We start from the raw sequence: 72,089 nt of genomic DNA, 5'->3' as shown, positions 1-72,089 counted from the left end.
GAGGTACTGTAGTTATTCATCATCGTAGTCGTTTAATAATAATAATGATGATGATGATGATGATGATAATTATAATGATCATAATAACCATTGATTCTTGGGTCTCATATTTACAAAATGACTCGAAATAGATCGTAAGTTTAATTTCTTTCTTTCTTTCTTTCTTTCTTTCTTTCTGTTGGATCTCTCTCTCTCTCTCTCTCTCTCTCTCTCTCTCTCTCTCTCTCTCTCTCTCTCTCTCTCTCTCTCTCTCTCTCTCTCTCTCTCTCTCTCTCTCTCTCTCTCCAGTTGTCTAGGTCAAGGTGATGCCAGTGGGAGGTGTTGAGTGGTTCAGATGGCGTTGTGGTGACATGAATGAGAAGGAGGGAGTGAAGAGGAAGGATGGATGACAGAAACTTGGTCCTTCTTCCTGTCATGTAAACACCTGGTTTGGTAACGCTCTGTCTGTCATTCAGTCATTCCGTGTTTAGTCTCTCTCTCTCTCTCTCTCTCTCTCTCTCAAGTTTCCATCTTCTTGTTGGCCTCACCGATAAGAGAAAACACACACACACACACACACACACACACGTATATCAAGGAACAATTAATTTCTCTTCTCAACTTGACATCATTAAGGTTCCATTATACATCGTTTATTGACCACTTAAGCTTAGAACCACTTAAGCTTAGAACCACTTAAGCTTAGAACCACTTAAGCTTTTAGAACCATTAAGCTTTTAGAACCATAACTACATCATGTTTTAGAGTGACTTATCAACTTAAGCTTAGTGTAAGACGTTGACTAAGCTTATGTGTTTTATAGTGGCGAGTATTATATTGAATCAGAGAATAATGAGCAATAATACAAAGCTTTTTATGTTATTTTATTTTATTTGTTAGTTATGTTTTATTGTATTTGTGTATTTTTATTATTTAATTTATTTTTATTTTGTTTTATTATTTATTATTATTATTATTATTATTATTATTATTATTATTATTATTATTATTAACGAATCACCTGGAACACACACACACACACACACACACACACACACACACACACACACACAGAGAGAGTCTTGAGTCTTGCTTACTGAGTCTCTGAAGGATATGCATTGTAAATAAACTTCACACACCTTACCTGTCGCTGCGTGTTTACTGCCGGCCTGAGACACACACCTCACCTGTAATCAATGTCTTGTTCATTAGTATACCTGCTATCTCACCTGGTTACTAAGTTGTTCGTATGTAGCTTAAATATTGTGGTTATTATTTAGTATTGTAGTTATCGCTGTTGTTTTATGTTATTATTATTATTATTGGTATTATTATTATTATTATTATTATTATTATTATTATTAGTATTATTATCATCAATTTAGTTCTTGTATATGTAATAATTTTCAATATATCGTCAGCACTTTCAAGAACCTGTAACAAATACCATTAACTAAATTACAATACTAATACAAGATCATAACACGTAAAAATTAATCGACTTTTTTACTTTTTGGATAATGATAAAGTAGGTATTGTAAGCAGTAGCGTGAGGGGCGGGGCGGGGCGGGGCGGGGCGGGGCGGGGCATGGTGTTGAGTTGTTTCTTGATCGCAGACAGAGTGACGTAATCATGGGAGTGTCAATAACGCGGTGAAGAGTCTTGTCTGCTGTGCCTCGACTGGCTTGGCTTGGCTTGGCTTGACTGGACTCCTTCCATATAGCGCTCACCATCCACACGTTAGTTCATACCGGGGTATATCAGTCCTCTGAAATGCTGACTGATTGACTGCTTGGTTGACTGGCTGACTGACTGATTGACTTATAACACTCGTCCTCCTCACGCCATTTCATACTTGGATTAATCAGTCATATGAACCACTACCTACCTCCCCCCGCCCGCCCGCCCCTTTACATGTTCACCTCGTGCTTCGCAAATGACATTCTTAATAAACTTATGAGGGTATTTATTCTCGCTTACGTTATCAGTTCCCCCAGGTGTCACGTCACGGCTTGTTCATTGTTTTTATTTTCAATTTGATCAGTGTGTGGTAAGGTGACAATAACAGTGTATAGGAGTGAAATTATTTAGTTGTGGTTTGGTTATGTCTGAGTGAATGAATGAAACGTTTGGTTATGTCCCAGTGAATGAATGAAACGTTTGGTTATGTCTGAGTAAATGAATGAATGAAACGTTTGGTTATGTCTGAGTGAATGAATGAAACGTTTGGTTATGTCTGAGTGAATGAATGAAACGTTTGGTTATGTCTGAGTAAATGAATGAAACGTTTAGTTATGAGTCTTTGTGTGTGTTGTCTTTGTTCTTGTGTTCTTTGTAAATTAGTTTGTTGGTGCATGAGCGGAGTGTGAGACTGTATACTGCGCCGCAAGTTTGGTGTGTGTGTGTGTGTGTGTGTGATCGAGGAGGACGACGAGTGTATCTTGGTGTATCGTTACAACACGGTCTTGTGGGTGAGGAGAGAGAGAGAGAGAGAGAGAGAGAGAGAGAGAGAGAGAGAGAGAGAGAGAGAGAGCCCATTGCTTCAGTGTTCTGTATTGTTAAAGTTTTAATAACTCTTGTCCTCATGGAAATTGGGTTTTTAAACTCGTTGGTGTAAATGCTCTCTCTTGCTCTACTTTCTTTCTTTCTTTCTTTCTTTCTTTCTTTCTTTCTTTGGTTCAGTAGTTGTGTTCAATGTTACTCACAGAAGAACCGATTTTACCTCACGAAAAACTAAGACTGAAGGTCACGGTTTAAAGGTCAACTACCACGACCTTTAGCTTATCTTATAAATACTTGGACTGACTTAGGTCAAACGTAGTCCCTTGTAGTCCCCTCTAAAAGAATATATTAACCCCCCCCCCCCCTCTGACCCACTGCTATCGAGTACCTTGGTCTAGCTGTAGAATGAGTGTCTGTCTGTCTGTCTGTCTGTCTGTCTGTCTGTCTGTCTGTCTGTCTGTTATACCTAATTCCTACATGCTATTTTGTCGTCAGCATGCTTCAATAAGGCTGTACCAAGGAACACTGGAACAAAACGCAGGGATGACTTAAGGCTTGTTCTCGCTTGTCTTCATCATGTGGTGTTAGGTCCTTATAGCTCTAACAAAGAACTGCAGTATTTCCACTCTTTTTTTTTTTCATTGTTTTCATCTTCAAATCTTTTCAGTAAGTTTCATTCAAGAAGTAACTTTTCGCTGGTCTTGTTGTTGGGGTCTGGCGTTGCATTAGACCCGAGAATATATCAGCTTTTTGTGTATATATTTCTTTGGAAGGTTTGTATGGTGAGGGACTTATTAAATGCCATTATCAGTATTGAGTCAGTCATACACCTCCTGCCCAACGCATACATACTCCCTATTCCATGACGTGTTTACTCCACCTCCTCCATAATTCCTCCCGTGTCCATTATCATGAGCAAGTGGCCGTAATGCCTTACACACCCTCTACTCACGCATACACCTACTTACACCCTCCCTCTTTCGCCATACACACCTACTTACACACCCTCCCTACTCCGCCATACACCTACTTACACACCCTCCCTACTCCGCCCATACACCCTTCAGAGCCATTACTTTTACCCACTTCCCATAATACACATATATACACCCACTTGCATACATACACACACAAACTACCGTACAAATATTCCAACTAACATAATTTTCCCCCATTACACTCTACCCCCCACCACCCCGCCCCTCCTCCTCTCGCTCTCCCTAATAACCATAGTTAAGGTGTAATTACTGACCACTTGTTTTAGCTTGTTTACAAATGGTGTATAAATGTCTTGTCCCCCCACCACCACGGATATAATGGTGGTGGTGGTCGTCAAATGTTTGTCGTTGTTGTTAGTTTTTGTCGTGTTTGTATATGTCGTCATTGTTATTGTTTGTTTTTGTCATTGTTTCATTGTCTTTTTTTTTTTTTTTTTTTTTGGAGGATGACCGCTGTAATTGTGCTGAACCTCTCTACAGCAGCCTTTAATAGATAGTTTATTATATACAGTAAGTCCAGATAGCAGTAGCTTGGTTGATCATCTTGCTATCCGGGAAAGTTTGGCTAGGGAGGGAAGGGAGGTGGGGTAGAGATAAACTGCGATTAGCGCCATCTAGTGTAAGCGTGTTTTACCAATTTATCTTCTTTAGCTTCTGTTTCTCTCTCTCTCTCTCTCTCTCTCTCTCTCTCTCTCTCTCTCCCCACAACATGAAAAATTATTACCTCCTTTTAATAATTTAATTACATAATAATTACCTTTTCTATACACACACACTCGTCTTGACTTTATTAATAACATACTTTTATCCTTTTTTGTCTCCAACAGGTTGGTGTTACTGAGAGAGGCAGATGTGACATGGTGTACGTATGGGTGAGTATTATGGTAGAGTGCTTGTCAGTGGGTGTCTAGAGTGCACGTGGTGGGTGTGTAGAGTGCGTGGTGGAATGGCAAGTGCGTGGTGGGTGTGTAGAGTGCGTGGTGGAGTGTGTAGAGTGCGTGGTGGAGTGAGTAGTGTGTGTGTGTCATGCAGCAACTGGTAGGAAACCACACAGTGATAGCCTTGCCAACCCCTAGACTTATGTACCTGTGTGTGTGTGTGTGTGTGTGTGTGTGTGTGTGTGTGTGTGTATGTGTGTGTGTGGTAGCCTGTCAGTCATCACTTTTTGAAACTTTACTGTGGGCGAGATTTTAATTCACTCACTCACCGAGGGAAAAAGATAATTACGTTACCTCAGTGTGTACCTGTTAATGATAGCTCTAGCACCTGTACAGTAACTTACCTCGACTTATTCTTGTAAACCTACGTCATGGTGAAAGAGTTAGATTTAACATTATTTTTTTTATTATTATTATTAGAAAAAGTAGTAGTAATTTTTATTATATTATTGTTATTATTGTTATTGTTGGTATTTGTTTATTCTAGGTGGGATTTTTTAAACTGCCTACCTCAGTATATATTATTACCTTACTAATTATGTACCTGCATGTACATATATTTGTGTAACAGGTATTAACCCCACTAGTACTACTTAACTGATATACCTGTAATGCGATGCCGTATGTTTAAAAATAAGGTCTATTTACAAACATTCTAAATTCGATTCTCTACATAGGCCTATTGGAGTAGGCCTAAGTAACCTAACTTCTTTATATAATTAATTTTTTTAGATTAGAAATATATTAAATAAACAGTAAAAATTTTAAGATAATTTATTGATATTTTTTTCTATAGTTTAATTCCATAGTATTATAATCTTCACCTCATATCAACGTGTTATTATGAGTACTATGTGAGTGGGGGTTGAGGGGGGTAGTGCATCTCTCACACACACACCAGCAGGGGCTCTTGTGGTCCCCTCCCTCCTTCCCCCCATCCGACCAACCTGCCGTGTGATAAAATATAGACAAAGGGTAATTAATTATTATCTCCACTAATAGCCACACGCGCCTAGTTGTATGGCACTAGACACAGGTAAGGCAGAGACACACCGACACGTTTTCATTCACAAATCTTATAGTTTTAAATAGTGTTGTAGTTGAATTATGTTTAGAGGCTTATTATTATTGGCTGTGGTGTGTACAATGATTATCTAAGGATATTCATTATATATTATGCTCTACTTATAGTATTATTACCATTATTATGCTCAATATATCGAGTCCTATTATTATGTTTTATTCATTATAGTATTATCATTATTATGTACAATTTATCGACTCCATCATTGTGCTTAGTATTGCATATAAAAATTATTTGCTTGTACGTTTTTAGTACAGAGCGTTAAGTGAACATACAGAGTGTTAAGTGAAATTGGTTATAGCGTTAAGTGAAGGTGGTTATAGCGTTAAGTGAATTGGTTATAGCGTTAAGTGAAATTGGTTATAGCGTTAGGTATTGAGGTGGTTATAGCGTTAAGTGAAATTGGATATAGCGTTAAGTGAGGTGGTTATAGCGTTAAGTGAAATTGGTTATAGCGTTAAGTGAAATTGGTTATAGCGTTAGTGAGGTGGTTATAGCGTTAAGTGAGGTGGTTATAGCGTTAAGTGAAGATTGGATATAGCGTTCTGGTAGAAATTAGTTCAGCGTTAAAGTGAGGTGGATATAGAGGTTAAGTGGTGGTTACTAGCGTTAAGTGAGGTGGTTATAGCGTTAAGTGAGGTGGTTATAGCGTTAAGTGAGGTGAGTTATAGCGTTAAGTGAAATTAGTTATAGCGTTAAGTGAGGTGGTTATGGCGTTAAGTGAGGTGGTTATAGCGTTAAGTGAGGTGGTTATAGCGTTAAGTGAGGTGTTTATAGCGTTAAGTGAAATTGGTTATAGCGTTAAGTGAGGTGTGGTTATAGCGTTAAGTGAAATTGGTTATAGCGTTAAGTGAGGTGGTTATAGCGTTAAGTGAGGTGGTTATAGCGTTAAGTGAGGTGGTTATAGCGTTAAGTGAGGTGGTTATAGCGTTAAGTGAGGTGGTTATAGCGTTAAGTGAGGTGGTTATAGCGTTAAGTGAGGTGGTTATAGCGTTAAGTGAGGTGGTTATAGCGTTAAGTGAGGTGGTTATAGCGTTAGGAGCGAGGATAACGGAAGCCAGACACAGCGTTGAGTTCACAGCGATTGAGCAAACTTGGAATGTCCTCAACTTTGTCCAACTAGATATTTTTTACACAGTTCCCTTGCCTTCCCACTCTTTATTATCTCCCTTTGTTCCTCCTCTCCCCTTACACAGGCAATAAGTCAACGGTACGATCCGCACACTGGGAACACGGCCCAAAGGAAGCATCGGCCAGGCGCCCAGCTAGTTTGAGCTCAGTTGGAGAGCAGGATGGCTTCAATGTATGTTTCTATGGCAGCATTAATACGTTAGTGAGATGTGTGGTCCTGTTAAAGAAGACCAAGACGAAAAAGAAACGATTGTAGCGTTCAAGTGATGTCTGTTTACAAAAGTGACGCAAGTACTGTACTCTAGTCAAATAAAATTCCCGTCGTGATGTATTATTATTATTATTTATTTACGATAAAATTTTTGGTCGTGTTTTGTTATTTAAATACACTTTTTATATATTTTGTACATTTTGACATTAATAAGAAAAATAAGAACAGTGTAAATTTTATCAATACAATAGACTCTATGGCAAATGTAAACCTAGCGCACCGTGGATTTTCAGACGCACCGTATCATCCCACTTTCGACAACAAATAAGTTGTCGCTGAAGAGACAACTTAAGTTCGTTGAAAAACCAACACTATGGCGGATTTATTCTGGGTAGAAACACAAGTGTGAGCGCAGCTGTAGAGGCGTTTAACTATCGGGTGAAATAAACTCAGGGGGAGGGGGCTAATCTTCGCGTGATCCGTGGGAGTTTATTCCTAACCACGAGGGGAGGATCGAGGAAATCTTAATTTAGCTAAGTGTCATGAGGCAGTGAGTGGCATGGTGCGTCAGGCTGTGGGACGGTGGCTACTCTGTCACCTTCAACATATTGTCTCCAACACAATGCCCTCAGAGACCGTACGTCACTTCATATTATATTATAGCCACAGACATATATATGCCCTATAGCGTTTAATTTAATCTTTATTAGTTATAGGAGTGTTAAGTTTATATATATACAGTATATATATCCCAGATGCATATAACTTTAACATAATTCTCCTGTCACTCGTCATGAGAAAATATGACACATTAATGCTTGGTAACGTCTCTGGAAGCTGACGACAGACAACAAGAGTACTGCGTTGTAGAATATAAAGGTCATGTTCTTCACTTGTTTATTTCATGTTTATTTACACTGAATTTTGCCTCCTGGTGATTATTTAGACATTGATTATTATAAGAGATGTATACTGTAGTGCGTTGTGTCAATCACCACGTTTGACCAGAGAGGTAAGTCTCTCTCTCTCTCTCTCTCTCTCTCTCTCTCTCTCTCTCTCTCGTGTTTCTACCCTAGCTGAAGTAATGACGAACTTGGCCACTCACTACTGTAATACACCCTTTTTATATGGACTCACACACGGTACAGGTTAATTATGACTTGGGGCCCCAGGTGTGTTTGTTTGTCTTGACCCCACGTGTGTTTGTGTGTCTTGGGTACGAGTTGTTGTTGTTGTGTCTTTGTTCTTGTGTCCTTTGTAAATTAGTTTGTTGGTGCATGAGCGGAGTGTGAGACTGTATACTGCGCCGCAAGTTTGGTGTGTGTGTGTGTGTGTGTGTCAATGATCTCTCCGCCACCCTGTCGCCACCACCACCGGCAACACTACCACACCACCACATCCGTCAACCACTATATAATCCCCACCACTACTACCACAATTACTAGGCCTACTAACATGAACACACCATTACTACCATCACCACCAACAACCACTACCACCACCACCAACAACCACAACCATCATCACCACCAGCCACAACAACAACCATCGGGGTAATTAGGTGCTGCCAGACGCCTCTCTACACCTCTTTAGCTCCTCCGTCAACACCTTCGTCAAAAAAAAAAAAAGATGTCTCTCCCCGTCAGTATGTACCCGTCAGTGTGTCTGTCAGTGTGTTAGCCGTCTACCGCATCACCATTAGTTGTCTTTGGTCAGGTCAGGTCAGGTGGTCTTCACACGGCATCTAGTAGAGGTTATATACACTAAGGTCAGAGGTCAGGCGTTGGGTAATTTGTAGGTTATTTTAGGGAGCTGGTCAAGGTGATTCGTCAGTTGCTGTAGGTGGAAACGTTGATCTCAAGCTGTAGGTCGTCTGGGAGGTTAAGACTGTATCCCTTTAAAGAAACAGATTAGGGAAATAAGATGAGGTTTTTCGTATAAGTTTTATTTGTGTGAGTGTTTGGAGTAAGTGGTCTTCTCTGATGTGGTTGTGTATGTCCACCTTATCTTCGACTGCTGGAGGCTGAGCTTTGGTCGGTAAAGTTCAAGGCTCGGTGCATCAGGTTCCAGGGGGTGGCGGGCGTCATTGATTGATTTCCAGACAGCTGACCCCCTAGAAATTTTGGTCGCATTTTTTTTAGACAGTTTTTTGGGAGCGAGATTTTTTTGGGGGCATTAAATCTTATATTTATTTACATGTGAGTCACCCCCATCCCACCTCACCCCACCTAACACAACCTCATCTCATTCCTCACCCCACCGCACCCCACCCAGCTTCACCCCACCCCACCTACGCATATCTCCACCATACAACACCCCTTTCCTTTACTATAAGTTCCTTTCCATCGTGTTTTTACTCTTCCATGTTTCTTATTTTCTCTCCTTTCCTCTCCTCTCCTCTTCTATCTTCTTGCGACTGTCTTTTATTTTTTATATTTCCTTGGAGTTTGTTTGTTCTTCTATTTATCGTGTGTTATGCCGTTCATTTCTTTCGTATCGGTCTTGGATATAAAATCTCTCTTTCATCATTTTCCTTCTCGCTCCTCCGATCCCTCCCGTCTCCTCTCCTGCCGTCCCTCCCGTCTCCTCTCCTGCCGTCCCTCCCGTCTCCTCGCCTTCCTTCCCTCTCGTCCCTCCCGTCTCCGAGATGAAGTCATCAAGTCAGGGCTGTATGCTAATAGGTCATAATTATTGTGCTATGTTGTGTTACCTGTTGATGGGCTGTTTATGTTTTACTGCTGCTGTTACGCCTCCCCCTTTTACCTGCTCTGCCGACCTACCACGCCCACGACACACACGCCATAACCGCTCATATATACCACAAACACACCCTCCCACACACGCCACACGCCACAGCCACACCTCCACTACACACACCACCCCTTCCACACACCACCCCTTCCACACACCACCCCTTCCACACACCACCCCTTCCACTTAAACCCCCATCCCACACACACACACACACTACCCCCCCTACCCCCTCCTCCTCCTCCCCTCATCTCTTCACTGGAAATAACAATAAACACAACAATACTGCCTCTACTCCACACCACTCCACACCACAATACTCCACCTACCAGACCATATCCACTAATTGGAGTTCCAGCGTTTGTTGTGCCGCCCTTAGCTCCAGTACTGTTCCTTCCTTCTTCATTTTTTTCCCCACAGCAAATCCTAACAGAATCCTTTGGCTCGAGCTGTGATTTTTTTTTTATACTCTCTGCGTCTACTGGGGGAGGCAAGGGGAGGGGTGAGGGTAGGGGAGGGTAGGAGTAAGGGGAGGGTAGGAGTAAGGGGAGAGTAGGAGTAAGGGGAGGGTAGGGTAGGAGTAAGGGGAGGGTAGGAGTAAGGGGAGGGTTAGGGGTTTTGATACGAGTGTGTTTTGTGTTGCTGGCAAGTCTTACATATATTGGACTGATTTATTCCTCTCGAGAAACTTGTCCGTTTGTGTGAGTGACAAGTGTTTCTCTCTCTCTCTCTCTCTCTCTCTCTCTCTCTCTCTCTCTGTGTGTAACAACTACCACCTTCGGGACAATCAACTCCTTGTTTTAATCTCTTTCGTAAGCATTATTTTCCTTTAATAAGCATCATATTCCTATGAGTCTCCCACCGCTGACATTATAAATTTGTTCTTTATTTTCTCATTAAGTAAAAACAACAGTGTAAGGCGTAATCCTTGACTGTTAGTTACCACCCTGGAGCGTATAGTCAAACGCGTGAATCTACTGTAAGTTATAGCGATGTGTGTACTGTAATGTTATACCGACCACTTGTTTTTACATACGTGTTCTGGTCTCGTTACTCGTAGTTTATTCTATGCCTGACCTTTTGTAGTCAAGTCCCTGTATAAACCTTCCAGTTAAACCAATGCAAAATATAGGTTTAACCATCCAAATATTTTACAGCTGAATATGGTGTGTAAATGAGACTAATTCTTATGCCCGTTGTGTTTATTGTACGTAGCGGTCAGTCTTAGTACCGAGAAGGGTCAATGTACTGTACTAAGAGCTACTCTACCTACACCCTCCAGCCAAGACTCACCAGGTGGGAGTATAGGTGTACAGGTGACTTAGGTATACAGGTGTGTGCTGGAGACTCTAAGCCCCAGGTTGATCCAGTGTTAAATCTGAATATGGTTTTGGGATTGGTGTAGTGGTGGTGGTGGTTGTTGGCTCTGACCCGCGGTGAGTTTGTTTGGTGATGGTGAGGATTTTGGATGGTGATGATGGTGGTTGGTGAGGGTAGTAGTTTGTTGGTAATGGGTGGTGGTTGGTGAGGGTGGTAGTACTGGTGGTAGTAATGGTGGTGCCCAACATTCGGGTGTGTGTTTACAATACTATTTTATAAGCAAACAACCACACGACGGATCATTTGATAGTGAAGAAAGTCGATCAGTAAATAAGATGACATAACAATTAAGTAATATTGAATTACCAACATATATCCGTGTTCCATAGTGTATCCTAACTACACCTTCGGATTTGTATCGTCTATCGGCAAGCCTCCCTGATCCAAGACCTTCCCTCTGAGGTTTATATCTCATCTGTGTACTCAGTAGTCTGTGTATGGGTGTACCTGGAACTGACACACACACACACACACACACACACACACACACACACACAAAACTTTGCTTTATAGATACGTCTTTTAGTTATTTCTTGACGTTATGTTGAAGACCCAGATAAAAAAAAGACTCATTGTTGCATTCTGGAGTTTATCATATCTCTTGACACCCAGAGGAGGACGGCAGCAACTGATAGAGGTGGAGGGGGGAGCGAGGGATGGAGGAAGCAAGAGAAAGAGGGAGGAAGAGAGAGAGAGAGAGAGTCGAGATTATTGCCCGCCCACCACCAGCCTCTCACGCCCACGGTTATGCCAGCTATAACCGGATAAGTGTAAGAGGCTATGAGCAGTATTATCCCTTTCGATTTGAGACTCCTGGTGCAGCGTTATCTGGGGCAACACACACACACACACACACACACACACACACACACACACCCTCATCTCACACACACACACACACCCACCCACCCACCCACACACCACCCACCACACACACACACACACACACACACACACACACACACACACACACACTACATCATTTAATACATCCCAGGAATCAATGTTATATTATGAATATTCAACCTAACCATAGTATAAGTGTGTTAATAAGACCAGAGCTTGTACCTGTCCAGCCTCAAGGGTGTTTTTCAACCTCCCTCTTACGGTCACCCTCTTATGTATGACCCTTCCCTCTTGTGGTCACCTCGTTAAGTGTGACCCCCCCTCCCCTTCTTATGGACACCCCACTTAGTGCTTTCCTGAGGGTATCGTCGCCCCACATGCCAAATTTGATAAACAGAGCGACAGACCAACACTTAACTCCTCTTCACATAGTATTACCGTCCTTGGCCCCATGTTGATGTTATGATGTTTTGCTGCTCTCTCCAAGCTCTTACTCAATGATGGATTAGGTAGAGAGAGAGAGAGAGTTTTGAACCTTTTACTGTAATAACGCAACTGTACTACACTGTGTAGAGTTACGTAACATACAGTTCTACAAAACTCTACGGCTGTATCACTCCAATCCCACTGTCATTACCTCTTCATCTTTTATGTTGTGTTGTAGTGACATTCTGATATATGTATGTACTGAATATATACTGATGTCTGTATTTTATAGCGGTTAATAGTTTCATTGTGTTATACTGTGTTAAACTGGAACATGTGATAGGATTGTATAGTGAATTCGTAAAACACACACACACACACACACACACACACACACACTGTACATAACTGCATAGATACAAGGCTTTATGTAGAACAAGTAGGTGTGTGTGTGTGTGTGTGCTGGGATGACGGGTGGTGGGGGGGACGGGCGGGATAATTGGGTGTTTAGAGAGAGAGAGAGAGGGAGAGGTGGGTTGGTGTGAGTCACTGCGCCGCCTTAAGTGGCACTGGTGACCGTTACCACCAGGCAGCCGTTAGCAGGTGCCACCCCCGCGTTCCCTCCCTCCTTCCCTCCCTCCCTCACTCCTTCCCTACACCACTCCTTCCCTCCGTCCCTCACTCACTCGCTACAACCGCTTACTCCACCTCAACCGCCCTGAGTGTGATGTTAAGCGTCCGAGCGGGTGAGTAAGCAAGCAAGTGAGCGAATGAGCGGTGAGTGAGTGAGTGGATTAATTTATATATCAGAAAGTATTGTTTAAACCTAGAAGGAAAGCTGAACTCCAAGAGGCACTTGTAGGCAATAACCAGTCGACCTCACCTCAAAAAGCTCAGACGCACAGAAGGCCTGAGTGTGACAGTGGAACCTCCATTATGAAGGGAGAAGTCCGTTAGTTTCCATAAGATATGAAACCTCCATCTAACGGACTATATGAAGGGAGAAGTCCGTTAGTTTCCATTAGATATGAAACCTCCATCTAGCGGACTATATGAAGGGAGAAGTCCGTTAGTTTCCATAAGATATGTAACCTCCATCTAGCGGACTATATGAAGGGAGAAGTCCGTTAGCTTCCATTAGATATGTAACCTCCATCTAGCGGACTATATGAAGGGAGAAGTCCGTTAGTTTCCATAAGATATGAAACCTCCATCTAGCGGACTATATGAAGGAGAAGTCCGTTAGTTTCATAAGATATGTAATCCATTAGGGACTATATGAAGGAGAGTCCGTTAGTTCCATTAGATATATCAGCGACTATGAAGGGAAGTCGTTAGTTTCCATAAGATATGAACCTCCATCTAGCGGACTATTGAAGGGAGAAGTCCGTTAGTTTCCATAAGATATGTAACCTCCATCTCGGACTATATAAGGAGAGTCGTTAGTTCATTAGATATGTAACTCATTAGGGGAGAAGTCCTATTTCATAAGATATGAACCATCTAGGGACTATGAAGGGAAGTCCGTTAGTTTCATAAGATATGAAACTCCATCTGGAATAGAGAAGTCGTTTTTAAGATAAACAGCGACTATAGGAGCATAGATATAACTTAGAGAAGGGGTTGTTAGAGCAGTGAACTCCATCTAGCGGACTATAACCACTAGATTGAGGTTCGTTACATACAGGTGTTACTATAGTATTTTTAATAATTTTTTCTTCAAATTTTCTGTTAAGACCATCTCCACCACAACACCTCATCTCCACCCACACCCCCACCCCCACCAACACCCTTATCACCACCTACACAACCCCCCATCCCCACCCACACAACCCCCATCACCACCCACACACCCCCACCCCCCCCACCAACACCCCACTCCACAACCCCCACCCCACCTACACAACCCCATCACCACCCACACACCCCCCACCACCCCACCTCCCACCCACCCACCCACCTCACACACCCCCCACCCCACACACCCTACCACTCCAAATTACCAGACTCGACCCCTTAGCTTCGCCATGTATAAAGGTCAAACTCACCTTTAATGGAACATCATATACCATTGTGGCTTTTTTAAGTGGTCCATGTTGCCATATTTTTCACATTTCTTGATTTTTTTTTATGTTTTAGGGTTTGTTTATTTGTTTATCTGTCCAGTGGTTATGTGTGGGTGTTTTAGGTTTAGTTATAGCATGTCGAGAAGTTTTCCCTCGATTGTGAACTAAATTTGGTTTATGTAAGTGTTGGTTCCGTACAATGAGTTAACAGAGTCCCTTGGTGTTTGTGTTTACAGAGTCCCTTGATGTTTGTGTTTACAGAGTCCTTGATGTTTGGGTTTCTGAGTCTCTTGTGTTTACAGAGTCTCTTGATGTTTGTGTTTACTGAGTCTCTTGATGTTTGTGTTTACTGAGTCACTTGATGTTTGTGTTTACTGAGTCCCTTGATGTTTGTGTTTACTGAGTCCCTTGATGTTTGTGTTTACTGAGTCACTTGATGTTTGTGTTTACTGAGTCCCTTGATGTTTGTGTTTACTGAGTCCCTTGATGTTTGTGTTTACTGAGTCACTTGATGTTTGTGTTTACTGAGTCCCTTGATGTTTGTGTTTACTGAGTCCCTTGATGTTTGTGTTTACTGAGTCACTTGATGTTTGTGTTTACTGAGTCCCTTGATGTTTGTGTTTACTGAGTCCCTTGATGTTTGTGTTTACTGAGTCACTTGATGTTTGTGTTTACTGAGTCCCTTGATGTTTGTGTTTACTGAGTCCCTTGATGTTTGTGTTTACTGAGTCACTTGATGTTTGTGTTTACTGAGTCCCTTGATGTTTGTGTTTACTGAGTCCCTTGATGTTTGTGTTTACTGAGTCACTTGATGTTTGTGTTTACTGAGTCCCTTGATGTTTGTGTTTACTGAGTCCCTTGATGTTTGTGTTTACTGAGTCCCTTGATGTTTGTGTTTACTCAGTCCCTTGATGTTTGTGTTTACTGAGACCCTTGGTGTTTGTGTTTACTGAGTCCCTTGATGTTTGTGTTTACAGAGTCCCTTGGTGTTTGTGTTTACAGAGTCCCTTGGTGTTTGTGTTTACATAGCCTCTTGATGTTTGTGTTTACAGAGTCCCTTGATGTTTGTGTTTACAGAGTCCCTTGATGCTTGTGTTTACTGAGTCCCTTGATGTTTGTGTTTACTGAGTCCCTTGATATTTGTGTTTACAGAGTCCCTTGATGTTTGTGTTTACAGAGTCCCTTGATGTTTGTGTTTACTGAGTCCCTTGATGTTTGTGTTTACAGAGTCCCTTGGTGTTTGTGTTTACAGAGTCCCTTGATGTTTGTGTTTACAGAGTCCCTTGGTGTTTGTGTTTACAGAGTCCCTTGATGTTTGTGTTTACAGAGTCCCTTGATGTTTGTGTTTATAGAGTCCCTTGATGTTTGTGTTTAGAGTCCCTTGATGTTTGTGTTTACAGAGTCCCTTGATGTTTGTGTTTACAGAGTCCCTTGATGTTTGTGTTTACAGAGTCCCTTGATGTTTGTGTTTACAGAGCCCCTTGATGTTTGTGTTTACAGAGTCCCTTGATGTTTGTGTTTACAGAGCCGCTTGATGTTTGTGTTTACAGAGTCCCTTGATGTTTGTGTTTACAGAGTCCCTTGATGTTTGTGTTTACAGAGTCCCTTGATGTTTGTGTTTACAGAGTCCCTTGGTGTTTGTGTTTACTGAGTCCCTTGATGTTTGTGTTTACAGAGTCCCTTGATGTTTGTGTTTACTGAGTCCCTTGATGTTTGTGTTTACAGAGTCCCTTGGTGTTTGTGTTTACTGAGTCCCTTGATGTTTGTGTTTACTGAGTCCCTTGGTGTTTGTGTTTACAGAGTCCCTTGGTGTTTGTGTTTACAGAGTCCCTTGGTGTTTGTGTTTACAGAGTCCCTTGGTGTTTGTGTTTACAGAGTCCCTTGATGTTTGTGTTTACAGAGTCCTTTGATGCTTGTATTTCCACGATATTTTACACTTATGTTATCTTCATGGTCCATCACCTTAGCCATGGTTACTGTCTAGGGGATTAACCAAACTAACTTGATATTAACCAAAGGTGGACGTTAACGAGGTAAATTTACTTCGTTATCGTCTACCTGCCTGTGTGTGTACTCATGAAATGCCGAAAACGTATTATTCCGCAAAACACACACACACACACACACACACACACACACACACACACGCACACACACACACACACACACACACACACACACACACACACACACACACACACACACACCAAATCCTTCCACTTCATCATGGTGGAGAAGTCATGTGCTCGAAATTGGCTACACTCAAGCTTGTGGAGATTACCCAAGCTGTTATTAAAGCTTTGGCAGCATTGTTGGCTTGCTCTGAGGAATACTAAGCTTAGGGTACGGTATTGTCACTCCGAAATGGATTATGTGTGGGGGCTATATACGAGAATGTACAGTATTATTTCAACATTGATATACTGTAACTAATTTTGTTTCGATTTTACATTATTTGAGAGAATGGATTACCTGAAGATTCCACCTCCCCTCCCCCCTTCTGATTATTTTACCTGATGATTCAACACCCTATCGTTTTCTGGGAGGGATAGATTTTGTTAGTTTGCATTAGGTTACATTAGGTGAGGTAATGCTAGGTTAGGTTAAGTTAGGTTAGGTTAAGTTAGGTTAGGTTTAGTTATATTATGTTATGTGAGCTTAGCTTAGGTTAGGTTAGGTTTCGTAAACTTATGTCTGGTTAAGTTAGGTCAGGTTAGATTTGGTTAGCGTTAATCTTCAGGTGATGACAATTTCTTATTATTTCATACTTTATTAGAGAGAATTAAAGTACAATACCTTCAAACAATACACAACTTCGTATATACACTTGGTCAGAATGTAAACAAACTGCGTGGATATCCTGAAGGGTGGTGCCATCTGGTTGGATTTGATGGAACTCTCGGATGGCACTGAACAAGGGGTCGCGTGCCAGTACCCACTCTTATTACTGCCGGCTGGGTCAGATACTTAACAAGGCAGAATAACCGTAATTAAGTTGTTTCTCCGTCAGGTTAATTTTAATGTTAAATAAAACAGGTTTGGTTAACACGCTCGAGGGGGGTAAAGGTAGTGTGTTGTAGGGAAGTTCATAGAGAGGATTACTAGATGTGTGGGAGAGAGAGAGAGGGGGGAAGGGGGTGTAGCGAGAGAGAGAGAGAGAGAGAGAGAGACTGCAGTGTTAAGCTGGGGAAGGGAAGGCGTGTAGGCTGAACAAGAGGGGAGAAACAATGGTCAACAGGTGGCGTGAGGTTGAGCCGCCAACGAAAAAATATTTTATCCCCTTAATCCTGGCCCTCACGTTGCTGGCCTCTGTGGTGAATGTGTGCGGCCCTATTTTACACTGGCCATTGCCCTACTTTACACCTGGCCATGTCGGGCGGGGCGCGGTGGATGGATCGGTACCTTATGGTTGTCTCCTAGTCATCTAAGGTTCCCGTCCTCCTTCCTCTCACCCCCATATAAACGTGTGTATATCCGGGTTATGAAACAGTTTATTTTATTATGTAACCCGGAAATTCACACGTTAGAACCTTGGGCATATAGTAGTCTTGATTACTGTTTAGTGACGAAAGGAGACGAAAAGACATTTTATTTTTATCATTACTTCACAATAATGTAAAAAAAAAAAAAGAAGTTAACATTTTAGGAACATCATTTATGGACACCTTGTATTAATTCGTTCTATTTTCTTTCACGTGAATCATAACTGCGTATATTGTTCAGGATTGTTTTACGTGTACTGTTTTTGTGAGGTGGAGAGGACTAGGACAGTTTCTGATAGATAGATAGATAGATAGATAGATAGATAGATAGATAGATAGATAGTCACGAAAACCGTAATAGAATTTTACATTGAATCTGCTTACGTATTATAGACAGTACAAGGCGAGAGAGTGCAGGTGGAGACAAGGTGGTGTGGGTACTTACCAAACACCTGGAATTGCTCAAGCCAGCTGAGGTCTTTCGTGTTTGTGTGTCAGTAGTCTGCGTCACCGCCACTCAAGACCTCTGCAGTGGAATGTTTCATGTGGGGTAGGTGAAGCGCCGAGCCAGTATGGATTGTGGTATAGCATGAGTTTGGCCGAGGCTGGTGTTGACGGTATTATTGACAGCGTGTGGCCTGAGGGTGGTGTGTGTGTGTGTGTGTGTGTGTGTGTGTGTGTGTGTGTGTGTGTGTGTGTGTGTGTGTGTGTGTGTGTGTGTGTGTGTGTGTGTGTTGACGTTATTATTGACAGTGTGTGGCCTGAGGGTGGTGTGTGTTGACGGGTTTACACCTGAGAGAAAGAAGGGAATTAATTTTGTCTTCCTGCTTGTGTGGACTTGGCTGGACTTAACTAACGTAATTTAAGGCCAAACTAACTAATTTACGGACACGGAATCTGATCTGAATTTATAGAATCAAAGATCAAATTAGGTTAAGTATAATTAAGATTAGTTGAGTTAGCTGATTCTGACTAGGTTAGAGACCCCGGGGTATTAGCGAGTCACCTGTGGTCTAGCGTAACACAGGTAATATCAATAACGTCTGCAGGTGACTCAGTTAGGTTGGGTTAGGTTAGAGCTAAACTAGGTAAGGTTAGGTTAAACTAGGTAAGGTTAGGTTAAGCTAGGTAAGGTTAGGTTAAGCTAGGTTTAGGTTAGGTTAAGCTAGGTAAGGTTAGGTTAAGCTAGGTAAGGTTAGGTTAAGCTAGGTTTAGGTTAGGTTAAGCTAGGTAAGGTTAGGTTAAGCTAGGTTTAGGTTAGGTTAAGCTAGGTAAGGTTAGGTTAAGCTAGGTAAGGTTAGGTTAAGCTAGGTTTAGGTTAAGTTAAGCTAGGTAACATAAAACGTGTGAGGAGGAGAAGCGTCTACGTCACAATCCAAATAGTAAATTCTGGGAGTAGTTGTGTGGTATTTGTTGGGGTGAACGACCGCAGAGTTCCAGGGAGGGAGGAGCTACCCTGTCCACCACCACCTACCGCGCACCTCCCTCCTCCTGCACCTCCCCTCTCCCGCCCCTCCTCCCCTTTCCTGCACCTCCCCCCTCCTGCACCCCCCGCACCTCCCTCTTCTCGCACCTCCTACCTCCCGCACCTCCTACCTCCCGCACCTCCCCTCCTCCCCCACCTCCCCTCCTCCCCCACCTGCCATACTGAACTATTTATAAGTGTTTAAGTAGTATCTGTGTTTACAAGTGTTTTGAGTACACTTTTGTTAATTACTTGGACCATACTGTATTTAAATGAAGATTATTTTGGTTATTTCATATTTGGTGTAATTAGTCGTGTGTGTGTGTGTGTGTGTGTGTGTGTGTGTGTGTGTGTGTGTGACCGCAGTAAATTCCTTCCAGTTTCAATCGATGTGCTGTATTGATTTTAAGGCAGAACAGGACGGTGGTGAATACAGATGACTATATAAGTGTGAATAATTTATCACTGTCATGTGTTGGCGGGGTGTGGTGTGGGAGGTCACTACACAGCTTGGTGCCCTCCTGGTGTGGGGGATCACTAGGATGGGAAGGTGGTGCTGCCTTCCTCGAGTTGATTGGTCCTCCTTCGTTCAATATTTATGATAGTGACGTCACCGCTGACGTCATCCAGCAGGTTGCGCATGATTGACTGTCAAAATTATATGTTGAGTATATTAAAGTTTATATGTGTTTATATATATAGTTGTGGAATATGGATATTTATTTTTTTATAAAACATTGTGGTTTTCTCTCTCTCTCTTTCTAAAATTATGACCGACATATCAGTTTTATTTAATAACCCCGAATCGAAGTTCCAAGTGCCGGGTTAATACTTCTGAAAACACGGACCATTTTACCGAATTTCCCGGGAGGCTGACCACGACCATTCTGAAACGTCTGGCTATTTGGGAAGACCCCGAGAGCCCGGATAATCCCGAGATAATCCCAAGAGCTTATTATTGTTTTACCTCGTCAACTGTGAAATAATAATCTTGTACCGAATTATTAAGGGAAATTAATTATTATTGGAATTTGGGATGAGATTTTATTTTTTATTCATTTTAACCCCCCATAAAAGCCACTAGCCTCGCCCCCCTCCGCAAAACCCACTAGCCTGCCCTCCCAAAGCCACCTAGCCTCGCCCCTCCCCCCAAAAACCACTAGCCTCCTTCCTTCCCCCAAAAAGCCACTAGCCTCTAGCCCCCCCTCCCCCAAGCCACTAGCCTCGCCCCTCCCCTTGCTTGCTGGCCTCCCAAAACCAGTGGTCCTTAAACTTTTTTGTCGTGACCCAAAACTAAATGGGTCAGGTCATACTCATGACCCACAATATAAAATAATTACTATTGACCACGGACTCTCGGGGGGGGTGTGCCATAACCCCAAAACTGAATCAGTTCAGAGACCTGAAACTTTACTTTACTCACTATATTACAGTACTGCCAGGGTTGTGTACACCTTGGTATTGCTGTTCACCATTTACCTCTTGTGTTATTTTTGCCGTTGTCATGGGTTTCGTTAGGCTTACCCACGCAACCAACGCTAAAGTTTGTATTACTAGAGATAAGACGCCCGGCGAGGCATAACTGGGACATGTATTTTTCAATTTGTGTATGTTAGCCCAAAAAACCTCATTTTAAGTAGTATCCCCTGAGCCATGGGTTAGTTAAGACGTCGTCTCCATCCTCCCCCTCCTGAAAGGGGGTGGGACACCACACCACACAGAGTCCTTCACCGCCACTCCGTCCTGTGAACCGTCGTCGACACGAGACTAAGCGTGTTAACCTAGGTTGTTATCCCCGTGGAAATATCACGTGTGGATGCCTGGTTGCAACAAGAGCAATCCAGGCTGGCCTATCAAACCTACAGTAAATGGTTAATTAATTCACGCTTACAGAGTTCTCGTTGCCGCGACAACCGTCTACAGTGACTGTCAGTGACGCAAGACTGTGTGGTAACCCAAGAGTACTTTTTGTTGTTATTGCCGTGGAAAGAAGTTCTTGTGATGAAGCCTGGTTGTAACAAAAGCAATCCAGGCTGGCAGTAAATGTATCACTTGAAAAATTAAGGCTCTGTTAAGTCATACCCATAGTAGAGTAATCACATGTGTCCCCAAGGTGAAAATTCCCTGTTTTAGAAGATTAATTTTATTACAGCGTGAACGTGAGTGAATCATATATCCATGCAAATTGTAAATATATGTATGGAAGCTTGACAAATAAATGTAAGTGCAATAATCTGCCCGTATCTGTGATCCTATCTTATTATTACTAAAGGTAATGACTGATTGATTATGACAAAGTATAACCAATAACTTAGATGGATGTTGGAAATTAAATGAATTCATTAAATCATCATTTATCAAGTATAAATCATGGAATGTCGAGTGGCGGAGTGAACTTCTACGTAGATACACCATAATCTCCTGTAAGTAACCAGTGTGAAGGTATCGAACTCTACGGTAAGAAATAAGAAATACGACATATTATTATCTTTATATAATATAATCCATTCCTACTACCACCGACCTACTCAAAACCATGACACCCTTTTGAGGAACTTTAATTTATTTTGACTTCCATTTTAGCACTAATGTTTACACCACTCTACCGTGTTTAACTCGCTATTTAATTCAGGTTTTTAAATTCAAGAATGAGGCTCCGGAAGGCAAGACAATGTGTGCGAGAGAACCGCAACTTTTGTTTATATTTTGATATATATTTCCATAGTGTCATTTTATTCACATGGTTTTTGTCACTTGTTGTGTATCTCGTTGTTCTCTACTGTCCTGTGGTACTGTTCAGTCTCCAGTCTTGTTAATTCTTTACTCTGTACATGTGTTTGGCTCTGAAAGCTTTTTAGTGACAAGATTCCCTCCACTAGCCATGAAAATATGACAAAAGCAAGTGAGAAAATCCAGATCTTCATACACAATTACACAAGAGTTTAAACAACATTTATAACAACTCAACCGTCGGCACGAGCACCACCTAATGTATGGTGACTAAATGATGACTAAAGTGAAGTGTTTAGTGCCTTTGCAACCCACTCGAAAACCTCGGGGTCTCATAACTGTCTTAAACAAAGTAAATATTCCGTAAACCCCCCCCCCCTCCCCCACACACACACAACAGTATGTAAGTATTCCCCAGTCCTATTAACGCCCCAAACCTAATTAATCGGACTGGGGCCCCAATTAGAATCTGGTTTTTTAATAGTTAGGTTAGGTTAGGTTAGGTTGGGGCCCATTATGATTTGAGTTTTTATGATGAGGTCCCATTAAAACTGGTGGTTTCTCATGATAAAGTTAAGTTGGGACCCATTATGACTGGGTTCTAATAGTTATTTTGGGACTCTTTCCATTGGGGTCCCATTTAACCTGTCACCTCACTCACAAGATTTGATGCCTTCTTGGTTGTCTCCAAATCTGTCATATCTCCCAAGGGCGCCAAACTCTTCCTTGATATTTCCAAATTAAATCCTCCAAAACTTGTGCCAAAGTCCTGAAGGAAGGAGAGAGAGAGAGTTGGTCGAGAGTCAGGGTGCTGGAATGACAAGAGGAAAGTCGCTGAAGGATAAAAATCTATTGACGAGATGACAGGTTAACGTGATGGTGTTGTGGACGGGAGGAGGAGGGGGGGGTGGGGTGAGACCAAGGACTAAACATACAACTTGGTGATGATAGGATGCAAGTCAAATGGGTCCTAACGTGACCAAGCCTAACCTAACCCTGAGGACTGGGATATTAAGACAGGTTTATTTAATTCGTCACTTGAGGTAGACCTATCAACAAGGAAATAGACATATTCACTGTTGATTTAGCTTATGGAGACCCTCACGCGTTGCCTTCAATTAAAATGCTGCCAGAGGTTGATAGAACAATGGTCGTAAAGTCGTAAATATTTCGAATCTTCACTCATGTTTAAAGCTCTCTCCCAAATCTGGTATATTCTTGTTCTGAAAGTGTAATTCGTGTTAGGCCGAGAACTTCGTATTACGCTTCCAAAGTTAGCGAAATTTCCCCCGTTGTTCTGTCGCTCCCTCCAGGATCAGAAATTCCTCCGAGATCGTCTTTGATTCATGTCTTCCTCAGTCCTCTGCTTAATGCATGTTGCTTCACCCGACACAGATTCCTCCTCTTCCTCTCCTCCTCCCCTCAGCTGCGGCCTCCAGATGTAGTCCATGAAACAAAAGTGAATTGCAGAATCACTGAGCTTATTCACAGAATCTGTTTGAGAGATTTACATATTCAACCACAGCCCGGGAATTCCCCCTTTAAGCCCCTGGACCACTGAATAAGCTGTGCGTCGAAATTTTGATGTTATTTTTACACAAACACCGAGACACTTGATGTATTGATAAAGGAACATTCATGTGTCTTATTCAGTCTCATAATTACGGAGAGATAATAATGGGGGTATAATCTTACGCATCGTATGATTATGGTACATACGTAAGAGCTATGTATAATGCAGCCACCATAATTATCCACCAATCACCAGACGATCTAGTGGACGTATCCTCACGGTATATATACAGGGTGATTCACAAACATGTACATTACAGGGTGTGTTCCTGGGATAGTTCTAAGCCATAATGTATATATAAGAAAATGTCAATATCCGAATAATTTGGTTGCTACAGAACTTGAAAGATGCTGAGGCAAAGACAGTGAGATTGGGGTGAGACAGCCTTAGATTTTGTGTAATTTTATGTATGTAACTCTACACAATGTGATACAGTTACAATGTTACAGTAAATATTCCAAATTCCCCCCCCCCCCCTCCCTCTGCCTCTGTACATCTTAGGTACAGTTGTGTATATACAAAACTCTACGGCTGTGTAACTCAGATCTCACTATCATTACCTCAACATCTTTCTGTAGCGTGACAATCATGCGTGAACTTGGACTCCTGGATAATGTCACTCACTCAAGGAACATACTTGCAGACTCTTCTGATCTTTACCACTCTGGACTAATAACAACACTACCAAATACTACCAAGAAAAAAATAGGGAAGGTTTGTGTAAATAACTAAATATATCCCAGAAAAGTGTCACTCCAGCCTAAGGTCAGCAAATCGTAAATCTAACTCTTGGATCAACGTGCGTGAATGTGGTAACGAAAGTGTCACCAGCGCCGTCTACCTGATATATTCACCTGAGCTGGGATAAAGTGAACTCTGGTGATAATGCAGAAGACTTCACCTGAAACTGTATATAGAAGGAGAATTAAACAAGGCTAGATTTTATTTATTTTTTCTAATGCAAATGTATACATGTAAAATTATAAATAGTTCGAAAATAATAGGGTTTTTCTCTGTTGTGTTTTAGTGATGAGGTTTTTGAATAGTTAATTAGGGCCTATGGGTATTAATGGGACTTAGTGACGTCACGTATTAATGGGCATTTTAGTAAGCCTTTCTAGTAGAATATGAATGTTTATATGACTCATTTAATAGGAATAGGAATGTATATATGAATCAATTAGTAGAAATATGATTGTTTATATGAATCAATTAGTAGGGATATGATGTTTATATGAATCAATTATTAGGGATATGAATGTTTATACGACTCGTTGAATGGGAATATGAATGTTTATATGAATCAATTAGTATAAATATGAATGTTTATACGTAGGAGAGTCTTCTTGGTGTTGATAAATCACATCTTCTGTCGCTTACCTTATTCTTATCTGTTATAAAACCGCTACGGAGATTTATCATATTTATGTAACAGGGAATTTATGCAACGAGGGATTTCACGTAATTCCTAAAACGTGAGGATGTGAGTTTGGTCTTCATAGCGTTCTTAACCCACACTACACTGACCCACATTTGCTTCTTCGCCTTTGTTTTATTATTATTTGTCCTGTCTTTTTGGTTCTGATCCTCTTCCTCCTCATCTTCTATTTTCGACTGTTTTCCTTACCTCTTCCTTTGGTTCTCCTGTTTCTTTTATCTTTCTTTCTTATCTTTATTTCTCCATCTCCCTCCCGTCTCCTCATTTCTCATTCGTTTTTTTAGTGATTATCCTTACCTCTTTCTTCGCTTCTCTTGGTTCTTTTATATTTCCATAATCTATTTTCATCCCTCCTCCTCCTCCCCTTTCCTTCGCCTTGTCTTCCTCCCCTTCATTCTCCTTGTCTTCCTCCTTTTCCATGTCTTCCTCCTCGTCCTCCTCCTCGTCCTCCTCCTCGTCCTCCTCCTCGTCTTCCTCCTCGTCTTCCTCCTCGTCTTCCTCCTCGTCTTCCTCCTCGTCCTCCTCCTCGTCTTCCTCCTCGTCTTCCTCCTCGTCTTCCTCCTCGTCTTCCTCCTCGTCCTCCTCCTCGTCTTCCTCCTCGTCTTCCTTCTCGTCTTCCTCCTCGTCTTCCTCCTCCTCCTCCTCCTCCTCCTCCTCCTCGTCTTCCTCCTCCTCCTCGTCTTCCTCCTCCTCCACGTCTTCCTCCTCCTCCTCGTCTTCCCCTCTCCTGCCCTCCCTCCCATCTTCCCCCTCCTCCTTATCTTCTTCCTCGTCTCCTCGCCGTCACCTACCGCGGCTTTACATTCCTCAAAATTTTGCCCAAGGTCGTCAGCATATTTGGTTCAAGGTCCTTCCAAGAACTGCCAGGAAGGAAGGAATTTCTAGCGTATTTTATTGTAATGCAGTGTGTGTGTTTGTGCGTGCGTGCGTGTGTGTGTGTGTGTGTGTGTGTGTGTGTGCGTGTGTGTGTGTGTGTGTGAGGAGAGAGATAGAGAGAGATGGTCGCTGGTAGAAGGTTAAGAGGCGTGGCTCATCATTATTTAAGTGATGAAGCCAAGAACGTTCGCCATACCGTCTCGAGATTTAAACCATGGAATGCAATTATTTCAATCGGTTGTGTTTTTGTTTAACTGTCATTACAAACACTTAGATTTATAAACTGTGTGTATGAGTTGGTAGTAGAGGTTATCGTTTTAAGGTGGGGTGGTTAAGGTGCAATAAGACGATGATCAAAATACCTAGTGCGGTAGCTGCTCACTTGATCAATACGGAAGCTGGAGGGTGCCCGTTTTCTGTGTTGCACCGAGTCACACAGGTTGTAGGTGAGTGTGGGTATGTTTGTAGAGGTTGTGTGTGTGTGTGTGTGTGTGTGTGTGTGTGTGTGTGTGTGTGTGTGTGTGTGTGTGTGTGTGTGTGTGTGTGTGTGTGTGTGTGTGTGTGTGTGTGTGTGTGTGTGTGTGTGTGTGTGTGTGTGTGTGTGTGTGTGTGTGTGTGTGTGTGTGTGTGTGTGTGTGTGTGTGTGTGTGTGTGTGTGTGTGTGTGTGTGTGTGTGTGTGTGTGTGTGTGTGTGTGTGTGTGTGTGTGTGTGTGTGTGTGTGTGTGTGTGTGTGTGTGTGTGTGTGTGTGTGTGTGTGTGTGTGTGTGTGTGTGTGTGTGTGTGTGTGTGTGTGTGTGTGTGTGTGTGTGTGTGTGTGTGTGTGTGTGTGTGTGTGTGTGTGTGTGTGTGTGTGTGTGTGTGTGTGTGTGTGTGTGTGTGTGTGTGTGTGTGTGATGGCTCTTCCTCCACCGATTCTCATTTTTCTTACTTATCTTATTCACCAATAATAAAGAGTTTTTATCTTTATCGTACTTGAATTGGGTTGAAAATCAGAGGAAACGTACCCAAGCCTAACTCAGATAAGACTGTTGTTTTAAGCTCTACTAATGTCTTCCTTTTTCTCCTAAACTTTTTTTTTTCCAGTGTTCCCGGCCACGTCTGCAGCTGGGTACGAGATGAGAACTTTGTATCTTGTAATTACTCAAGTTTATGAGTTGACTCTGATCTCTTGTGTTAGGAAGTAGTTCATTGTTATGGCTGATACCTTTGTTGTCTCTTGTTCTCTTGAGTCGACAATACAACAATAAATTTTTAGGTAGAGGAATTTTGATTTGCTAGTCATGGTTCTAGTAGGGAAAATGGAAGAAAAAAATGGACTCTTAGTTTGTAATTACTTTAACCTTCAGCTAGTGTTATAAAGACGTCCATAGGGTGCCAACTTTTAACATTAATAAGTTGTCATAAGTTAATTTGAACTATTTATTATCTGATGAGCCGAGAGTGGTTTCAGCGCTCTCTCTGTCCTTAGGTTCGTTGGCTCGTCCACCCAGCTGTGAATAGGAACCTAAGTTTACAATTAAGGAAGTGAAGGCGATCGAGTGCAGTGCCGGTCAATCTCTCCCCTCACGACACACTGCTGATTTGTCGACGCGTGGCCAAAAAAATAGACGAGTTTGACCGGGTTTTTTTTTTTATGACACTTCAAGAGCTGGTAAATACTGTATATCTTATTGTGGTCTGTATGTTCGCCCGTCCATCCGTCCTGATAATTTTGTTAAAGTTACTAGCCTTACAGTAACTTGTTTGTGGACTACGTGATAGAGACGAGACATTAATAATGTTTGTTTATTATAAAGGTAAACGTGCTACTTATCATAACCGCAACAACATGTGTCAAATGTTACTTGTCACAATCGTTTTTTCTGCCTGAGGTACAGTACGAGTTTGCAAGTATGTACAGGAAGTTTCACTGTTTGAATGATGAAACACCTGTTAACTAAACACCATAACGCTACCTAGTAGGGGTTAGATTAGATTAGGTTAACGTTGGGGTGTTTAATCAGGTGAAATAAGCTGGGGTGCTTGATCTTCACGTAATCTCTTGATGTTTTATCCCAAGGTAACCATAATTAGTACACTGCTTGTGAATTTGCTGACAGATGTCACTGATGGCTGTTGTGACTTGCGAGGTCGGCCCCCAACTAATCAGTGATGTATAGAACATAACAGTACAATACATTTAAATCATGACTATAGGTATTGTCCATAATGTGTTTGATTTTTTTTTCTTTTTTTTTCTCTTGGTTGGTTGTTGAGTGCCTGGGAGCCAGTAGTCTTCCATGGGGCTGGGGTGCACCACGCATATTATTTGTATATGCTAATATTATTGACTTCTCGAATTCTCACTCGTAATCATTCCAACCTGATATACCTTCTCTCTCTCTCCCTTAAATTCAATGGGGGTGGATTTCTCTCTGGCCGTAATAAAGTGCAAACATAATGGAGTCATACTAACAAGATATGTATTCGGTCATTTTGTAACGAACATTGGGATAACATTTATCCTTTCGAGATTATACAAATTAGCCTTCCCCCAACTCTAAATCATCTCTGAGTTTGAACTGTAAGTTGCAATAATTCGTTCATGTGGGGTATGAAGGAATCTTTAGCAACTCCGCCTCGTCCTACGTGATATGGCTGAGTTCTCGGTGAATCTTACTCATGTTTTCTGGATTATACTGATATTCAGTCTCTTATAACCCATTGTTGTGTGGTATTCTACGGATAATATACTATATTGGATTCTGTGCTGCGTGTAGGATAGTATACTGTACTGTATTAGACTGTGCCGCGTGTAGAGTACTCTTACACTAAACCCACCCAAGTTGACCCAACACATTCAAAGCATAATGTGTTGGTAATATGTGAATATGTATAGAACTGATGATGAAAAATTTTTTTTTATGATTAATATATAAATTGAAAGATTTAAGCAATTAGGTTACAAATTTAATTAAGGTAAAATAATATTAGTCCGAGAAGCAAATTTTATTGTACGCAAAATAGAGTCGTCGTTGTTACTAATGTAATAGATTATGATCACCTTAAGGCCTAAAACTGTTCACGTATGTGTGGGGGTTGTCAAGCAAAAAAAATATGTGAATTTATTGAGATTTAGTAATGCGTTACGTGGTTGTTGTGGTTGGCATTTAAATGGTACTTACACCATCCATCAACAAGTAAGAATTATGAGATAGAACTCTTAGTATTTTATAGTTATGGTGTACTAAACTGCAGTCTTCAAACACCTTCACAACACGAGAAAATAACCTCTAAGATTATTAATGATATTGTTTCGATGGTTCGTATATACTAATAATAAGATAATTCAGGTCGGGTATAATATTTAGCCAACATTGTCTTGGAAGTGGCAAATCCTTCCCTTGTCTGTATTAATATTCTCCATGTTAATTGTATTTTGGAGAAGAAAACCAGTCCAACATATAAAAAAAATTAATTATTGTTACACAGTACTTTAGCTATTTATGTGTGAATGGAAACTTTATTTCTATATATGTTTCAGGTAACAAGGAGGTGGCCATGGAGCTTTATCGGCGCGGCATCTCGGAGCTGGATTCTGGCATCGCCATTGACTGTATGGGTCGGGGGGAGGCCTATGAGAGGGCCCAGAGATTACAAGACAAGATGAGAACGAATCTTATTATGGCCAAGGAGAGGCTCGACATGTTAGGTAGGTGGAAAACTTTATTTTGATGCAACTCATTAACAGCAGATGGAGGGTACTTAATGACACAGATACTTATTTAAAGCATCTGGACAAAAATAAATATAATGAACTGATTTTTTTTATAAAATTATAATGAACAACAATACCAATATCATTAATTATAATGAACAAAAATACCAAGATTTGTCCTTAATGAAACAAATTATACTGTACTTTACTTTGAGTGCAGGTATCAGTATACATTAATGCAGTTTGCATTGGATTTCGGTATTTTTAATTTGCCTTACACAGTTTTCTTCAAGAACTTCGCAGTATTTTTCTTTAATAAATTATATATTTGCATGTTTTAAGAAACTTATTACATCTATGAATTTTTCTTATGAATTTGCATGATAATGAAATATTCAGGGCTGAATTTTTGTCGGGCAATAAATATTACCCACATGGGGGGTTGTTTTTCACTAATGGTGCTTTGTTCTTCAACTTTTTTTCTTTTACAAGTTTTTTTTAAGCTCAAAATATTTTCTTCCATTATAACATAATCTAAATTTGTTTTTAATCTAAGAATATTTTACATTGACTATAGTTTATTTTCCTATATACAGAAGATTTCTAAATTGCATAACTCCTTTATTGCTCTTTATCATTTATTTTGAGATAGGAGTAGAGCTTTTAAGAAAATTCATCAGCTGATGAATTAATATTTAGCATTTTTCTTTAGTACTGCATTTGTACAGTACAGTAGTTGCAAGTACAGTACAGATACAGTACAGTATTTGTATTATTTTGTAGAATCTGAATTCTGTTTTTCATTTGAACTTCTTTGTGTAGTAAATGTTGCAATGTTGATAATAAATATCCAATTATACGTTGTCTTTATTTGTTGCATGAAACACGAGTGTTATTGTTTTCTAGATTCGCTGGTTCACCTGCAGCAGCTGGAGCTGGATGTGCCCTTCCTCACCACCCTCACTCCCCCAGCCTCCCCTGCCCCTCGCATCACCCATACCCCCCCTCGCTTTGGTGCGGGGGTTAAGGCAACTGCCAATAGGGGATTCACAAATCAATCATCTGCTCACACAAACAAACCCCGGGCTCGTGTAGCCCCACAGGTTATGAGTCTCACAGATTCAGGGCGAAACTCTTCAGATCGGCGATATGGGCCCACTCACTCTCAAAAGCCTTCTGAAGGTAGCTTATGTTCTCACTCTGTCTTCTCTCTTCTACCCTGAAGCATCTTCTCTCTACCTGGTTTCTTACTAACAGTGATAACAGAACCCTCATGCTTACATAATTTATGATCTTATTGCCACTATCATATGTGTGACTGTGTCCATGAAACTCTTTGATTATGCAGTTACAAATATTTACATTGCAGTAGTATTACTAATACAGGACCTGCTATGGCAGAACATGATTAATAGCCACTTATGCTGATGTGCTAATTTTCATTGCTTGTAAAATACGACAATGGCAGATTTGATTTTAAATTGAGGACTACAAAACATGTGCAAAATATGTTTTCTGTACACTATTTTTATACACTAATTTTATGCAATCACATTTACCTTGAAAATTAAAGAAGATACAGGTTGACAATCCCTTATCCGAAATCCTTGGGACCAGAGGCATTTCGGATTTCGGAATTTTTCGGTTTTCAGAATGTTTTTTTTTTTGCTCATCCGGGCACAAGTTACTGACCCACATTGGGGCCTGGGGGTGCGAAAATATAATAATAATTCTAATAATAATAATAATAATAATGATAATAATAATAATAATACAGGTAATAATAATAATTCATAGGTCTAGGTCGTGTTTCTCACTTTTTATCTTTTTTCATTCTTGTATTTCTTTATTATTATTATTATTATTATTATTTTATTAATACAGTATTATTGTTACCATTATTATTTTATTTTGGTGTATTTTTAATTAAAATTTTTATTTACCGGAACTATGAATAATTATTATTATAATTATTATTATTATTATTATTATAATAATTAGTATTACCATTACATTTTCACCCCCCAGGCCCCGATGTGGGTCAGTGATCTATGCCTGGGTGGATAATCCCTGTAAAAAAAAAAAAAGAGGCTCCACAAAAACTTTCGGTTTTCAGAGCTTTTCGGTATTCGGAATTTCGGATAAAGGGTTGTCAACCTGTACTTGTTTTTTCTTATTAATACCATTCCTTGATATCTTAGTGATGTTATATAAAAATATTTGTACGGTAATTATGCTTTTCCAGAGCTGATACTGTATTGCTTTGGGATTTTATCCCACTGGCATTGTAAAACCTAGTTTTAAGATGAAGGAAGAGTAAATTAGTGTATAATATCATAGTACAAAATTATACATATGTTCCAGTATTAACTGTACAGTATCAGCATGTAATAGTTAGTCTAATTAGCTACTGGTTTTCAGATTTATGGAATTAGTGTGATAAATTAATACAGTACAGTATATCAAAGTATTTTTCACTGATATTGATTTTGAAAAAGTTTATTTAACCAGTAAAATAAAAGATACAGAATGGACAACAACAAGAGTATTGACATGACTGAGCCAAGTGAGAGCCTGAGCCCTCTTTTTGGCACATGTAATCTGTTATACACTGTATCTCAAGGAATTATCTTATAACATGAGGAAACATAAACCTTTAGATAATTAGGTGAGCTTTAATTACTCAGAAACTTTGCGTCTATTATACTGTGCATATTCAAATTAACAGTTGTCAGGAAGCATGCACTAATCTCTGACCTTCACTGATTCTTTGCTATTTCTTCTACTTATTCTGCTTGCACAGTGATAAAGAAATGTCATGGCTCCTGCTTGCTGAAGTGATGGTCCTTAATGAAACAGGTTTCATGTTGAAGATGTATTATACATTCAGTTTGTGGATAACTCTTGATAAATACAGTAGAACATCCTTCATACACTGTGCTTCTCTCACACACAGCACCAATATGTAAGACCCTACTAACCTGGTACCCCCCTTCCTTTGCACCTCATCAGCATACAATTTATCTATCCATGCTTTTCCTGGTTACACCTCATTAAATAGGCCGAGGTAGATTTCCTTATCTAACCAGATGCTTTTTTTAAAACCAGCATTTATTTTGTTGGTAGATTAGATTTTTATAAGAGAAGCTTGTATGGAATTTTGTAGACTTAAGTAATGTTCCAGTACCCAAACACTGACACGAGTATGAATGCTTGAGAATAGTATCAGAAAATAAAACTAGCAAGAGTATTCACTGTGCTCGAGTTGTTAGAAAAGGATGAAACAGTCAAAATACTGTAACTGCATTATTGGCAACATTGAAAACTTTACTTAGTAATGTAATAGAAGGCCTTCAGTAGAGAGTGAGATTAGGCTCCATGGATATTTTTCTTGAGGAATCATTCTCTGTCAAAGTTATCTTCTTCTGGGAAATAAAAAGATGCATTAATAGACTCAAGAAGATTTTATGTACAGTATTCCCAAAACTTTTGGCCTTTAAAAACTTTGGGGCATTTTAAGGTTACTTTTATAACTTATAGGTAGTACAGTATATGTCTTTCCAAAGCCCTCAGCTGCAATGTTCTTAATACTGTACTTGTACCATGGCCAGGAAATCTATCAGAACCCTTCATCCTTGACTGAAATTATGGTCTATCCTGCAATTGTCTCTTGGATTCTCCCATTCTCTGTCAGATATTTGATCTCGTTCACAGGCTGGCACTTCATCTAATTACTGCACTGTACTCTGTAATACGTTTTCTCTATTGAGGATATACTGTACAGTACTGTTTTATTAACAAATAATGTCTCTGAAAATCTGAAGTTGCATGTAAAGTATTAATACAGTATTATGATTGTTTGTTCCCGTTACATATACTGTATGTTCATCTTTGTTCTGTTGGACATTGAAATTAAATTGATGGATCATTTGATAGTAACTGATATCACATTACATTGTGTGATAGAAGACTCCTGCAAAATAAAAGTAAAACATACACAAAAAAAAGCATGGCTCTGAATTCAATGTCTTCATCATGGACTGCAACTTTTGTCATTCATTTTGTATTCAACCTTTACTCCCCAGTCCATTTTCTGAGGAAATTAGTAGAATTAAAATCGTTGAAACTTCCAGATGTTGTTGGTCTCTGCAAAAAAATCAAGTTAGTGCATTCACGACTATCTTCAAACATTACAGGCCTGGGAAGTTGTGTACAGTGTCCTAGAGGCTATGATACTGAGCTGGTAATCCAGCAATTCGCAACCGTAGTGCTAATCTCACTTACCTCAGCACTTAAATTTGTCAATAGATAAAATTGAAATACCTGTACTGAAGAGACTCAGTCATTGTGGACTAGGGCCTGCCTTTAGCACTCTAACAACCAATTTCATTTACACGGTACTGCATACAGTACAGTACAGTACAGTATGTGTAATCAAATCCATTGTTCATAAGGTCTTTGCCTCTGGATCACAGCCTCCCTTGTCTGAATGCATTACCACATAGGTATAAAGTCCAATCTCTCTTCATGTGTCATATTTTCTTCATAAGCAAAAATGCTACTTGTGAAATATTATTGCTCTTCATGTTTTGAATATAGTAGACCTTTGCCATTCACGATTTCGACAGTTTGGAGGAAGCAGATGGTGGCTCGCTTGTGAGCCTTTTCCCGCAGCACAACGAGTCACCTCACGCAGCATCTTGTGTTGTACTCTCAAAACTTTAGTGTTTCTGTTTGAAATGGTCCCTAAAAGACTGTCAGTGCTAGTGTTGCTAGTGGAGTGAAATGTAAAAGGCAGAAGTCAGTGATGACCCTGACAAAGAAAGTTGAATTATTAGAGAAGTTAAAAGAGGGGATGAGTGCTGACGCAGCTGTCGGTTGTTTGGTATAGGTATACAGTAGTGCACTAAGGTAGTATAAGCTGCTATTCACGCCATTCCTTGGAACCTAACCCCCGCGAATAACAAGGGTTTACTGTGTTGTTAAAGATAGTGAAAGTCAGGTGTTTCTAAAGATACTAATCAAGTGCAGTATTAAAGATATCTTATTCAAAGGTTACTCAGACCAATTTAAATACAGTGTTTCTTTCCTTCAACCATTACCCCATTAGACATAGGTCATTTAACTTATTTATGTTATATGTAGATTGGAGACAGACTTTTTCCCCCTGGACACAAGGTAATGGAATTTGATCAGCATGCATGACTTGCACTGCACCATGTTGAAGATATAGTATATTTTCAAACTTGTTTTTCATTTTTGAAAATTTTAATTTCACTATTGCTTTTGGATGTGTTAATTGTTGTCATATGTTGTTACTTTATTTAGTTTTCAACTACAGTATATGCTAAATTCAGTATTAATGTGGAAGCATGGATAAGTTATGTCTAATTGCAAGTGTTTTATAATTTGATTTTGTCTCCTTGAAGATGCCAAGACTTTTAAGAAGATTCCAACACCCAAACGCATGTCTACTTTGAGCAATAAAAGTCAGACACTTCCACGTAACATGGGATCCAGAGCAGTCTCCAAGGCTAGGGAGGGAAGACATCCAGGTACCCCACCAAGTGTCAGACGTCAGCTGTCAAACCAGGTTAGTAAAAATGTAAAGATCTTGTCCTTTGCCTCACATATTCTGTACTGTGCATTGCTTTTTCCAAATTAGATAAAAAAATATTACTGTATTGTCTTCTCTCCTTCAGTGCAGATTCTTCCACAGCTTCTAGAGTTCTCAATCATCTAATATACTATAGGACTAGGCGTGTGTCTGTCTGTATGTCTGTTCTGGGCAGCCAAAACGGCACAATCGTTTTTCATCAAACTTGGTGGAAAAATCGCAAAAAATTTGTAGAGTGGAACAAACCTGGTCCCATGTCGATGGTTTCTTTAGGAAGGCATTAATTAACCATTTTATTTACGATGGAAAACGATTCAAGTCTACGGACTTGGCGCACCCTAATTAACCATGCAAGTCTACGGACTTGGCTCACCCTCATTCGCTGTATGCTAGCCAGGCACGAGCGATCAAACTTTCACTGGGCACAAAGGTGCCCGCGATCACTTGTGTGTGTTCTATATTTCCAGGTCATTTTACTTGACCTATGTATGCTGAATTTGTCTTTTGAATTGCTACCCTTCCCTGCATTTCAGTTAGCTCCACAAACCATATACAGATTCTAAGTTAATATCCCTTTTGTTAGAAATGGTTATTAGCTTGAACTGTACACTGTCCCTCAGCCTTATTACTTCTTTTAGTCATCAGCATATATATATATATATATATATATATATATATATATATATATATATATATATATATATATATATATATATATATATATATATATATATATATATATATATATATATATATATATATATCATAATATATATACATACATACATACATACATGGTTACATACATACGGACAAAGGGTTACATACCATACATATACATACATGTGCAAAAAACACATACATACATACATATATATATACCTTTATATATTTAATCATTATATATATACAGTAGAAGTCCAAAAATCCGGACTGCTTGGGGATTGGGTCGGTCCGGATTTTCGGATTTTCCGGATTCTCAGGCAGTACTTTTAAAATTCAAATTTAAGGAGGAATAAAGAAGAGATGAACAGGTACATTTTGATAGTTTATTCATTAGCAAATAAAGCATGCTTCATTTATCAAAACGAGCAGTTTTAAAAGAAAAATAAAGTCAACACTAGACAAAAATGTAAACAAACTGTCTAATACCATGACGAGTCTTGAAATTCCTAAGCCATCCATCACTAAATGCGCACTCTGATTCAATGTTCATTTGCTCCTTAAAAGACTTTGCTTTGGCAATAAGCATTGGCCCAGAAATTGCCATACCTTCTGATCGTTTTAACAAAAACCATTCGTGCAACACTTTATCAAGATTTTCTAATTTGGGCCAATATAAACCTTTTCTTTCAGCAATTTAATGTAAGGCTCAGAAGAAGCTGTGAATTCTAGAATTTTATTCTTTGCCTTTTTTATATCATAAATTGTAGACTTTCCAATGTTGTATGTTTCCTTTAGAACAGCATTGCTCACATTACATTCTAGTTTCTTAATTATTTCAAGTTTGTCACTCAATTTCAATGTGTTCTTCTTTTTCTTCACACAACGAAGTTTATCTACTTTTGGGGCCATTATTATGGGCTTGTACTCTGTACATGGAAAGAGTAGGACTCAAAATTACATACGTTGTCACAGTTTGATTGCTTGTTTTAAAGTGGCGATCGTGTGGTCGTTTGTTGTCGCTGTGCAGCTGTGGCATTCACGCATGCACACATACACACAAAAGATTTATAGTGCCTCAAATTTTACATTTCAGTTCAAGCTAATTACAAAACTAACAAAATTAGCTACCTATAATTTACAATTAATTTTATTATTAGAATTATGTAAATTAATTTTTTAAAGCAACTCCATTCATTCACATAACCCACAAAAGCCCCCGCTAAATTTAAAAAGTTTGAGTTTTCGAAAAGTCCGGATTCTCGGGTGGTCCGGATTCCTGGCATCCGGATTTTTGGACTTTTACTGTATGTATGTATGTATGTATGTATGTATATATATATATATATATATATATATATATATATATATATATATATATATATATATATATATATATATATATATATATATATATATATATATATATATATATATATATATATATATAACTGTTAAAAGATACCAAATTAAACCTTGAGTGTCACTTACAATGTGATGGTCCCAGTTAGACCCTATTCCTATTAATTCATATGGGAATTATTTCCCATTTATAAGTGGTTTCATTATTAGTGGCTTTTTTCTGGTCCCTATTAACCACTTATAATAAGGACCTCCCCCCTGTATAATGAAACCTGACTACCCAGCACAGTGAATGGTGTCACTGGCGACCCCTTTCCAAGGTTCCACAGGCCTGTCAACTGTTTATGGACTCCACACATGTGTGTTTTGAATGGCTCACCCATTCTATGATGTATTCTCTCACTGTACATACACCCTCTACACACTAACCTACAGTAGGCATACTGTACACTGTCCACATTGCTATGTACAGTACTGTACAGTATTCGTACTGTACATACAGTATGTTAATTTCACACTTAGTGAATGTACAGCACAGTATTTGTACTGTACATACAGTATGTACAGTATACATTACTGTATTCATGTTTTTTGTCTTAACACTACTTTAATGGTATTCTTGGCTGAATGTATGCAGGTACAGTACTGTACAACACAGATCATATGTGAAAACAGCAGTGAGCGAGTGAAGGAGCAGTGACATGACAGTAGTGGTCAATCATAGCTCAGGAGCACTCTCAGCCTACCCACATGTGCGTCCTGTACTTGTCCCAGCAACGGAAACATTATGCAATCTCTCGAAATTTGTTTGAATGCTCGGAACAGAAATTTTTTCGCAGAAGGATATCAAATTTAAAAAAGAAAGGGTTATCTCGGACACAAAGTTTCCAGGTTGCTGCTTTGAGAAGGGAATGAGACTGATGTAGCAGTTGTTTGAGGTTTTATAGCTAAATAGTGCCTCCATGTGGGCAGTGCTCTATCCCTGACTATATTTAGTATACAGTACATGACTTACATCAAAATAGTAGGTGGGCTAATTATTTAAGATAGAGTAATTGTACTAAAAACATTAATTTTAGTTTGTACACCTTTACTGTTGCAGTAAGTATTAGGCACTTAAGACACATTCTTATACAGTTTTAACTGTTAGTGGTATGCTATAAGTAAACATACATAACTGTTAAGTGTATTGTGCCAAGGCTACAATAGTAACTGTGTCATAATTTGATGTTATGACTATTGCCCTGTGAATGTTCTGTGACTGCTGCAGTTATGCTACAGTAGTGGTTATTCACCACACTGATTGTACAGTACAGTACAGTACTCAGAAATTTTCTAGGTATGAAGGCCAGTACCCTGTGAAGGCTGACTAGTCCACCCTTCACTTCACTAGTAGTCAAAGGAATTTCCTACAGATAATGTTACAAGGGCTCCTTGCCAAAAATGATAGTAACACTCCAGGCTTGTAAACTATGCCATACTCATTTCAGTTGAAAATATACTTGTTTGCCTTTGTCATCAAGAAGTGAAAATTTAAAAAAAAAAAAAAAAAATAAGGGAAATAATTGGCTGTTCAATAAATTATCAAAAAAGGTTTGAGTTTAGGCCCTAATATAAAAATGTGTGTTCAATTAATAATCTGTATACTGTAATAATTTTGTTCAAGAATGATGGTACTGTAGCTTGAAATATTACAAAACCAATTTTTTTTCAGAATGGTGGTATGCCATTGGGTTCGCCTTTGAAACGTCGTGGTTCAGCAGGTTCTGGCCTTACTGGCAATGGAGGTAATGGAACACCAAAGCACACACCCACTCATAGACGATCTGCTTCAGCATCCATGAAAGGAGTTGATACCAAGTTAGCTCATGGCATTATGGATGAAATTATAGATTCCTCACCTCCTGTAACATGGGATGACATTGCCGGACAACAAGTAAGTTATTGTAAACCTTTGTGAAATGTTTGGTTTCCAGTAATTTTTAGATAGGAAGATAACTAAAGTTTGAAAATATGTATGTTACATTTCTATGTTTAGAATATTGTTCAGTTTAGATATTATTACCGTAGTTGTATGCTAGCACATTTTTGTTATACTGTACAGTAAAGCCTCATTAATTACCATTAAAATAAAGCAATAATGAGATGCATTCCCCAGTGTGACCTTTTCATAACTTTTGTGTGGCTTTTTACCCTCTTCCCCAAAAACAATACAATTAATGAAAATTGAAAACTATATTCTTTAAATAATGTTTATGAATGCACTTTATACAATATAAATCAATAATAGTAAAGTCACACAAGAGGAGATGGGATGCTATTGTTGTCAGTGTTTACACCCATAATGTCGGTTATCATCTGGTTGTTGCTATAGTAAAATTAATGTAAAACAATTAAGTATATTTTAATTAATGTTATTTAATGTACAATAAAAGTTACTATTGATGTTAAGGAAAAAAGAGTGATAGTGGAACGGCAATGTACACTTGTGCCCTCAAGGAAACCGGGTCTTTTATCTTATTAAGAATACAGTTGTACCCCACTTAACGCGGTCAATAGAACCCAGAGGGTCCCGTGTTAAGTGAAATCCGCGTTAAGTGAACAACAGAACATATGGGATTAATTCCAATAGAAACCGGCCCGACCCCCAAACTCCACTTTTTGAAGACACATAACTATGTTGTAGTAAAAATAACATCTTAATTTTATGATGGTACATGCACACAATTAATACTTAAGAGAAATAGAGAAATACAGTCGCCAAGTTAATGTCCATTCAAATAATGGACTCAACTCCCTCCCCCTCTCACACTACACTGCTCTTCCCTCTCTGAGAAATTTTTGGGGAAAACCACTAAATTTTAATAAATAATACCTCAAACTAAAGTTAGGATAATACAATTGACATTGCTGGATTCCTTGTAAGACCAGGAATATTTTGAATATAAATGTCATATATTTTGCACAAAAGATAACATAGTTACTCAGAAAATTTTTTTATCTAAAATTTGTATGTCTAATGCAAAATATATGATGTTTATATTCAAAATGATCACCAAATTATAAGAATTCCAGCAATGTAAATTATATTCTGGCCGGGTAATTTGTATGAATTTTATGAGCTAAAACAAATATCTTCAGTTAATAAAAAAAAAATAATCTTCAGGACACTATCTGTCAATCAAAGTACCCCACCTTGCCTTCCCCCTCTTCCAACCGCGCGGTCAGTCCCAACCCTCCCCCCACCCCCCACCAATCCTCCCTTCAAGAGAAAGGTTGGGTGAAAAATTTAGATTTTAACATTTTGTATTAAATAATACCTCAGATTAAAGTTAGGATAATATAATTGACATTGCTGGATTCCTTGTAAGACCAGGAATATTTTGAATATAAACGTCATATATTTTGCACAAAAGATAACATTCTTACTCAGATTAAACATTTTATCTAAAAATTTTATGTCTAATGCAAAATATATGATGTTTATATTCAAAATGATCATCAAATTATAAGAATTCCAGCAATGTAAATTATATTCTGACCGGGTAATTTGTATGAATTTTATGAGCTAAAACAAATATCTTCAGTTAATAAAAAAAAAAATATTCTTCACGGGGTAACAGATGGTCGGTCGGTCCCTCCCTCCCCCCCACCCCCCACCAACCGTCCCAAGGAGATGTGTGGGAAAACCAGAATACTTAACTTTTTTGTAATAAATAATACCTCAAACTAAAGTTAGGATAATATAATTGACATTGCTGGATTCCTTGTAAGACCAGGAATATTTTGAATATAAATGTCATATATTTTGCACAAAAGATAACATAGTTACCCAGAGAAAAAATGTTATCTAAAATTTGTATGTCTAATGCAAAATATATGATGTTTATATTCAAAATGATCACCAAATTATAAGAATTCCAGCAATGTAAATTATATTCTGGCCGGGTAATTTGTATGAATTTTATGAGCTAAAACAGGCAGTCAGGCAGGGTGGCGGGTGGGGCAAATCTAAAAATAGCGTCTCGAGCCGGACACTCACCGCGTATATGATGAAAAAATCCGTGTTAAGTGAAAGTTCAGCTCTGGCGAGGCACCGCGTATATGATAAAACGCTCTAAGTGAAACCGCGTTAGGCGGGGTAATACTGTACTGTATGTACAAAAGATTCATTATTGTTTATTACTGAATATGTATTTGATTGAATTAATTTTTATATACAGTGGTCCCTCGGTTAACGAACACAATTCGTTAACCAAAAATTTTGTTAAACGAAACCATTGTTTCAATGGGATTTTGGGTAATTGGTTCCAGCTCACCGAAAATTACATACAAACTAAAAATAAATGCAGTAAAGTACACTTACTTTGAGGTGTGCATGTAGAAGGCTCCTGGTTGATGATGATGATGATTGGAATTAGAAGTGGGGGTGGAGGAGAAGGGAGAAGAGAAGGAAGTGGGGTTGGAAGAGAAATCACCCCATGCTTCATGCTGCCATTTCACCCATAAAATTTTAAGTTCACTAGGTGTAATTCAAGATTATTTTCTTTAAATCAACACTGCACTGCTCTATATATTGTCAATATGTAAAATAAATTTCAGAATGACCAGTAATTGTACTGTAAAAATGTAAAAATAGTTTATGTTCAAGAGAGTCTCAAGTAAGATGTTACCTCCACTGAGCAGAGACACAAACTGATGCCTGCTGGGTGAGTCAAGTGGCTGTTTGGCGCGCTAAAACTAGTTTCCTTTACTTCAATTATGTTCAATAATTGTTAAAATGACTAGAAAATTTAATATAAAACTTTAAAAATTATTGAATAGTTCAACCTTCTTGATATTTACTCAAATGGGAACGAATTTAAGCCCTAGAACTGATTACTGTATTGGTGGACTAATATTCCAGCTGGTGAGCAAGCGAAAACATGTTGAGAAGACTTCGTAAGGAATTCGTTAACCGAATTTTTTTCGTTAACCGAATTGAAGATTCTTATGGAAGGTAATTCGTTAACTGAGGCGTTCGTTAACCGAAGGATCACTGTATGCGAAATGACCAAAGCAATTCATTAATAATACGTAGAATATTAAAACACACAAGAGGAGACAAGACGGTATTCTTTTCGTTCATATTTACAACACCCGTGATGAATGACGATGGTACCACTTCTACATAAGAAACTGAAGAAATAAGACCCTGGTTGTTGCTGTAGTAAAATTAATGTAAAAAAATGAATATGTAATATGTTATTTAATGTTAATAAATGGAACAATGGAAGTAGCTAACCATTAATGGTAAAGAAAAAACGAAATAAATTGGGAACGCCATCGTACGTAAGTGCGTATATGTGAAAACATCATTATTTCTCTACATAAGAACATGAAAGGGACACTTATTACTGTTCACGTATGTTTTAAATAATACTTACTAATGTAAAACAAAAATTCTACTCACAAATGGTGGTAAAGTCTAAAACATAAGGACAGCCAATGAATATTGTGCGAGTTTTTACTCAGATGATTTCGTCAATCAGTTTCAACTCTGGCTGAAGCTGAAGCTTTCCATAAAGATATCATAGCTGTTGCTGAAACTGTTACTGAACCTGAAGTTGTTGTTGAAGCTGCTTATTATGCTGAATTTGATGGTGTAGCTGAAGTTGGTGGTTTAGGCCTTTGAATAATAAAGCTGTCGAAAGAACCTTTCACAGCCGCTTGCTTTTCTCATTATACATCTTATGTAGAGGTCATATGTGTTTTCCACATCCCTGTTAATTTTAATGCTTCGTTCTTTTAATGGATCCACTTCAGAAAATAAAAATATATTCATTGCTTGCTCCATATAATATCCACAGACCTCTCACCTTTTTCATATAGTTTTAACACATCTAGTTTCTCGGCTAAGCTTCTACACTATCTTTTAGCTATTAAACCAGCACTATCATATCTTGCTCTCTTGCTCATGTTGAATAGGGATGCAAAAAATGCCGGAAGAAACCTACAAAATAAATTAGTACAATATAGAGAAGGGAAATGTGCTTAAATTTGCATGAATGTTATGATGATGAAAAGAAGAAACATAAACTTAGTAATGAAGGAAAGGAGCTTGGATGTCTTTTCTTTTGTAACACCAAATTTTAAATGATGCCTAACATTTCATTTGCAGATTGCAAAAAAAGCACTACACGAGATTGTTATATTGCCTTCACTGAGGCCAGAGCTCTTCACTGGTCTCCGTGCTCCAGCAAGAGGATTGCTACTCTTTGGTCCTCCAGGTAAGATTTAACTTTATTGCACAATGAAAGCTTTGCTGTTACCTACAAGATTGCATAATAAAATCTTTGCAGCAGATATTGCACAATGTGACCTCAGATATCCTTCTTTGTCATAACTAACAGGATGTAGGATATATGGATTTTTTTAGTTTTGTGAGCAGTGTCACTGGACAAGCATGGGGCAGATCAAGATGCATAATATTCTAGATCTGTGATCACAGTGCATGTCTTGACATCAATAACCTGAGTATAGGTATAGTAGTCCCAAAACTAACCCTTCCAGTTCAGTATCAGTTATTGTCAAGGAAGTTGATGAAGATCTAATGGCACAGGCCTGGCTGGTTCTTCATGAATATACTGCTTAAATAAGAAAATAAGATTGACTTAATAGGTAGGTGGGTAATCTTTGATTACCTCAGGGAATAGTGACCCTTCCTTGCCAGCTAAGAGGACACTTAAAGGTCTCAACTCTGTAAAAGTGGGTTGGCAGTAGGAAGGGCATCCAGCCATTAATCTTGCTCCAAATTTGCTTGAAGGTAACAGGGACACCATGGCATCAGGTAATTATGGTTAACCTATGCAAGTTTGGAACATGACTTAGTGGTGATAGTAATACATACCTGGTAATAGTATAATAATTGCTGGTGGAGATTTATTTTTTTCATAAATAAAACATAGTACTGTATCTTTGTACTGTATACAAGTACAGTACAACTAAATTGTAAAAATTAGATGAGCAGTCAGTGTTTTACTGTGTTTGTTTTAAGTATTGATTCTTTGTGCTTTTACATAATGCAAGTCCACAAAATAGCAGAGCAAACACTGCCACACATGAAGTACGTGAATGACTATTGTTTATTTGCAATCTTTTATAAATTTCATTAATGGCAGATAACTGATTTCAAGATTTTTAAGGTTGAATTGTACATAAAACCTGCTGCTGGATGTTTCCACGACCATGCATTTTAAGGAACTCTACCCTACTGCTATACAGTATTTTCCTTTATTATGTGTGTGTGATTGGTTTTGCATTTTACAGGTAATGGCAAAACCATGTTAGCTCGAGCAGTAGCAAGTGAAAGTTCAGCTACATTTTTCAATATTAGTGCATCTACACTGACCAGTAAATATGTTGGTGAAGGGGAGAAGCTGGTTAAAGCGCTATTTTCAGTAGCACGAGAACTTCAGGTAAGACTTTTATGCTTCATTTGTATGTGAGCACACAGCTGATGTAGTAAATGTAAACATACTGGTAGATTTAATTATGGACAGTGCTAACTTGAAAGAGACAGAAATAAAAAAGTAAGGTGTTTCTGATGCCCGATGATTGTAACAGTGGTTAGCAAAATTGAACATTAAAATAGTAGAGGGAGAAAAAAATACTGTAGTAAATGCATGAAGAATAGAATGGAACGATAGAGAACTGTATCAAAGGAAGTAACGCTGGAAGTGGACGGAGGAATTACTATATGGAAGTGAACACTGACTCTTGAAGCAGGATGCATTTGAGTGAATTAAATTAGAAGCAACAGAAGTGATATGCTTGAGAACAGTGTTTGTGGTCAACAGTGTGCTGAGAATAGGAAATACAGAAATGAGATGGAGGAATGGAAATGAATTAAATGTTAGATTGAGAGCTAAGTGGAGTTTGGAAAAGTGATACAAAATGGACGTGTTCAAAGAAGGGGAAAAAAGAAATTGGTAAAAAGAGCATACAGTATAGCTAGAGTTGGATAGTGGGACCATGAAGAAATTGCACAAATTGCAAGAATGTGGTGAAAGGAAGCACAAGGGAATGATAGGGGAGCATATGGTAATAGGTTGGTGTAGCAAAATCTCACAGTAGTAAGAGTGAGTTTGTGTTTGCTCTTGATTCCAGCTATACTGCAGCATTACAGGAAAGGGCTTTGTATGATTGAATAAAAAAGGATAATATTTTTGTATGGAGCAACACATCTTAAATGGAAGTTTTGAAGTATATCTGGTTATTAGAAAACTTTGACCAATATTCAACCATACAACCTCAATATTTTGCTCACCAAGGGACTGAAAAGTCTATAAAACTAAATTTTTTGCAAAATATCTATAAGTTAAAATACAGAAAGATGAATAACCATGAGGTGCCTTACAAACAGGACAGTAGAAGTACAGTATAAAATATAAAGCACCAAAGAAATTAAATTAAATATACATCAAGATTCTTACTTTCCACCCAGGCCAATGATGTCCTAAGGACTCACTCATGCACCGATCTGTTCAAGAGTTTATTTTATCCCTCTATGAGGTAATATTTACTAATTTTATCAAATAAATGTTGTACTCTTTATATGTCTGTCGGGTAATAAGGTAATATTTTCTGAGTACTTTACCTTTATTTGCAATGTGTGCAATATCTGTATATTAGATCATTCCAATTTAGCTCAAATTTTCCTAAATTGCAAAAATATGAAATGTGAAATTATGAGGTTCTTCTTTCTGCTAAATTTAGGTACAGTAGTAAGTTGTTGGACTTAGCAATAGATGTGGTATTCTGGGAGGTTCTTTTTCTCCCTAATCATGTTTTCTCAGGTGATACTACCTGTATCAACATGTGGTGGGCTGCTAAATATTCGTACCCTCCTTACTGATCTTTCAATGATAGCTATTTTCCCATTGTTTCTCTTGTTGTCTTTATAGCTTTGCTTTCCATTTGTGTGTACACAATTTACTGGAGTAAACTTCCTACTCCTGTGTATAAACATATGATGACTGTACAAATAGGTATGATTTGTTCACCCCACTTATATCAGTGCACCCGATATCCCTTGTTAGGGCTTGAAACCACAAGCTGCCAGGTTATTGGGTAGCTGACTAGGTGCTGCTTGAGACTTGTACCTTACAGCCTTAGACTATAGGTCACAGTGAGGAATATTGGTTACATTTATATATGTGTACAGTGCATATCCATTTGTATACAGTACAGTATATTTAACCCCAATAGGAGAATGGATGGACACCAATGAAGGATTTCCTCAAATCTCAAATGACTGAGGATTATGATCATTGTAGATCATATCAGATAGTAGTGATTGTTGTAGGGTAACAGAGGAAAACTACCACAGGCTTATGTGCCTGACATATTGGATACCACTTTGGACTTGCATCTTGTAGTCCTGGGTTCAAGCCCCAATAGGGGATATTTTTTGGTTGAAGTGGTCACTAAGTTAAAACAATACAGTATAGCACATCAGATCAGCAACTACTTCAAGTACTCCTTCTGAAGTCTTAACTTTTACATGCATACAAGTCCCTTCCCAGGTTCCAAAGCCCTAAACCAGAAAATATTACATTTTGAAGGCTGGCCAAAATTTTCAGTTTTTACGATTTTTTGTTAAAATAAACAATTTAGATGATGTGGTGAAAAACAGTTTTGAAAGGTAAATTAACCTTCACTGAAAGACTAGCCTTTCTAATTTTTTTATCTTCTATTTGCAGCCAGCAATTATCTTCATAGATGAAATTGATTCCTTACTTTGTGAGAGAAGAGAAGGAGAGCATGAAGCCTCAAGAAGATTGAAAACAGAATTCCTTGTTGAATTTGATGGACTTAAATCAGATCCTGATGAGAGAATTCTTATCATGGGTGCAACAAACAGACCACAGGAGCTGGATGATGCTGCACTCAGGTAAATACAAGGTCCTTCTTTGCTGTCTAATAATTTATGTAGGTGACCTCTGTATAACTTTTTCACTTGTGCTCTAATTGAGGGGGCAGCCTTCTGTAGGTGTCCAATTGCCAGGAAAAAATCTGGGAAAACAGAGTGTGAAGATGCACAACCCCACAGGGCCTACAGATGTTTAATGCAGACAGTGCGGCCCAAGAAGATGGTGTAGTGCAGTGCTTGGCTGGGCTTGATAGTTTGGTCGTGATCCCACAGTGCGATTGGCTCCTTTCTCGGGAGGCATAAGTTGTAAAAGGGTTGTGACTAAATGTCGAGTTACAAAATGAATATAAAAGTTTCAATGATTTTATTTCCATAAGTACAGGTTGACTACCCTTTATCCGAAATTCCGAAAAACGAAAAGCTCTGAAAACCGATTTTTTATTTATTTATTTATTTTTTTTAAACAGGGATTAGCCCATCGGGGCCTGGGGGCGAATACGTAATAGTAATAATAATTATAATAATAATTATTCATAGTAAATAAAAAATTTAATACAAAATACACCCAAATAAAATAATAATAATTAAGAAATACAAGAATGAAAAAAAGATAAAAAGTGAGAAACACGACCTAGACCTAAGAATTATTATTATTATTATTATTATTATTATTATTATTATTATTATTATTATTATTATTATTATTATTATTATTATATTCCCCCCCAGGCCCAAATGTGGGTCAGCGACTTGTGCCCAGGTGGGCTAATACACACACACATAAAAAAAAAACTAACCATTCTGTAAACCGAAAAATTCCGAATTCCGAAATGCCTCTGGCTCCAAGGATTTCGGATAAGGGATTGTCAACCTGTAGATGAAAGTTTCCTATTTCCTTTATCGTTTTATGCAATGTACAGTTATAGAAAAAAGTCCTGTCAGTCCTCTGACCTAAAACTCATGAACCTGTGAATCAAGACATCACACATTGATAGGCCCACAGATGGTGCACTGGGTCTTGTGATGTCTCAGATTCACAGGTCCATTAGTCTCGGGGTTCATAGATGGGGTGGAGGGCTGACAGGACTTTTGGGCTACATTTCTTGCACATAAACCACACATTGATTTTTGTGGAAATAAGATGCCTCTGAAGGCTGCCCCACAATTATATTTAAATCACTGGTATGGATGTAAATGTTAGTGATGTATGCTGACCAATATGACCATGCATACAGAAATTACTGGTGACACTGTTAAATCATTTGAGAGGTGTTGTAATTCATTCAGATGGCCAAAACTCATAATGTGTAGATTTTTTTTTCAGGTTGAAGATTTTAAAAGGTATTGTACCTTATCCATCATGGAAACTTAAGTCACATAACTAGAATGTAGCATATTGAAAATGATTTTTTCTTTCCATATTTACTACAGATGAAGGATCCTTTATCTGACACCCCCCCCCCCTCCAAAAGGAAAAAAAAAAATAAACAGATCCTTTTGTATGTGCATATGAAGGCATATATCAGGTAGTTCAGGGAATCTTGAATGGAAGATAAAGATATTCTAATAATTTATTGTCAGTTATTTAGGATTATGAGAAGCTGTACTGTATAAGTAAGTAGAGGTTCAACATGTAAGATCCACTTGTGAGGAAACCACCATTTTCACTGCCATCCTATCTCTCATGATTACACGATGGACCTAAGCCAAACCTCATGTTATGCCCGCAACTATAACAAAGACTTAGGTGAAACGCATAATACCAGTAAAAGTTTCCATTAGCCTAGAACTTAAATAAATACTGGTACAGGGTGAGTCTGTAAAGCAGCTATTTGGGCCAGTCAGCTCCCACAGTCTTCATGTTTCTTAACCTGTAACCTACAAACTTCTATAATCACTAATTACAGCAAATTTTTTAGCTACAGTAAAGGGGGGAGGGACAAAACCATGTCTACTGTAAAACATCTTAAAGTGTATAAAAACAACTAAACCAACAACAACTGAATGTGGAGTGAAGCATTGATGTTAGTGATTGAGAGAAAGTCATTGCTCAAATTGTTCAATGTTTTATCTAAAATGCTATTAAACAAGACTTACCGATAGTATTGAAGAACACTAAAAAAATCATGTTAACCTTCAAAGATATCTGAATGCAAGAGGTGGCAAGTGGTGTGAGTAGAAAATTGATTCTTTCAGGTATGAGGTCTGGATCTGTATAGGCTAGCCTAGGCTTAGGCTATTGTAATAAGCCTAAGAATCTGAAACAGAAAATATTAGAAAATGGAGGCAAAAATTTTCTCAATGGTTATTGGAGAAAGGATCCTTTGACCTGTAATAACAATATATAGCAAATTGTAAATGTCAGATTGAAGTCTGCATCTATAGATCTCCATAAAGTAATTAATTTTTGTATCTAAAAAAAAAAAAATTGCAGACGATTCAGCAAGCGTGTGTATGTGTCACAGCCTGATAAGAACACCCGCTGTTTGCTAATAAATCATCTAATAACTAAGCAGAAGTCAGAATTAAGTACTCGGGACCTGGAGGTATTGGCCGGCCTTACTGAGGGATACTCAGGCTCTGACCTTACATCCCTGGCCAAGGATGCAGCTCTAGCACCAATCAGAGGTAAGATTAATAAACAGCAACTAATTATACATAAGTGTAGAGATGGAAGAACAAAGACAATACTTTTGGTTTCACATGAAGTGGTGGGCAATCATCCATCCTTCATAACCACTTGTGCTTGATAAGTTCTGCTGGTAATGGTTCATAAACTTTCAAGGTTAGCTAATGGATAAAATCTTATTGGAAAATGGATCAAGTTATGGGATTTCTCCAGAAGTTTGCTGTCATTAAGATGTTTTGCCATCTTTTCTTTCTCTAGTATATATATATATATATATATATATATATATATATATATATATATATATATATATATATATATATATATATATATATATATATATATATATATATATTATATATATATATATATATATATATATATATATATATATATATATATATATATATATATATATATATATATATATATATATATATATATATATATATATATATATATATATATATATATATATATATATATATATATATATATATATATATATATATATATATATATATATATATATATATATATATATATATATATATATATATATATATATATATATATATATATATATATATATATATATATATATATATATATATATATATATATATATATATATATATATATATATATGATGTGGAGTAGTCATCATTCTGGAGGGAAAATCTTTGTACCCTTCAGTCACCAGGCTTTTCAAGGAAATCTCAAACTCTTCATGAAATAATACATTGATTGCTCCTTTTTCGCTAGGTAAGAATTTGTTCTTCCTTCTAATGGAACTCTGTCCAAAACTTGCTCAGAAATATTGGTTAGGTAACATTCCATTTCAGATTAAGGGGTGGATCCTTCTTCAGTTCCTTTGATAAAAGTTGGTAGTACAGGTAGTGCTTTTTTTTTCCTTCTTGACTTGTATCAGTGTTTCTCCTGGATAGGTGCAGGTCTTCTGCTGTTAATTAGGGCTGTGGATTCCAAAAGATTAACAGATTAACTTTTCAGAGGGATCCACAATAACACCAGACCTATTTGGACCAACTATGGTGTTTAGTAAGATGTTCTGGTGGTGTCTCCTGTGGAATATAAAGAGTCAGTCAGTTGAGAAAGAAAGTCAAGTTTCTTTGCAGGGAGAGCCATATTATTTTATCAAGGAGCAATATTTCTTAGTATAGACAATACAGGACAAGAAAATATTGGTTAATTTGATTATTTCATATCAGATAGTGGAGCTAGGGTCTCTTTTTTCAGTAGATATAGGGATATGATAATGAAGTTTCCTAAAGAAGTTAAGGTTGCATTTCAGTAGTAGGAGTCAAGTTGGACTTTGATATGATGGTTTGGATAATTGCCTCCAGTAGGGTTGGGATTTTTTCTTTTCTGGAGGTTTGTAACTTAGGGGTCACTGATCCCTGCCTTTGTCACGGTCTCACAGTAAGTTGAACGAATTAAATGATCCTTTCTTATGTTTTCGATGTATGCGACTCAAGTTTCAAGGGAAAAATATTCAGCATTTTAATGAAACATGTTGGCTGTGGAGTGCATCATAAAATATTGTTCATCTGGGTCTCTTACTCTGTGGGAGTCATCGAGGAAACTGTTTACTCAGAATGTCAGGGCTTATGTTTTGTCCGAGTTAGATAGGGTTCGGTCTGGTCTCTCTGTTTGAGTTTTTCAAGATTGAATTTGTTTGCAATGCTGGATATTAACAAAGTTCTGTAATTTGTTTTGCCTATTCCACATGTGAATTCTGTAGGGGGTGAATGCATTTTTTCCATTCTATCTCTCAACAGTTATGTTCCTCAATCAATTCAACTCTATCCAACAAATCCTTATCTACTTGCATCTCCTTATTTTAGTCAAGGAATGGGATAAAATGGTATAGTGTCTTCATCCTCAATTTTATAAATTTCAGCTATAGGTATTTTAATTATGAACTTGGTGTTGTGATCGATAGTCATTAAGATTAATTTACCTGGTTGTACTAAAGGGATATGAGATCTCAAGGTTGTGTTGGGGGGTCACCTTTAAGTCTTAACAGCCTCCACTAATAGGTGATATTCCATCCCAAATATCTGTTATGGATTTATTAATGTGTATCTAAGTGAATAAATGATTTGTACAATGCAGTCCTTGTAAATCAGTATGAGAGATTATTATTAAACATACTATACTGACATTTGTAGCCATGTTCTCCCCTCTTGTCTTCCCCTTCCCTCTCTTGGCTTCATTATTGGTGGAGAGAGTAGTCAATCATTTGTTTACTTTTCGTTGGATATCCCATTTCTATGTGTATTCTTTTCTTTTCATGGGGGTTCAGTGAATGTATCAGGAGAGAGTAACAATAATATTTTGGGAATGTGTGGACCCTTACTGCATTTTCACAGGCACATTTCATAATAATTTTAATCCACAGGGTCTGTAGGAATATAATCCTGCATATTATGTGGGAAATACTGTACAAGTTCTCCTACTAATTTTATGTTGTCCCTTCCTTAGTTTCTACACTTGTCTAGAACACAATTTTTTTATTACTTCTAGAAGCAAAGCACATGAGTTTCACTTGTATAAGAACCTTACCATCATGTATAATGTTACATCAAATGTCATAGACAGGATCAGAAGGTCAGTGATGTGGATGAACCACTCACCATGAAATAAAGTCAGCAGGTGATTTATTTTAAGTAGACACTTAACTATAAATTCACCGAATTTTCTGTTTCACAGAATTGAACCCAGAGCAGGTGGTAACATGTGACCCATCTGAAGTTCGAGGCATCACACTCACAGATTTTAAGGAATCATTGAAAAAGATACGGAGATCAGTTCCGCAGTCTACAATTTCTACTTATGAAAAATGGAATGCAGAATATGGAGATATATCTACATAAATATTTTTAATTCACTTTTGTGATAATCATTTTGGTCCAATCCATTTTTATTTTGTTTTTTGTTTTAATGATGACCAACATACGTGATATTTGCTTTCATGTCAATAAAGATATTTAATATACTCTTTGCACAAAATCTTATGCTCATTGTTGTAGATAATATACCCATTGTAACATAAATCATACAGGTAGGCAATTGAATTGATAACTTGGGGCTTTAACACTCATCAGCAACTGTTCTCTCTAAGGGTAAGCTCTCTGTCCTTCACATGTTGCCCTTTTTATTGTGCTATATCAGAATATACTTTGCTGATATTGATGGAGAAAATGTATGCCAATCACGCTAAATGTCTTCAAGAAAATGAATCACATTATTATGTTCAGGAATGGCTTAGCTTTGTGGTGAGCTAATTTGATATAGATGTTCTTGTGGGTAGCCAGTTTGATGTTGACAAAATCTCATGGCAACATCCAGAGAGTAGATGCTAGTGTCTATTGTTTCTAGGATTGGAAGCTTTTATTGCGCTATAATTTATATTTATTTGTTCATTTGGTTTTGTAGCAATTTTTTTATTAGATGTTAGAATTAATATTCATGTTTTTATTGATTTCTTGCACTCATTTAATGATTTACAGTACAGAAATCATGAAAAGATTATGATTTAGGACTTATTAACACCAGCTTAGCCTGTAGAAAAACTAATCGTCTTCAAGCTTCTTAGTCATTGGCATGGAAAAATCTACTTAAGTCTCCAATAGTGATAAATTCCTGGAAGGTTATTTATAGTGTAGCAATAAAGTTTATTCTGCAAAGTACACAAAATGGTTTATAAAAAAGTATTAGTCTGATTTTATTTTCAAAATATTTTAGATCAATACTGTAATTTAAAGGTTGTGCAACAAGACTTAATATTGGTAAAAATTCTTGGGTCGGATTTTAGATAGGGAGCTTAGGTCTCCTAAGACAAAAGTGGTAGAGACCTAAGAATGGTGCCTGAGAAGCAAGAAGAATTATTCTCTATTGGAAACTACTTTGGGGACATACACAGAGAAGTGAGAGATGAGGCTTTTCCTTGGCAGTGACTACATATGATAGTAATTTTTTATTTTTAGGAAAACTGGTTTACTTCAAGAGCATTTCAAGTTGGCTGAGTTTAGCATCCTTAAAAGAACTTTGTATACAATAATACAATTTACTATTTTGGTTGCTTAAGTCTGCCTTCAACAAGTTTTCTTTGAACTTATAAGTAAACACTTTACTCACAATCTTCATTTAAGTGTAGGAAAGGCAACATGACATAGATAGATAGTTACCATGACCAAATTCTGTTCTGACAGGATAGGATAGTGTACATGTCAAATAATATTTGAAAGAAATATTTTAGTTTGCATGACTCGAGGAACATTTGTTGCATCAGAATATATGAAAAGTTTAATGATTGCTTTGAGTGCACGTACCCTTTGTAGTGTTCAAGGTAATGTAAAGTAGGAGAGTAAATTTTTCCTTCGTAGCAAATTTAATGTACATTCTGTTGAAAGAGAGCTTTAAACTCACCTGATAACTTTTTATATAATCTTTTTGATAACATATGTACTTGATAATAAAGTGAGTACTGTACATCAAAAACCTGATGATCCACATCGACAGTGGAGTTGAATAAACAAGATGCTGTATTTTTGAAAGTTAGTGTTTTGCAAGTACAGTAATTTGTATTGTCATTGATTTTAAGAATTTGCCTGTTTTTACAGATGGCATAAATCATCCTTCTTTTCAATTGCAAAATCATTTGCTAACATTTATGTATATATTATACAACCTGTATCAGGATTTTTTTTTCAAGTTACTCTTCATACTCAAGTATACCAGCACAGCATTTTTTTTTTTTTTTTTCAAAATTAATTCCTCATGGGCTTTTTGCTTCAGATTAATGTGTGTACTAGCTAAAAAAAATTAGACCAGATATAAAGCATTGTAGCTCAATACTTACAGTATAGTGGCCAGCTAGTCAGGACAAGTATGGTTGTGATTTCTTATAAAGGAGTGAGACTGCTGCATGACTTAATGGACAGTGGTTTATATAGGTTGTTGTTTTTTGTTTTGATTTTAGCTATAGCTCTGCCAATGTAGAAAGTTTTATGCACCATGGCAGCCACACCCCCAGTTTTTGGGTTCATGAGCAACGACTTGAAAGAAAGACAGATACGTATTGCCTTGTTTATAAGCTACAGTACTATGCTTGAATACAGGAAATAGCTTTTTAAATGTAGAGTTAGTAAGCTAGCTAGAGTGACAACGTTAGTTCAACACAAGAAATATGGTACCTGCTACATTATAGTTTGGGCTGCAGCTGTTCATAGCTAATATGGTCATAAATCAAGCAGAATAAATTAGGAAGTCAGCAGCAAATAACGTTAGCAATGTCAGTTATTTGTTTCTTCCTAAATTTTCCCATGTAAAATATTTCAGGATTGGTTACTGTCATAGACAAGGGAGTCTGTATAAACAATTTGCTTTTAGTACATTAAATAATGGAAATTGTTGTTTATATGGGTGTTTTTAATTTATGTCTCTTTGCTTCATATAGGAAAAATTTTCTTGCTTTTTTAATAAACTACTGTATAAATTGTTTTACAAAAAAAGAACATCATTGTATAATTTCTGTATTTGAGGTAAATATCCAAATTATAATTTTTTTATTTAATGATTGGGAATTAAATAATAAAATGTTGACAAATTTGTTGAACTTATAAGATAAAAACACAAATGTATTACTAAATACTTTCTGCCCCTAAGGGCTCAGCTGATTCAAATTAATGAACACATGTAATTTTGTAAATATTATTGGTATTTTTGTGCCATACAATGAACTTTTAAAATTTTATTTGGCTCAGGTGCATTTCATCACTATATCAGTGACTAAAATAAGGATTCAGGACTGCATATGCAGTTTATTTTGAAAGAAATGAACTAAATTTGAAGACAAAAAATCAGATAGTGGAAAAAAATGCATATTGCTGTGAGAAGTTTTGGTATTCCAGTATATTCATTGTTTCATAAAATCTTGTAAATAAATTAAGGATTGCTCTCAGATATCAGCATAAACTTGTTATTTTAATGAAATATTAAAGAAAATAATCTTAGTGAAAGGTTTTCAATACCAGAAAACAGTCCTGACTGCCTTTCATTTGCCTTTGGTTTTGTCTACCCTAAAGTTCAAAACAATTCCGTGCCATCATATTGTGCGATTCTTTGCTCAGTCCTGTTTCGTGTGTGGGGTCACTGAACAGATAGTTCTGATTTCAAAGTTGTCTTTTTTTCTCTACCAAAGTGTATGAGTGTTTTATAATAAAAAATATGAACACCTATAAGATATGACCCTTATCAGTGTAACATTGTGAATTAAAGAGATATTTCAATATCATTTAAGAGTTCAGTCTGTTTTATTATGTTTCTTACTCACTGTCTGTACAATCATTAGTCAGATTGTCTTGATAAGTCACCAAGTTTTATGTGGGTTTACTTAAGTGACTCCACACACTTTTGTTTTGCTGTCTGTGTACATGTATGAGTTCATCAATATGCTTGAAAATGACATGATGTTGGAGTTGCTGTTATTAAAAGTAATGTACAGTATACTGATGTTTCAGATGTACATTAGCAGTGGTGTGTTGTGGAATGTCAATTAATTCAAGAAACTTGCCACCCAATGTCATTTGTGCTCACCTTTATCTTTTATGTTTTATATGTAATTGTACGGTAATTACATTACTTTGTTGACATTCAATGAATAATTTTGACCTGCTAACTAATACCTTTTTCATGGTTTATTCTTGCGTGAAGTCAGAAATTTAAGTCAGTGCTGTTTGAACATATGAAATGCAACCTTTCAAGAGATCCCAGTGTGGCTGGGCTTTATCATAGAAATTTCTGTTTTAATATGGTGCTGTGTAGGAGTGAGATATTAACTGATATTTGTATCTTATGTAAAAGTTTCTCAGAATGAATGAAAAGCAAAAACAAGTTAATGATTAGTGTTTTATATATATATATATACATATACATATACGGTACATATACATATACATATACGGTACATATACATATACATATACAGTACATACATATATATATATATACATACATATATATATATATATATATACATATATATATATATATATATATATATATATATATATATATATATATATATATATATATATATATATATATATATATATATATATATATATATATAGAGCTTTGAGGATTGCTTATGCAGTACAGTATATATTTTGTGTAAATGGTATACCTGTATACAAAATTTTATCTTGAAAGCTTGACTAATTTCTGACTTCATATAAATTATGCTTTAATTTTTTAGTATTTACAGTCAGAAAATGAAGAAGATTTAAAAAAGAAAAATAAATATCTTCAACTTTGCCTTATATTTATACTAGAGAAAGATGGTTGTATATCCACACTTACAAAATGTTCTCTTTTGAGTGGAGACAACTACTGTACTTCACTTCAATGCTTTCTTTGGTCAGCATCAGTAAATATGGCTAATAAATACTTTCCAAAATGATTTCAACCTTGGAAAGTACTTGTATACCTGATAATGTCAGGGTAGAGGATGAATGATATTCATTGTGATAATAAAAAGGAAGATGATAATATATTGTTACTATACATTGTGTAAAACATTTTTCTTACTTGTATTGGTGGCAGAAAAGATGCACCTTCTTGACACATGTACTGTATTTAATTCATGAACTCTTACTCAAATACTGTAGTAAAATTGGTCTGCTAAAAACACGTGACTTCTAATACTTGGGTTGTGGGTCACACCTTCACTCACCTTGTACTGCATATTGAAAATGTTGCCAGTTAATTGTTTTTATTTCTCTCTTAATGTTAAGAATCTCAAAATTTATTGCTTACTTTACAGCAACCATAAGGTATGATTTTTTTTATTGCATGTTGATCCTGTGTCAAAAATCATTCCATTATTTATTTACAATTGTTATGCAGTAAAAAAAATAAAATTGGTAAATTGGAACTGCAGGGATAAATGTTATTATATTTTCTCTGGTATTTGCTAATTTTAATGTTTCTTTTAACTGTGTACTGTTTGATGTTTTATGATATTTTTTATTTGATAAATTGTGTGATATCAGTGATCATATTTGCTAGAATATACAGTACTATTGTGTCATTATGTTTATATACTTTACCCAGTGACTGGCTTGTACCACTTACAAATAAAACACTTTGTCCTTGTCCTCTCTTCATATATCCACATACTGTACAGTATTCAAGAAATTGTTGCTCGTATTATTTTTTTTTTTTCATGGATAGAAAATCACAGTAAGAATGAGGGAGCAGTTTTTCTGTGATTAATGATATACAGCATGTATGTTATTCAGGGGGATCCTGGGGTTGTAGACCCTCCCTTTCTTCAGAAAATTCCAATACTGTACATGTCTTTTAATATTGTACTCAGGCGTTTTTGTATCATAAAATGTGATTACTATTGACCTTAGAATGTCTCCTAATATCAAGTGCACATGGTCTCCAAATGCCTGTGATATTGGTCAGAAAAAGAAAAAAAAATTTCCTGACCTCCACCTTGGTGGGAGGTACTCTGTGATGACAACCTTGCCAGAAGACAAGGCATTTTGGACAGAGTTTATTGGACTATATGAGGCAAACCCTTGCCTGTGGAAAATATAATGTATAGTAGCTTTTCTGACAAACAAAAAGGCAGCTGCCTATGACATAATTGTTAACAAATTAAAAGAAAGATGCTTCAGCCACAAGGGATACAGTATCAGAGAAGATTAACAGCATGTGTAGTGCATTTCAGAAAGAGGTCAAGAAGGTTGATGAATTCACAGAAGTCAGGTGCCAGTGCCGATGATATATACCATCCAAGCTTATGGTATTACAACTTGCTAAAGTTCCTGAAGGCTCAGGAAATGCCAAGGAAGTTGGTTAGTTCTGTCAACCTAGCTTGAGAAAATATCTATCTCTTCAGTAGCCAGTCTTTAGACTATTTCTCACGACCGCCTTTACTATAAAGGTGCATCAGGCGAACCTATTGGCTGACACCATCCTGCCAATGATTTTTTACTTAAATGCTGTAAGCAGTCTAGATATGATGTGACGGCCAACATCACCAGTAACTTACTGAGTTAAATGAGATAATGTATTCAGGAAGAGACAGTTCTCGGAAACAGGTGACTGATCATAATAAACTCACGAAACTTTTAGGGTGGATGTAAATGTAGTCGGAAATATTCACTCTTCAGCAGCCATGTGAGCCACTGTACTTTGTGTGTGTGTGTGTGTAGTAGTAGTACTGTATATAGTGATAAAAAGACAATGAGGGAGGCCCAGCAGTACTTACTTAATTTGCAGCACAGCGTAGGTTGAAGAGGTTTGCATTGGTGAGACACGGCAATTGAGGAGCTTCCCTGTCCTCCCACTCTCATACCCCTCATTTACCACACTGAGGGAACATGAAAGGAGGTCATAAAAAAGAAAATCAGGTGGAAACTTCATCAGTGAATGAAAAAAAAAATCAATGGCCTATTGGAACCATCTTGGAAAGAGTAGCAAGGACCCATCCAACCACTCCAGAGTTCAAACTAGGAAGACTTGTACTGGGATTTTTCACCCAATTATTTGACAAATTTCCCTATGTGCTACTATAAGTTTTGGCCCACACAATATCATGCAGAAATGTTGTATAATCGAATTTATAACATTTAACATGCAATATAAAGAGGTTAGAGGCCTTTGAAATTTTGTTTAAATTTGGTAACAGCAGCCTTCACAAGTTCTGTAGTGTGAATGTTGGTGAGCTTTGAACGGTACTTGTTTTCACAAAGGTAAACAAATACAGTTCAGATTCTTTTGCAATAACAAAGAATTCCTCTTCTCAAAGAGGGTTAAATTTGCGATTTTCTAATGCAATTTTTCGTTTCTTTGTTGCTGGAGGCGGCATGTTTCCTTTCAGGTCTGAAACAGAACACCTACGGTACATTACAGAACCTTTCTCTGTCACTTAACTTGAGTCACCCATATTTCAAAAAGTATTAATTGTAGCAATTAATTATAGACACAGTAATAGGCAAACGCTAAATATGTTGTAGGTTATCCATAAAAGGTAAACAAAAATGCAATGCAAAATTAGCCTTGCCTTGCCTAGCATTCTGCTGGCCCTAGCAGACGAAGCTTGTCCCGACACACAGCTGTGATATATGCACAAATCCCCTCGTGTTTGTTATAAAAATGTATATGACAATCGTAATTCCAGTGCAGTTATCTGAAATATCTACGGTAGTGGCGTAGCCTAGTAGCTATCAGTTGTTTTGAGGTAGCAACAGAAGAGTTGCGATAACACTTTTCTTCTACATTACGACTAAATAATTAATTGTTATATAAACTACCTTGTCCTATATATATTCACGATTAATTTTTAATGTTATTATGCATAAAACTTATCAATAATTGGGGCTGTGCTAAGAAAACTAGGGAGCACTCAGCGTGGATCAAGTCCTGGATGACGTCATGGTTTGTAGTGAAGCGGCAGCTGTCAACGTCCACCAGCAAGTCGCACGGTTCGCGGTTAAAACTAAAGGCCACATAGCCCGAATTTTGAACGCCGTTCAGCCGACCGCATGTATAACAATTCCCAGTCACATGCGGCCAGAAAAAGGAAGGTTGCGGACCCCTGACAGACGACCCGCGCTTTGCAAACTAACGCCATCTGTTGATCCCGCGACCAACTATATGCTATGTGGCTTACGCGGTTTTAGCCTTGCTTTCCTGTCTTTCTTATTATAGTCTTTGATTTTTACCAAAGACTATAATGATAAAATCTTTGATTTTTACCGAGACTTCACTTTAAACTCCTACACCGGAGCAACTTCCTGTCAGCTCTACCGGCAATAACCTACGAGGCAGCGATGTTTGGTAGTGTTACATTATATATCAATATCACTCTTTTCACATCTGCCTCGGGGACTGAACCCATGAACTCATTGGTGATAGGGAAGCATATACTATGGATGTACCACAGCAATACTCACCCATGACGCACAAGACTGGAGTTTTGGTATGTAATCAAATAGCAAAAATAATAATCAAATAGCAAAAATAATGTTATATCTCTCATTATCATTATTTTGTGATGTAGTACTAGGAAAATCATCGTTTATAATGGATATGACAGGTAAATAAACAATTACAGTAATACGATTAAACTTTAAATGAAAAATAAATAAAACATATCTTGTTATCAGAGACAATTTCGAATAATCCATGCTGATTATTGTGACTAGTGAGTAATAGCTACTAGGAAATTATTAGTTAAGTTCCCATTTTCTCTGATATTTAAAATGTATACTGAGATTCAAATTACTCTACTTCATATCCTTGATTCAATGTTTAGATGGATATAATTATTTTAATAGTATATAAATAAAGAACATAAGATAAATATTCTATTACATATGACGGGTAGTTTGGATTATGTGTATGAGAAAAATGTTTATGTCAATTGTAAAGAAAAAGAGTCTGAACACTTTATCCTCTGTGAACAAAACAAGAATCAGCTGGGAGGTTGAGCTGAGTGATTCCCTGAGGATTAATCTTGTGTTGTTTAAGGTTGTGAATGATAATGTGCATATGACAAAATGGGAACGTTTAAGGATCCAATGAGGCCCGTAGGAGGTAAGATACTAATTAAATTGTATCATGATTGAGAGACTTGATATTTAAGGGGTAGATTAATTATGCATTGTATCTGAACTGTGATTGGCATAGAAATATTTCGGGAGTAATGAGTATTTTTTTTTTTTTGGCTGGAAATTTTGATAACATGATCCAGTTTCAAATTGTTTATGATGTAGGTTGTAGTTTTATTCTGTTATCTTGTGTATGGTTACTGGATACTGTTTTGACCTATAGTATATGGAAGATAAATTATATCATAGATCAGTGGGTCAATTTATAGTAGTGCACCGTTCTTTCTTAGGGTATTAGAAATGTGTAAAAAAAAATATAGAAAATCACCCCAAACCAACCAAACCTAACCTACCCAAATACCTAACCCGACCTAACCTAACCTAATCAGGTGGGGGGGGGGGGATGTAGGTTAGGTTAGAAAGAACGATGCACTAATATAAAAATACTGATCAATGTTTCATGATCTTAAAGTATTTTGCAAGCTCTAATACAATGTTTTAAGTATTTACTGTGGGAAGGTTGATAACTTGTTTTTTATCAGCTATTTTTCAAATGTGCTTCTTTTTTTAAATTTTATCTTTTTCAAATAGGCTGTGGCCAATATACATGTAAGTAATATTTGTTTGGAAATATTTAATGGGTAAAACATCAGAGTAAAGGAGGAGCAAATGGTTAGCACCCAAATGCATCTACTGTATATATTTTGTTAATATTTTCCACAGTTCTTTGGATGATACTGAGTAATAAAATCGAAATGACAACTTATATATGCTGGGGGTCCAGGGGGTCTGAGCCCCATGGTTAGAATGCTAAGTTAGATCATTTATGAGGGAAACGGCATAGAAAAAAAAGTGTCTTAGAATTATCTAAACAGTAAATATATAGTATGGATAAACCACCGCTGTTGAGTTGAGCAATGTGTTTTTCCTATGGTTTAGACAATTTGAAGATACTTTTCTTCTATGACACTTCTGTCGCAAATGCTTAGGTTACGTTAGATAATTTTAGTTCATTTGTGAGGTAAACGTCATTGAAGAAAAGTCTTAAAATTGTTAAAACCATCGGATAAACACATTGCTCAACTCGACAGCTGCAGTTGGTTGAAACTACAACTTGACTGTCTAAACTACTAATTGCAAAGATAAAATTCATAAGTTTCCTGTGTTGTCCACAAGTAAAATTTACCCAGATTTCAATAAACCTGTTGGTATGGGGGGATACTGTACTTAAGTCTTAATTTAAAGGTCAGGCTCTTCCTGAGTAGGTTGCTTTGGATAAGGCTGCTTATGAGCATATGATAATCGTGAATTGTTTTGAAGCTGGAAGTTTAAAATGTTTAAAATTGTACTGTATTTGATTTTATTGAATTAGTTGTGCATAAACCTTTCTTGATGTCTGTTAGTTAGATGGAATAGGTTGTGGAGGGTCAATGAACTTTGAAACTTCCCTTATCTGAGGAAAAGCTGCCTCCTCATCTAGTTGTTTACTTAAATATATATTGCACAGTATTGTACTATTGTTATAGGTGGTTCCAGGCTCTTGGAAACATAGGCTTTGTTTGTGTTTAGAAATACAATATTTACTTATTGAGTAAGTGAGTGGTTGACTCAAAACTTTACAAATTGATACATGTACTGTATTGTGTGGGTATTTTCCCTGCTTGTGGTGTTGCTCTTATTATTGATATTGTACAAGTTATAATTAATTGAGCATAATAACATTAAAACTGTAGAATTTTATTGGAAACCTTTAATATTTTGTGGCAGTTGATTTATGCACTACAGTATAGTATTTAGGACAGGTCAGGTCTATTCTTTTCAGATTGCGACGAGTTGTTCTGGACATTTGGGATTGCACTTGGGTCATTCTATTAAGGGTGAATAGGACAGATTGGGGACACCCTTTAACAGTTCGCTGGGTTAAACCAAGAATTCTGGCAGTATAGGAGGAAGGGGTACTCAATGTTAAATATTTTATCCTGCAACGGTGGCATCGCCAAGTAGCCGCAACATATAAAACATATTAAGCCCATTGCACTTTACATGATTTTGTGCAATAACACCAGATTACAGTATTCAACAAAAACAATTTTATATAGTCAGTTTATTATTGTCATCCAAATCAAGGTATCCCTCGAGATACGAACGTTCACGATTAAAAAATTTGCGAATACAAATTTCCTAAATTTATAATAATATTTACTGTTAGGAAAGCTTTCCCACTTACACAAATTTGGGTCCTGGCAAAAATTCAAATCACGTGCTCCCGGGAGTCAGCTGGGGCGGCCACATCCCCAAAACGCTCTCCCTACTGGGCTGAGGTAGGAGTTATGTTATGGTTATTCTTCAACTCGTAATTATTTGCTGGCAACTCTACGAATATATGGTCATAGACTAGAATTTTTTTGTTTTATATGTAGAAGTGGTGCAGTGGAAACATGCTGAGTCCATAATCCTGATTCTTTGACTCAGTGGTGCAGCATTGGTCAACACAGCTTTTGTCAGATGTAGGTGACCCAAGTTCAACTCATGGCTAAGTACGGGTGTACTGTAATTAATTTTATTGCTAGGCAAATAATCTTTGATTACTGTACCTCAGTGTTGTAACTCTTCCTTGTTAGATAATAGGGGAAGTCCTACATAGTACAGTATAATGCCTAGTTCCTGCTGTGTAAAAGTGGGTTGGTGATGATGACAACCGGGGCACCATGTCATCAGGTAATCACGGCTAACTTTAAATTACGATGATGATGACCTTAAAGATACTCGAGTTGGAAAAAATTTTTAGTTTCATATACTGTAGTACAATACTGTACAGTATAATATAACCCCCTAAGAAAAAGATAATTACTGTATATGAGGCGCTCAGCATTAGAAGTGGGGTGAAGCGACACCCCGGCCAAAATGCGTTTTTTTATGTACAGTACAGTATATCACTATTTTCACCCTTCCTCTACATGTTGGTGTTGGATGTAACCCTCTAGCTAGAAAAGAAATATGGTAGAAATTCCTTCAAAAATAAGGTGTGATTTCACCTCAGGCCTGGAGCTCCATATCTAGACTGTGTTCCGGTACAGAGTTACGTGACATGTAATGACGGCAATAATGACGATGAAAGTGAAGATGAAAATGATGAAAGTGAGTCTAATGGTAACACAAACAGTGATGCTAATGTATCACAACAAGAACATACAGACTATGAGGAAGTAGAAGTGGACAGTGACGAGACATGCATTGACCTTGATAGTGATGAAAGTGAGCCCATAACTCAGTCTTATAATGAAACTGAACTGTTGCTGGAATCAATAATCATTGACTTAGTTGATGAAGAATCTGTGTGGCGATTTTTAGAGACTGCAGAGAAAGACTTTGATCAGTACGTGATTGATTATGATGAGGCCATTAAAGTTATACGCACTCCTCAGGGTTTACGTAACTTCAAGTTACTACGATCTTCAGGGATAATAAAACGAAGGAACTAAACAAAGTAAGATTGTAATACTATTATCATAATACTGTTTTTACCAAAGATTATGCAAAATTTCTCTGCCTTTCTATTCATATGTTAATTACGTTGGGGGGGGATGTGTAGTGGTGTTTCCTTATTATTACACACTATTATACTTAACAAAATTATAAATCTTTGGCTAATAATAGGGACAGAAAGATAAATACTGATAGGCAAATGAGTTTTTTATTATTATTTAATTTTTTGGGGGGGGGATTGGTGGGGCTTTATATGTGGGTGTAAGACGAGTGCTGTTTTTGGTGATAATTAACTTGTTTTACAGTATTAGTCCACAATAATAAGAAAATTTTGCAGAAAAACTCTATTATTGTTGGTTTGAAGATGAGACAACTGTACATCACGGGTAGTTATTCTCATTCAACTCGCGATAAAATAAGAACTATTCACAGTTTGCTAGGAGAGGGATTGAGCTGCACGATATAAAAAACCTCGAGCTTAAAAAACAAAAAAGTTATGGTTGTTTGAACTTCGAAAAACTTAAAACACTTTTTTCTCAGCTTTTTGATTCTGGCGCTTTATTCCCTTCTAATGCGGAGAGCCTCATATAGTCTGTTGACGTTTTTGCCCACCCCCTTTTCCACTCCACTCCCGCAGATCACTTAATTATTGGTTACGATCGAGCTGCTAATTGGCTCTCCTTCAACCCTTTAAAGTTCTGCAGTGGTTGATCAACTTTGAGCACTTTGCAACTAATGTCAACAAATAAGAGATATTCTCCAAAATTATTTCTTGAGGCACCGATTAAAATGTACATTTTCTCTCGTATGTCCAAACATACCCTATCTCATCCAAGAGTTTTGCTGCAAAACTGTTACGGCTTCCCCACTTTTAAGGTACATGTACTGTACTTTCTTACCAATGGAGATCCTTCAGTACCATAATACAAGGGAGAAGGGTAAACTGGTTGTTAGATTTACAGATTCAGTGACCTGAACCTAGTCACAAGTTGGGTACTGAGGTCTGGGGTTATGACTTCTAGACATGCTGACTTCAGTATGTATGGAATAAACCAATCCTGTCTTTAAGTATAAAACAGAATTTCAGGATCAATGCTCCGTATTTGAAAACTTAGGCCATAACATGCTACAGCCTCCAGACTTCATGTGCATGACCATCTAATGACACAATTGCTCATTTGAAGAATTATACGTAATAACTTCTTTAAGAAAATAAGGGATCTTTTCCATTTGGGGCTAGCAGCGGATTTAGTGAAAATCGGTACACTTGTACAGTACAGTTTTTTATGCTAATTCAAAAAATAACTTTAAATTTGGGGAAAAATAAAAAAGAAATCCAAATGGAAAACACTCAAAATAAGTCACTTACATTCTTTTGGGAAGATTAGAGATCCAACAGATACAAATTTCACCAAATGTTTTGTGAATGCTTATACAGTACTGAATACCTGTATACAGTACCATGATACTTTACATATTTGATTCTCAACTTGTAAGAATAGATCAGCATGATCTACTTAATAGGAAATATTAGCGCTTTTGTAATTCCAAGTGCAGTTCTATAATAAAGAAACATTGTAGTTACCAAAGTGATCAGTTTTTTAAAACATATTCACCTCCTCAAATGATAGCACACAGGGAAACATATTTAACCACATCTGAGCTTCGTTGGCTTCAGACAAACTCTTGTTACATTTTGAGGGGCAATATGATAAGTGGCATGAATACTGACAACACTTAACACCAGGTACAGTACCAACATTCTTTTAGAGCCAGGAAATTATACATACCAGTACAGTATCATGTGTTAACAAATAAAATGAACATTTAAATTATGTTACAGGTTGCATGTTTTCCAGGTAAAATAAGCTATTAGGTACTTGATTTGGGTTTAATTTGTTCATTATCCATAGATGCATGTCAACTTAATATGTACATGAATTAACACAAATAAAATTTCAAAATAATAAATGTATTAACTTAATTATACAGTAGGCAGTGTAAATAAAGGGAGAGGATTTACAACTTAATAACATTTATTTAATTCTTGATTCATATTTATTTCTTGGCAGATGAAATTCAAAGCAGACTATTGATCAGATATCTTTTGCAGTCCCGTAGCTCAAGTAATGGATTAAAGTTTCAACTCGCCTATCATTGGCAAGCCTAAATGTACCACTAGCGGTGCACACGCTCCAAAAAGTATCTTAACGATGTTGTGGTAGACAGTATGATTCAGTTTGACAACCCTCCTGAGACAACAGGAGTTAGTGTTCATTTTCAAATTCATCTGACCAATCCGTAAGATAATTTATTTTTATTGTGTGTACACGTATCGCAGGTTGGGTACCCTTGTTGTGCATGTAAAAGAAAATACGTAATATTAAAATGCTGTAACTTAATGCTCTATACATGATATTTACACAGGATTATTTTTATCTTTGTAGCTCTCTCTTCAGCTTCATTTTTATTAAACATTATGCCTTCTTTAGGGCTTTGCTTTGGGCAGTGATCGAGAATCAATCAGGGCTTACTTAGTTCAATATGGGTAAGATAGAAGAAAATGTTGCTTGTAACTGTGGTAAGAGATGTCAAGTGGCTTTGTGTAGGTAGGTACCAGTTATGGGAGGGAAGGAGCTCCATAGTAAAGAAGTACGAGCAGTGAGTGGGAATGATGAGGTGCAACTAAAGGAAAGTGCCAAGAGTAGGGGTGGGGTGATAGGGAATTGTGTGTGACTAATTTTGGAAAGATAGGTGTAAGGGATTGGATCTCATTGGCACACTGAACATGAAATTAGGGGTTGAAAAGACGAAATGAACAGTTGGATCCTCTAATAATTTGAGGAGTTATGGAGGAAGTGAGGGATTGTTTGTTAATGTGGGGGGGGGGGCTTGTTTTAATGACTGATTTATCTGCCCTTGTTCCAATCACATCTAATTATAACTGGGAACTCCTCTTGTATGTCCTCAGAACTGATTGATGGAACATTAAAAAGTGGGCCCCATCTTTGATTGTTGTCGAAATGATTTTTTTAGGAAATGACTAAAAGTCGAAAAAAAATAATGTGTTGATTGTTGTATGAGTTAAAAAAAAAGCCATGTAAGAAAAAAAATTGCACTTGCCAGGGGTTGTGTTGTTAGCTTAACTACTTACTATGGCTGCTTGCGCATATACCGGGTATTTTGTTTTGTTTTCATTTCATTGCTATCATAATAATGTTATGATTAACCATGAAAATGGATTTATTAATACCGTTATTTTAATTGTAAGATCTGAGATGAGTTGGAGTGTGAAGAAAAATATGGCATGAAACTCCCTTAACTCAGAAGGTCCTTTTAAGGAATGAGTAACAAGTTAAAACTGAATATGTTCAAGTAGTGTTTGAAGGATTTGTAATTGTTTAGCAGTTATTTATTTTTATTATTTTTTACTTATACGTATCATTCTTTCGCCCAAGCTTTACCTAATTCACTCCATATAATAAACGAATGTGTGGAAAACTTTATAACTGAATTATTAATTATATAAATATTTCACCATACCTGCATAATAACGTAATTTACGCTATTTACTGTTGAAATCATAAGAGGATTCTTCCGTGTTAACAAAGGGTACTGTCGAAATTAATAGCAATTAGTAAAGTTCGAAAAACAGTGAAGAGAAATTTTCGAAGAATTCGTTTAATTGTGGTTCTTTATCACACGTTTTTCAGGGTGCAATTAGGTAAGCGTGTGAAAAGGTCCGGCATGGGAATTTCCGCAATTTTCACGGCTTTCTCCATGTCTAACAGTATTTTGTACTTTCATTACAACTTGAAAGAGATGGATGGTCTGAGTGTAGCAGTGCCTTTCCGAGCCCGTATACTGTAGACCTCGCAAAGGCCACTCACTGCTTAACTGTAACTACCTTCTGAAGGACGCTGCACCATGGAACAAAAATGCATTCTTACCCCGTGAAATCGACGAAAAGTGCACTATAAAACAACAACAAAGAAACTTAATTAAAATGAATACTAATGTATTACTGACCAGTGAATTATCGATGGTGAGGATGCTGTTGCCCATTGTCTGTACGCTGTAAGCCGTAGGGATCTTAATTCTAGTAATTCTAGTAATTAATGTAGCTGGTTATATCAGACAGTAAGTTCTTTTTGAATTAATGGGATAATGTTCTCGGATACTTATTAACTTCCTCATCTGCTGCCGTCTGTCCTTCACTTCACTCGTCCCTCCGTCACACCGTACACCCGTCTGTCCGTCACCTTTCAACACGAGTAGACCGATAGTTTATACTATTATAGTAGACCTCCAGGAGTGGAGTTGCCTTATTCCTAGAGAGTTGTTATCATTAAAGGTGGTATGAATTATAACATTTAGGGCATTTATTTACAAAATTTTCGCACAAAACAGTGTCTTAATGGCATTTTGAAGTTTATTGACGAAATATACAGAAATATACTTAGTGATACTGTACTATATATGCAAGTACTCCGCCACAGTAAATATCCTATGAATGTTCCTTGAATGTACCAGTTCGTGTACGGGACAGATAAGGGCAAAGTAATGCATATGGAAATTATTCCTAACAATCTCCTTCATAATATTAATTAATTTGCCGTATGCTGAGTAAACATAATAATGTCTCTGTGAAGTATTTTCAACATTCAGCTACAAGTGATGCCATACGTATGGGAGTTATCACATAATATTATATGATAATGAGGCTTGAATAATATTGGTAATTTGTTTGCATTGGCATACACACATGTACTGTATAACTTCACAGCTTGTTGGTAGAAAGGAAGAAATGTTGCGTCATGTTTGTACACTGAAGAAAGGTTATATACATAATACATCCGTGGTTGATAGTGATTTGGTTGAAGATAACTGTGAGTATAAATGAAAATAGGTGACAGTATATATCAGAAACTGTAACAAGGGAGGAGGAAGTAACTGTGATCAGATTTGTTTTTCTACCAAGGTGAGTCGTGAGGGGCGCCCTAATCTTTGGTCGTGTTCTGTATAAACCCTGAACTGCGGTTTGCGAGTCTTGGGAAAGGACATAAAAATCGGGCATAAAATGAATAGTGCTTGGTTGTTATTGTGTACTGTATATATGTATACTGTATTTAGCTTATGCAGTGACATGTATTGCTTGGAAATCTTTGATCTCAGATATAATATACATACAGTTATGATTTAAGGTCTTTGCACTGTTTTTATTAAACTGTACTTTGATATTACACCTCCGAATTGATGGCATGTTCAGATATTCTTACACGTAAAGTACTTGTAGACCTATATGACAATTTGTGCTAATCATAAAATAATAAATGTTAGAAAACAAAGTCTAACCTGAAGTAATTTTTAGAAATTTAAAGAAATGTAACATCGTTCAAACCAACTATAGTGACGAATATTTGCATCGCGACGACGATGTGTTGTGGAAAATGAAAAGGGGAAATCTATGGGTAGTCATTACAAGCCTGAAGATATGGAAGATATTTACTCTCCCTCGTCCCTCCTACCTCATTATATATATATATATATATATATATATATATATATATATATATATATATATATATATATATATATATATAAGACCTCATTCAGATCCGACCTCTGTGTGACCAGGGATCATAGCGATCCTGGTCACACACAAAATGAAGACCTCACCAGCCAAGATTCGAATCCACGACCTCTGTGTGACCAGGGATCGCAGCGATCCTGGTCACACAGAAATATGAGAATCCGAGTGCTATATGGACTAAATGATATACAGGGTATATATATATATATATATATATATATATATATATATATATATATATATATATATATATTGGTTAGAAATATAGATTGCAAGTTCTCGGGTGTTAAGTAAGAGTGCGCATGAAACCGCTGTATGTGCTGGACTACCGTATAACTCATACCAAAACACTGCTGTTACTGGTGACTTTCTGCGCTGTATAAAAAATATAACGATAAATTCCTAGGTTTTGGGCTGCGTTTAATCAGCTCAATATACGCCCTTCTTGACCCTACTGCTGGTCCATGATATGCGGTATATTGATGTAGTAAATACTGGCGGTTTAGAATTACCAAATTATATATTTTGTTGAATAAATAAATAATTGTGTATGATGTTTCCATGAGAGCATGAGATTTTGACATGGACGCGAGGCTGAGAATGGCAATATAGTTTAGTTTAGTTTAAAGAATGAATAATTTAATTCGAGTGAATAAACAGTCGGACAGAGGATTAGGTGTGGACCATTGTGGTATAAAATTTTTCCCTTTTTTTTTGGTTTTCTGTTGTTTCGAGTTTAACTGTGAAATCCGTTGAAAATTGCGTTGCCATTTCTATAATTACCCAGGGCATTTTAGATAATAATGCACAATGAGTTAGATTTCCTTAAGTTACGTGAGTAATTGGGGCAGTATGCCTTTTTTTATGTAGTTAATCGTATGAATCGCAGAAGTTGAACATTATGCAACTGCTGTCACCTTAATCTGTAAACAAATTTCATCCTCCTCTGAACCACGAAATCGCATTAGTAAGAGAGAGGTGGTTTCTTAACACATAACTGTAATAGTAGATTGTTTGAATGCCGGTGTTATGATATAGAGGTATTAGAATTATATGGTGATATGTGCGAGATGAGTGCGGGTGCGGGTATTACATCTGTTGTGATTTTATGAGTGTAATGTAAATATAACAGGAAGATGATACACGTTCATGTTATGGTAGGCGATGGTGGCACGGCTGTAACCCAGAGTGCGGTATTCTGGTGTGGCGTGCTGAGACTGTACCTTGCTGAAAATTTTTTGGACATGTGCATTTCGATCAAAACCTCGTTAAAGGCTTGATTTGTGCTGAGATTACACCTCGATATGAAATGTGAGGTTAGGTTAGGTTTGATCAAATTGCACATGTTCAGAACATTTTCAGCACGCCACATCCCGAACACACCAATTAATGGACATTCTTCCTTATGTTATTTATGGACACGCAGTAAAGACATTGTCTTCTCCCTTCTGTCCAGTAACATTTTTTTTTTACGGGAATTAGCCCACCCAGGCACAGGTCACTGACCCACATCGGGGCCTGGGGGGCGAAAATGTAATAATAATAATAATTAATAATAATAATAATAATAATAATAATAATAATAATAATAATGATAA

General features: G+C 37.3%; 1 protein-coding gene across 2 annotated transcripts; it reads left to right on the top strand.

Moving 5' to 3' along the window:
- The first annotated feature begins 29,399 nt into the window (after positions 1–29,399).
- Positions 29,400–54,636, top strand: LOC121858783 (spastin-like). 2 transcript variants are annotated; one of them, XM_042355417.1, is made up of 9 exons: positions 29,400–29,568; positions 30,481–30,756; positions 35,004–35,167; positions 38,931–39,152; positions 43,377–43,485; positions 44,525–44,673; positions 46,960–47,150; positions 49,564–49,757; positions 52,492–54,636. In XM_042355417.1, exons 1-9 carry the CDS (start codon positions 29,418–29,420, stop codon positions 52,653–52,655), a joined length of 1,620 nt encoding a protein of 539 aa, XP_042211351.1. In that variant the 5' UTR covers positions 29,400–29,417; the 3' UTR covers positions 52,656–54,636. The 2 variants fall into 2 exon arrangements, with proteins under 2 accessions (XP_042211351.1, XP_042211352.1); XM_042355418.1 differs by lacking the exon at positions 30,481–30,756.
- Positions 54,637–72,089: the final 17,453 nt, after the last annotated feature.

This window comes from Homarus americanus, unplaced genomic scaffold (genome assembly GCF_018991925.1).
Source record: "Homarus americanus isolate GMGI-L3 unplaced genomic scaffold, GMGI_Hamer_2.0 scaffold22369, whole genome shotgun sequence".
NCBI lineage: Eukaryota > Metazoa > Arthropoda > Malacostraca > Decapoda > Nephropidae > Homarus > Homarus americanus.
This window is presented reverse-complemented; position numbering and strand designations above follow the sequence as displayed.

Coding starts and splice junctions, on each gene's coding strand:
- LOC121858783 (XM_042355417.1), top strand. CDS start 29,418: ATGGAGCTTTATCGGCGCGGCATCTCGGAGCTGGATTCTGGCATCGCC. Junction 30,757..35,003: donor CTCTCAAAAGCCTTCTGAAG/GTAGCTTATGTT, acceptor GTCTCCTTGAAG/ATGCCAAGACTTTTAAGAAG. Junction 44,674..46,959: donor CAGTAGCACGAGAACTTCAG/GTAAGACTTTTA, acceptor TTCTATTTGCAG/CCAGCAATTATCTTCATAGA.